General features: G+C 43.1%; 1 protein-coding gene and 2 long non-coding RNA genes across 7 annotated transcripts in view; all 3 read right to left on the bottom strand.

Moving 5' to 3' along the window:
• Window positions 1-18,840: 18,840 nt before the first annotated feature.
• On the bottom strand, window positions 18,841-28,806 carry LOC133487821 (uncharacterized). 2 transcript variants are annotated; one of them, XR_009791459.1, is made up of 3 exons: window positions 28,607-28,806; window positions 20,735-21,011; window positions 18,841-18,977 (listed from the first exon to the last, which is right to left on the bottom strand). It is a non-coding gene; the product is annotated as an uncharacterized LOC133487821 (long non-coding RNA). The 2 variants fall into 2 exon arrangements; XR_009791460.1 differs by lacking the exon at window positions 18,841-18,977 and adding an exon at window positions 19,006-19,819.
• A 1,892-nt stretch (window positions 28,807-30,698) lies between these two features.
• LOC133487822 (uncharacterized) lies at window positions 30,699-42,825 on the bottom strand. Of its 2 annotated transcripts, none has more exons than XR_009791461.1 (3): window positions 41,383-42,825; window positions 40,005-40,180; window positions 30,699-34,306 (listed from the first exon to the last, which is right to left on the bottom strand). It is a non-coding gene; the product is annotated as an uncharacterized LOC133487822 (long non-coding RNA). The 2 variants fall into 2 exon arrangements; XR_009791462.1 differs by lacking the exon at window positions 30,699-34,306 and adding an exon at window positions 38,896-39,518.
• An 11,433-nt stretch (window positions 42,826-54,258) lies between these two features.
• LOC133487677 (glucosamine-6-phosphate isomerase 2) overlaps window positions 54,259-72,089 on the bottom strand; it is a 26,339-nt gene continuing 8,508 nt past the window's right edge. For all 3 annotated transcript variants that reach the window (XM_061794648.1, XM_061794650.1, XM_061794647.1), the window contains 4 exons: window positions 67,869-68,051; window positions 67,581-67,765; window positions 55,658-55,832; window positions 54,259-55,509 (listed from right to left, as the gene is read on the bottom strand). In XM_061794648.1, coding sequence (XP_061650632.1) covers window positions 55,451-55,509; window positions 55,658-55,832; window positions 67,581-67,765; window positions 67,869-68,051 — 602 coding nt within the window. In that variant the 3' untranslated portion in view covers window positions 54,259-55,450. The remainder of the gene's footprint in view (window positions 55,510-55,657; window positions 55,833-67,580; window positions 67,766-67,868; window positions 68,052-72,089) is intronic.

Here is a 72,089-nt window from a genome sequence, read left to right as displayed (position 1 = left end):
GAAAAAAAAAGTGGTGGATGCACAGTAATAATATAGATGGGACAAGTGAAGAAACGGGTCCAAGCAGGTTGGAACTGTTGGAGGAAGGTGGCAGGTGTGCTATGTGACAGAAGAGTCTCTGCTAGGATGAAGGGCAAAGTCTATAAGACAGTGGTGAGGCCAGCCATGATGTACGGATAACAGACAGTGGCACTGAAGAGACAACAGGAAGGAGAGCTGGAGGTGGTGGAAATGAAGATGTTGAGGTTCTCTATGAGCTCATCAGAGGGACGGCCAAGGTTCAATGTTTTGGAGGCAAAGTTAGAGAGAGGAGACTTCGATGGTTTGGACAGGTCCAGAGGAGAGATAGTGAGTATATTGGTATACGGATGGAGCTGCCAGGCAAGAGCTAGAGGAAGACCAAAGAGAAGGTTGATGGATGTGGTGAGTGAAGACATGAGGGCAGCTGGTGTTAGAGAGCAGGATGCAGGAGATTGGCTTACATGGAAAGGGATGACACGCTGTACTCTAACTGGATAAGCCGAAAGGAAAAGAAGAAGAAGGACAAGCCCCTTTCAGCCGATGGTGAGGCTAAGCTAGTGGTGGCCAAGTGTCAGCATATTCCATGGAAAACTAAAATAAGGATGCCTTTCTCATTGTGCTGTATACAGTTGCACACAGTCGTACAGCAAACGCGGAATAACCTTTCAAAAGGGAGAAGTAGTTTTGGGCCATTTTCATTCTCAAATCTTATTGAGAGCTTCCAGTCTATGACAGCTTTCAGTTCTAGCAAAACACCAACCTGAGCTGGCAGCTTGAGAGAAAATTACCAGATGATTGACAGTAACCGTAGTATAGTTGTACAAGCAGTTGAAGTATAAACTCCAACTCCAATGCAGTTGAGATGTTCTGTAAAATGTAAATAAAAACAATATGATTTGCAAATCCTTTTCAACCTTTATTAAATAGCATACACTACAAAGACAAGATATTTAATGTTCAAAATGATACTTTGTTTTTTTTAAAATAAATATTCACTCATTTTGAACTTGACTGTAACACGTTCCAAAAAAGCTGGGACAGGGACATGTTTACCAGTGTGTAACATCACCCTGGAACAACACTCAATAAGAATTTGGGAAATGAACACACTAATTTTTTAAGCTTTGTCGGTGGAAATCTTTCCCATTCTGGCTTGATCTACAACTTTAGTTGCTCAATAGTCCAGGGTCTGTGTTGTCATATTTTGCCCTTCACAATGAGCCACACATTTTCAATGGGAGACAGGTCTGGACTGCTGGCAGGCCCGATCTAGTATGACTCTCTCACTCACATCCTAACCGAAGGACAATTTCGTTGTCAAAGTACCCAGAGAAAACCCAATCAGGCACGGGAAGAACATGCAAACTCCACAGAGGAAGGGTTAGCCCAGATTTAAACCTGTGAGCTCTGAATTATGAGGCGAATGTGCAAACCAAGTCCACGGTGTCGCCATGTAGCCAACCCGTCAAACTATCAAAATGACACTAGGCCCATTTCGTTTTTACAATATTTGTCGCTTTAGAAATCCATTTTGTTTTCCATGAAAAAACAATCTGCCTGTACTATAAATTAATATGTTGATCCAACTGAAAGACGACAATGCATGAACATGGATAAATATATTCCCCAAAACACAGAAATACAAAGTGCTTTTTATAAACACACAACAAATCTCTGAAATAATTTCGCGTTTAAAAACAAAGAACATCAATAACTTGAATATGTGATGAATAGGCACAAACACATCAGGGCTAAATTTCAGCACGAATTGTGTTTTGATGCCTGCAACAAAAGGAAAAGCTGGGAAAGACTTTGAAGACAAAAGCATGAAAAATCCTCTTGGAGCCTCCAAATCCTTGTCACCAGCTCCTTCCCTCAGGTTGGCGCTATTGATCAATGCAAACTAAAACAAACAGACATTCCAACAGCTTCTTCCCTCTTGCCATTAACTTCTTAAACAGTTAATTTACAATTCCATTTTAAGATGCTGCGAATCCTGTTTTAAGATTTTTGTCACATCTGTCGGGCCACTTCGACATTATTTGTGCACTCACTGGAGTAGTCCCGTCATTCTGCACAATTCTTAGATCTGTTCTTGACCAATAATGGCCACTGATTTGCTTGAGACGTATCTGCACAATTGTCACTATTCCAGATTATCACACTACTAGTCCCTTTAAACTGCTTAAATTTCTTGAAGTCTCTAAACCATTTGCACAACTGTCGCTGTACCAGATTATCACTATTAGTAATCTCAAACTGCTCTAAATTGCAAAATGACTGCATCATTTGCACAATTGTCAACAACAAAAATTGGATCAGAATGACCACATTATCAGTAACCTTCATTGCTCAGAGACTCTCAGTACTGTGTTTTATGTTTTTATGTCTCAAAAGTATTTTTTGTCAAATGGCTGTCTGTTGTCGTACTTGAGCGGCTCCAACTACCAGAGGCAAATTCCTTGTCTGTTTTTGACGTACTTGGCAAATAAAGATGATTCTGATTTATAATCTCGGTGGAAAAAAATCTAGAAACCACACAATCTCAGTCAGAACCACATCATTCCTTCCCACTATGGCACAATCCAGATTTTGAGATTAACAAAATACTCCTTTACTGCAGCACATGGGAACAAAGTGAAATTGACCACAAACATCAAAAATAATGCATTCATGTCATGTGAAAGCTTACGCCCCAGAAATTCAAATTACAGGTGGTAACTTCCTTCAAGACTATAAAGTAAGAACAGCAATCCTGAAAAGATTGCCAATACACATGAATACTTGAGAATAGGCTTTACACAATCAGGATTTTTGAAGTTTAAAAAAACGATAACCGATCACCGATCCGATCACAAGATGGTGGAATGTGGCTATTTAAATGACCTGTTCATTTACTGTATATACTTGTGTACTTAATTGCTCAAAAAAATTGTATTTACAATAAATGTATCTTTGTTCCTCTATTTATGCCAGTGAGGCATAGTGACAGACAGAACAAATTAATGGTCTTCTATTAGATGGCAGGAAGTAAATACAGTAATTAATGTATCCACTTTTTGTGACATTTTTGTTTGTTGGTGTGCTGTGAGATTTTTCAATTATTCCTTGGCTCCATAAAGGTTGGAAATCACTGCTCGTCAGATCGTGTATTCTAATCAGTCAGGTCAAACCAACATTACCTGACAGAAATAATGGGTGTTAACTTACTGTAATTAAATTATTTTATCCATCCATCCATTTTCTGAGCCGCTTCTCCTCACTAGGGTCGCGGGCGTGCTGGAGCCTATCCCAGCTGTCATCGGGCAGGAGGCGGGGTACACCCTGAACTGGTTGCCAGCCAATCGCAGGGCACATAGAAACAAACAACCATTCACACTCACAGTCACACCTACGGGCAATTTAGAGTCTTCAATTAATGCATGTTTTTGGGATGTGGGAGGAAACCGGAGTGCCCGGAGAAAACCCACGCAGGCACGGGGAGAACATGCAAACTCCACACAGGCGGGGCCGGGGATTGAACCCGGGTCCTCAGAACTGTGAGGCTGACGCTCTAACCAGTCGGCCACCGTGCCGCCTAAATTATTTAATTTTTCATTAAATTACTTCACCCACTCCGAAACTTTAGAGCATGATTCGACAGAACAGTGGCATGTTTACGTCCAACTGTTTGTGCTAGCAGTAGCTTGCTAGGCTACATAACATTTTATTGCCCGTTTGTTAGCCGTATCGTATTAAAAGTACGGGAACACACCTCAAGCAAGCTTTAAACTAACGTCCTCTCCTGTCCTGAGCACCGGTGACCACCATCACGTTTTTCCCCATTTTTTCCTTATAATACCGTCGGCGCGCTCCACTCTTGTTGTCGTCGCCACAGTAACGAGTGTATCCGGTCGCATTTGAGTTGACAAGATAAAGCCCAATGTTCGTAGAAAATGGGATGCGGTGATATCGGAATACAAGATTTCATTGCAGTAGTCTGACAGTGCAATCGTGAAAGAGCAAATTTGTCTTGTAGTTTGATCCGGGCATTACGTGTTGCCTGTCTCAGACATGTTGTCTGTCCCACACCGTTGCCGTTTTTTTTTTTTTTTTCATTGGTCGTCAGATATTTAAAGTACTACGTCAAAAGATACGCGACAAGGCTAAAAATAAACTAGCTTTTGGATTCAAATATACTGTGCACGTGGCGACGCGGAGTAAATTTCTTTCAATGACGTCATCGATCGGATCGGCAAATTATGACAAAGCCGATCAGCATAAAATGCTAAATATCGCCCGATACCGATCAGCCCGATAAAGTTAGTGTAAAGTCTACTTGAGAACTACCTGGTTTTCTTCAGAAAATACTAACTTCACACAAAATCCCAACTTTGCCTTCTCTCGCTCTGACTCAATGCATTAAACGCTCATACGCTCATTTGTTCGCCCAGCGACCACACACATGATGTCCTTTTTTCCAATTTCGTACGCCGAATGTTCTTTCTTTTACCATTAGTGTTATTTTCTCTTTTTGTAGTTTGTAGTTGTAGCTGTGTGTTCCTTAGATGTCATTAAATATACCATTAAATTCCACTCTTGGTTGTATTTTGTGTGTGTTCTGAGTTTAAGTAAACCTCTGTGATCTACGACGTAAAGTTTCATAGTGTAGCAACCTTCAGATTACAAGACTGATAAAAAGGTTTCTCGTCATTTCTCCTCAAGTTTATACTTATATAAAGTGGTGTGGTGCCCTTTTCGAGACAGTTTGATTTTAACAAATGAACTTAAAATTACGATAAACCGGAAGTAACGCAAGCGTAGCTTCCGACTTATTCTTTTCTCCTAAATTAATTTAACTCTTATTTGACCCATACACGCTACATGTTGGTGACCCAAGTGAGGAGATTACAAGTTGTTGAATTCAGAACACACAAGAATACAAGATATTTTCAGTACGATCGACACATCGTCCGCCATCTTGTGTAGGGCTTGTCTAAACGTAATCTGCGTTGAGCCGCATTCCATTACCGTAGATACAGCGTTGTAGTGCTTGTCAATGTGAGAAAACTAAGATTAGCCTCTCAGTAAAATTGTTAATTGTTTTGTGTGGGGAGAAAACACGTGGCATCTGCCGCGGCCGCCATTTTCTCCGTCTGCTTTGTGTATTAGAACCACAAGGGTCGCCATGTGGTCGTTCGCGTAACACTTCGAGACTTCCGTAGTCCGCCATCTTTGCCTTCCACGTTACGTCATTGTGAGGTTGGAGCCTGGCTCTTCTGCAGTTGGTGTGTGCGCTCGACTGCCACCTCATGGATGCTTGCGTCATGACGTAACCGCCGACCCCCCTCTCGAAGTTAGCCGTTAGCCACCTAACCGCTAGCGAATGACTGACGAGCGCCGACAAAGACGCCCCGACCAATCGATGATTGTTACTTTAGGACAATAAACAGAGTGCTTTTCTGCTGGTCTGCAAGTGCTTTTCGACTAGTTTTAACCTCAAGCTCCGCGCCGTGAGACACCGAGGTCCGACCTCAGCTGTGCAGCCTAAGCGTTCCTTGTAACTTAGCAACCATTAGCCAGCTAGATAACTGCTAAACCATCGCGTCTACCGCGATTGAGTGTTATAATTGAAAAGCTTCCGTTTTTGCTCGCTTTCAAAACCACGAGAGCCGCGATTGGTTTTCTTAATTTGAAGGCTTCCGTTTTTTATTCTTTTTCTAAAACGCACCCGTTTTATGGAAAGCGGCCTCACGCTGCACTATTTGCATGTCTGTTGTTGACCGATACTGGCCACTCATGCCAGAGTAGCATTTGCTCCATTTGCACACTGATTAAGGAGTATCCGCAACATTTGCACGACTAACATTGTCCCAGATTATCGCGCTACTCGTCACTTTAAACTGCATACGCTCCTTGAAGTCTCGGCGCCCTTTGCACAATGGTCATTGCACCGGACTATTGCTATATTAGTCATTCAAACTGCTCTAAGTGCTAGAGGACTCTGCATCTTTTGCACAATTGTCAAAAAAAATTAAAATAATGTACCGGCATTACCAGATAACTATTAACCCTTTATTGCTCAGTGACTGTTTTTTTTTGTCAATGTCTTTATGTCTCCAAAGTGTTCTCTGTCAATTGACTGTCTGTTGTCGTACTAGAGCGGAGACAAATTCCTTGTGTGTTTTTTGGACATACTTGTCAAATAAAGATGATGAGCGTTCATCTAAAGAATTCCATACCGGACTCGTCGTGGCCCGGGTTCAACGTCCGCCACCGGGGCAGTCAACCTGCACAGCGCCGTTGGAAATTCAGCTACTGTCGGTCGAAGTCGAAGAAGAGGTGGAAAGCGGGTTCTTCAGCAGAAAGAGAAGAGGAAAGCACAGAGCCTAGAACTGAATGTGGGGACTTTGAATGTTGGGACTATGACAGGAAACTCTCAGGAGTTGGTTCACATGATGATTAGGACAAAGGTTGATATAGTGTGTGTCCAGGAAACTAGGTGGAAAGGCAGTAAGGCTAGAAGTTTAAGGGAAGGGTTTAAATTATTTTACGATGGTGTAGATGGGAAGAGAAATGGAGTCGGGGTTATTTTAAAAGAAGACTTGGCTAAGAATGTCTTGGAGGTGAAAAGAGTATCACTTCGAGTGGTGAGGCTGAAACTTGAAATTGAGGGTGTTATGTATAATGTGATTAGTGGCTATGCCCCACAGGTAGGCTGTGACCTAGAGGTGAAAGAGAAATTCTGGAAGGAGCTCGACCAGAATCAGAATCATCTTTATTTGCCAAGTATGTCCAAAAAAACACAAGGAATTTGTCTCCGGTAGTTGGAGCCGCTCTAGTACGACAACAGACAGTCAATTGACAGAAAATACTTTTGTGACAAAGAGATTGACAAAAAAAAAAAGTCACTGAGCAATAAAGGGTTGCTAGTTGTCTGTAAATGCCGGCACATTTTTTTTTGTTTTGTTTTATTTTTTTGACAATTGTGCAAAAGATGCAGAGTCCTCTAGCACTTAGAGGAGTTCGAATGACTAATATTGCAATAATCCGGTGCAATGACCATTGTGCAAAGGGCGTCGAGACTTCAAGGAGTGTATGCAGTTTAAAGTGACGAGTAGTGCAATAATCTGGGACAATGTTGATTGTGCAAATGTTGCAGATACTCCTCAATCAGTGTGCAAATGGAGCAGATGCTACCCTGGCATGAGTGGCCAGTATTGATCAACAACAGATATGCAAATAGTGCAGCGTGGCGAGACTACTACCGTGAGTCCACGAGTACGAAGTAGTTCTGATCATCCCAAACAGAGAGAGAGTCGTGATTGGTGCAGATTGTAATGGACATGTTGGTGAAGGAAATAGGGGTGATGAAGAAGTGATGGGTAAGTACGGCATCCAGGAAAGAAACTTGGAGGGACAGATGGTGGCAGACTTTGCAAAAAGGATGCAAATGGCTGTAGTGAACACGTTTTTCCAGAAGAGGCACGAACATAGGGTGACCTACAAGAGTGGAGGTAGAAGCACGCAGGTGGATTACATCTTGTGCAAATGATGCAATCTGAAGGAGGTTACCGACTGTAAGGTAGTGGTAGGGGAGAGTGTGGTTAGACAGCATAGGATGGTCGTGTGTAAGATGACTCTGGTGGTGGGGAGGAAGATTAGGAAGACAAAGGCAGAGCAGAGAACCATGTGGTGGAAGCTGAGATAGGACGAGCATTGTGCAGCTTTTCGGGAAGAGGTGAGACAGGCTCTCGGTGGACATGAGGAGCTTCCAGAAGACTGGACCACTGCAGCCAAGGTGATCAGAGAAGCAGGCAGGAGAGTACTTGGTGTATCTTCTGGCAGGAAAGGAGAGAAGGAGACTTGGTGGTGGAACCTCACAGTACAGGAATCATACAAGGAAAAAGGTTAGCTAAGAAGAAGTGGGACACAGAGGACCAAGGAGAGGCGAAAGGTATACATTGAGATGCGACACAGGTCAAAGGTAGAGGTGGCAAAGGCCAAACAAGAGGCATATGATGACATGTATGCCAGGTTGGACACTAAAGAAAATGATCTCTTCAAGTTGGCCAGACAGAGGGATAGAGATGGGAAGGATGTGCAACAGGTTAGGGTGATTAAGGATAGAGATGGAAATATGTTGACTGGTGCCAGCAGTGTGCTAGCGAGATGGAAAGAATACTTCAAGGAGATGATGAATGAGGAAAATGAGAGAGAAAGGAGAGTAGAAGAGGCAAGTTTGGTGGACGTGTTTGACCTACTGCATGACAAAGTACAGCAGGACAGCCGTACACTCAACCTTCAACACTGCAAAATGCCAATTCGCCCCCTTTCTTTGGTGAACAGCCACTTAAACTCGCCAGTGGGGTTGCATTGGACAATCGGGCCACATTCCATAATTCATCCAGTGTTCGTGTCACCTGTCAAGTCAGTAACGTTGTTCATTGGACAAGATCTGCTAAGTCATTTCATGCCATTAATTGACTATACTTGACGCGAGATTTATGCAGAGGTGCGCCAGCCCCTGAAACAGCCAGAACACTAGAGAATCCTCCCAGTGCTACACTCTGAGCCTCCTGGATGCGTTGCCTCTTCCAAAATCGCAGCCAGATGACAGCTCGACGAAAGGGGGGCTGAGCCTCCTGGATCCGCTGCCTCTTCCAAAATCGCTGCCAGATGACAGCTTGACGAAAGGGATGTGCACACCGGTAAGGCTGAAGATGTGCGCCAGTGGTTGCTCTCGCGACACCAACCATTCTTGCAAGCTTTCGAAACCACAGGACCCCTCGGTCAGATGGAAAACTGCGCCCTATGAGTCGCATATTACGGGGCCCGGCCCTCATCATTTGTCCACCTATTCAGCTGTAACCTTGTTGATTATGTCTTTCTTCAATAGCTGGCCGTCACTCTCAGTGGCCACTAATTCATTGTACTTCTTTCGTGATTTCCACACAGGCATGGCTTCAACAGCACAGGACATGTGGGCATTGTCTCTTATCAGAGACCTCAGACTTCCTGTGCACTTATTCTTTTCACAAGTGATTTTCAACCAGTGTGCCAGGGCACATTCGTGTGCTGTGAGCGCTCTTCAGGTGTGCCGTGGGAAATTTCCTGTAATTTTTCAAAAAATTATATTTACAAGAAATATCTCTTTGTTCATCTATTTATGCCTTTGAGGCATAGTGACAGACAGAACAAATAAATGCTCTTCTATTAGATGGCAGGAGGTAAATACAGTAATGAATGCATCCACTTTTTGTGGCATTTTTGTTTGTTGGTGTGCCGTGAGATTTTTCGGTTGTAAAATATGTACCTTGGCTCCATAAAGGTTGGAAATCACTGCTCTACACCTTGCAAAGCGCACCTCAGTGCCAACCTTTTCCCCAACCCGCCCACCCTTTCGTTGCCTGCTTTTCGTTTAATCTTTCCGTGGCTCGCCTTGGCGGCCACCCTCTCAATTCTTCCTTCCTGCGTGCCCATTTGCATTATCGTGGACTTTTGTTACTGCGCCTCCGTGGAGCTCACTTCTCAGCCACTCATGACTCTACGCAGCGACGGGGGGAGGGGGCGAAGGGGTCACACAAGACTCCGCCCACGATGCACGAAACAAAGGATGGTCAACACAGTGAGACCGAACAGCGCGAGCAAGTCCAACCTCCATGTCAGCATCCTTACTACACCAAGTCCACCAACGCAGATGCTCAACCAAGTCACAGGTGAAACCAAACGGGCTACTCTGCCGCAAACCACTAACGTAACGACCAAAATAAAACACACTCGTAGCACCCCCACCAGTGACGTTTGTCGTCTTACTACCATCGAGAGACAACTTCAGGAATTAAAGTCAAAAATTCCAACCACACGACAATGCATGGCTAACAAAGTAGTCAATTCCTGGTTGCGAAGCAACCTGCTAAAAGTAGCCATTTTAGTTCTCAACATTTGCTGTGTAACAAACGACAGCGATAAACATCGCTGTCGTTTGCGCTCCTCACGGTTTATGCTCACACAGATTGCTGACATGCTGATAAACGACAGGCTATGTAAAATTGCTCCCTTTCTAAACAACTTGGCAAAAGATATAATTCTCCTACATTTGGGACCCCTCAGTTCTATTAAAATCACTCGGTTTATGGCCCTAACAGGTCCCATCAACCCGGCCCACCTCAGGTTTTTCCTTACGAGCTCCACGTCAATCCTAAATTCCAAAGAAAAAACATTCTTGTCGCTTGCGCAATCAGCGACGCCCTCAAAGATGCCACGTTGCATAGTGAGGATGCCACTTGGTTCCACCTACCATCCAGCAGTTACGACGGGCAAATTGTGATTTCTAAGTTTCTCAAACAGCACAAATTTTAATTTGACCATGAAATGCTGGAACAAATTACATTTGAAGGAGCTCAGGCATTTGACATCACCAAGACTAAGGTGTCAAAACCCATTTGCGCACTCTTGTTCTGCTACAGACCTTAACTTAGTGGCCCGAACCATCCTCGACCACGACATGATTTTCAGCCAAACCTCCCTGCTCCACCGAAAGACCCAGGAACGGCGGCACTGCTCAGAACAGCACTTCAATGCTTGCCTTGAGGTCTTCCGGTGGAAAGGAATGGCTGAGCTTGAAAATGTCCCAGCTCAAACCATGCAGGAGGTCCAACCCCCCGCTCTGACCGAACGTTCCCGGACCTCCTTGCTTCCTCTTTGACTGAGGCTAAGTTTCCTTTCCTTTGTCTAGACGAGAACACCTGCCTTTCACCTCTTCTTTTTGGTTACTATTTGAGTGGTTCACCCCTTATAGAAGAGTTTTTTGGGGTTTTTTTGGAGACTCCCTCTGAATGACTTTTTTTTTTTTTTTTTTTTTTTTTTTTTTTTTATAAATACTTTTTACTTCTCGTCTCCTCTTATTTTTGAAGAGCACTACAAAGACTCTTCATTAACGTTCGTGGTATTATTTTCCCCTGTTTCTCTCATAGGCACAATCTATTGACCTCACCAGATATAAACAACATTGACATCTATATTCACATATAGACACACACATTGAGTAAGAAGCTGTCATGGATATCCGTAAAGGGGGGTGGTATGCACTAAAACTGTGCTCTGGTAACCGCATTGCTATGTGTACCTGCCAACCTGTGCCACCTTCCAAGGAGACATCGCCAAAACCCACCATCGAGCCGGACTTTTGCCGACGAAGGGGGGATATGTAGCGGACATGCGCTCCACAAACTGAGGTGCCACAGGGACTCCCAACCACTTGATAAACCCACTCCTCCACGCTGCCCTCCTGTGAGACGGTGACTAGGAGAATGCCTGGTGTACGTCAAGTGGACCTTAAGATCTAATTATCAGCTTACCATCAAATCTTAATTCCTGGCCTCTTTCCCGACCAAAAGGTTGGAGGGACCCACCCTTCAAGGAGACGATGTGGTTAATATTTAAACAAGCTCGTGAGGCACCACCCACTAGCATTGAAAGGAACTGCAAGCGCCAAAACTTGTGGACGTGCCTTTGATGTTTGTTAACGGAGGATAAAATGTCTGTTTTGATAGCTTACAAACTCTGTGGAAATATTCCATAGGTATTCGTTGGTGTCTGTATCATTATTGTCAGTTTGACAGTTCCTTTGCAAGATTTTGAAAGCTGTTCCTGTACGAAATATTGTATTGAACAATAAGCAACCGATCTGCCACGACCAAAGTTTAAACAATGATTTTATGCGCGAGTACAAAGTTGGGAGTGTTTTAGATGAATATGATTTTAAAACAAATTTGTTCAAATTTGTAGACAAGATTCAGGCTGATGGGTGTGGTCTTCTCCAAGTCGGAAATCCCTTTGTCCCACGCCCCGCCTCTGGGGTATTTAACTCTGAATTCACGCCTTCCTCCGGGAGTAGAGTCTTGTGTGTTTTCCCTCCTATTATCTTGCTGACAGCTCACCAACCGGGCTGGTCGTCGGCCACCCCTTGCCCGTTTCCCCTTCTTTTGTGCGGGCATACGGCTTGGTAACTGCGAGCCGGGATCGAACAGACAAGGCTTCCCAGACTAAACGTGGGCCTCCGGTAAGCGATCAGAGCCGCTACTACGAATGTACCGGGTCCGCTACCAGCCAAGCGGGATCCCTGTGAAATTGCCAGCAAGCCACAAAAAGAGGCAGGAAGAGACGTCCGGCACTACAAAGGCGTGACGACCAACCATTTTTTGTCTCAGGACTCTTTTTTCCTTTGTTTTTATTTTTCTACATCTTTTTCGTCTGAAAACCAAATCTGTCGCCTTGCTTCCAGAGCCGCTTCCAAAGAGAGACCACCACCCACCATCTTGAATTTACGGTCGTGAGTAAATGCTGCAACTTTGCCAGACTACAATATTAGTGCCTAATATTTTGGGGAAATTACTAGCTTCACATGAAATCCAAACTTTGCCTTCTCTCGCTCTGACTCAACCCTCACGCTCATGTATGTTAGCCCAGCGACCACATGTGATGTCGTCCTCTTTTCCATTTCTGTACACCTAATTTTCTATCTCTCTTTTACCATTAGTGTTATTTTCTCTTTTTGTAATTGATAGTTGGAGCTGTGTGTTCCTTAGATGTCATTAAATATACCATAAAATTCCACTCTTGGTTGTACTTTGTGTGTGTTCTGAGTTTAAGTAAACCTCTGTAAACATCTAGGACTCAAAATTTGATAGTGTAGCAACCTTCTGTTTATGAGTCTGATTAAAAGGTTTCTCGTCATTTCTCCTAAAGTTGATACTTACATAAAGTGACGTGGTGCCCTTTTCGAGACGTTAGATTTTACAATCGAACTTAAAATTACGATAAACCGGAAGTAACGCAAGCGTCGCTTCCGTCTTATTCTTTTCTCCTAAATTAATTAAACTCTTATTTGACCCATATACGCTACAGGTGATTTAAAAGGTATCTTCTTTTCCTTTCGGCTTGTCCCTTTCGGGGTCGCCACAGCGCGTCATCCTTTTCCATGTAAGGCTATCTCCTGCATCCTCCTCTCGAATACCAACTGACCTCATGTCTTCTCTCACGACATTCATCAACCTTCTCTTTGGTCTTCCTCGAGCTCTCTTGCCTGGCAGCTCCATCCTCATCATCCTTCAACCAATATATTCACTATTTCTCCTCTGGACGTGACCAAACCATCGAAGTCTGCTCTCTCTAACTTTGTCTCCAAAACATCGAACCTCGCCTGTCCCTCCGATGAGCTCATTTCTAATTTTATCCAACCTGGTCACTCCGAGAGCGAACCTCAACATCTTCATTTCCGCCACCTCCAGCTCTGCTTCCTGTTGTCTCTTCAGTGCCACTGTCTCTAATCCGTACATCATGGATGGCCTCCCCATTGTTTTATAAACTTAACCCTTTATCCGAGCAGAGACTCTTCTGTCACATAACACACCTGACACCTTCCTCCACCCGTTCCAACCAGCTTGGACCCGTTTCTTCACTTCCTGACCTCACTCACCATTGCTCTGGACGGTTGACCCCAAGTATTTAAAGTCCTCCACCCTTGCTCTCTCTTCTCCCTGTAGCCTCACTCTTCCCCCACCACCCCTGTCATTCATGCACATATATTCTGTCTTACTTCGGCTAATCTTCATTCCAAAAGTGTTCCCTACAGCCATTTGAATCCTTTTTGCAAAGTCTACCACCATCTGTCCCTCCAAGTTCATTTCCTGGATGACGTACTTACCCATCACTTCTTCATCACCCCCATTTCCTTCACCAACATGTCCAACAAACCAACAATCTGCACCAATCACGACTCTCTATCTGGGATGCTCAGAACTACTTCGTCTAGCTCCTTCCAGAATTTCTCTTTCACCTCTAGGTCACATCCTACCTGTGGAGCAGAGCCACTAATCACATTCTACATAACACCCTCAATTTCAAGTTTCAGCCTCATCACTCGATCTGATACTTTTTTCACCTACGAGACATTCTTAGCCAACTGTTCTTTTAAAATAACACTGACTCCATTTCTCTTCCCATCTACACCATGGTAAAATAATTTAAACCCTGCCCCTAAACTTCAAGCCTTACTGCCTTTCCACCTGGTCTCCTGGACACACAATATATCATCCTTTTTTCTAATCATCATGTCAACCAACTCCAGAGATTTTTCTGTCATAGTCCCAACATTCAAGGCTCTAGGCTCTGTGCTTTCCTCTTCTCTTTCTGCCGAAGAATCCGCTTTCCACCTCCTCTTCTTCTTCGACTTCGACCCACAGTAGCTGAATTTCCACCGACACCCTGCAGGTTGACGGCGCCGGACGTTGTTAACCCGGGTCACGACCGATCCGGTATGGAATTCTTTGGATGAACGCTTGTATTTATTTGGAAAAGTTTTAAGCCGGATCCCCTTCCTGACGCAACTCTCTGCATTTATCCTAGTTTGCACTGGCTTGTGCTCAGCCAATACTTGTAATTAGACTTTACACCGATTTTATCGGGCTGATCGGTATCGGCCAATATTTAGCATTTTATGTTGATCGGCTTTAATGTCATAGTTCGCCGATCTGATCAATGACGTCTGATCGGCTCCGCAAAAGTCATTCACTCCGCGTCGCCATCGTGCACAGTATATTTGAATCCAAAAGCTAGTTTATTTTTAGCCTTGTCGCGCATCTTTTGACATAGTATTGGAAATATCTGACGGCCAATAAAGGTATTAAAAAAACAAACAAAAAAACAAAACAAAAACATGTCAACGTTGTGGATCAGATAACACGTAATGCCCGGATCAGACTACAAGATGGATTTGCTCTTTCACGATTGCACTATGTCAGACTACTGCAATAAAATCTTGTATTCCGATACCACCTCATTCCGTTTTTTACGATCATTGGGCTTTATCTTGTCAACTCAAATGCGACCAGATACACTTGTTACCGTGGCGACGACAACAAGAGTGGAGCGCGCCGACTTTGTATTATAAGGGGGAAACGTGTGTTGGTGGTCACCGGTGCTCAGGACAGGAGAGGACGTTCGCTTAACGCTTGCTTGAGGTATGTTCCCGTATTTTGAATACGATGTGGCTCGTAAGCAGGCAACAAAAACGTTATGTTGCCTAGCAAGCTAGTGGTACCACGAACGGTTGGACGTAAACATGCCGCCGTTCTGTCGAATCATGCGCTAAAGTTTTGGTGTGGGTGAAGTAATTTAATTAAAAATAAAGTAATTTAACTACAGTAAGTTAGCACCCATTATTTCTGTCATGGAATGTTGGTTTGACCTGACTGATTAGAATACAAGATCTGACTTGAGCAGTGATTTCCAACCTTTATAGAGCCAAGGAAGATATTTTACAATTGAAAAATCACACGGCACACCAACAAACAAAAATGTCACAAAAAGTGGATACATTAATTACTGTATTTACTTCCTGCCATCTAATAGAAGACCATTCATTTGTTCTGCCTGTCACTATGCCTCACTGGCATAAATAGAGGAACAAAGATACATTATTTATTGTAAATATATTTTTGGAGCAATTAAAAAGTATATACAGTAAATGAACAGGTCATTTAAATAGACACATTCCTCCATCTTGTGATCGGATCGGTGATTGGTTATCGTTTTTTTCAATTCGCTGATCGGCCCCAAAAATCTTATCGTGTAAAGCCTACTTGTAATGTTAGCAATCGCTAAAAAATACAATATCGTTTAACTGGAAAGATAAACAAGCTATGAACATTAACCAATGGCAACCATTCCGAGGTTCGCCGGCACAGCAACTCTGTACACCAGTTGACTAACGCATGTGATATGGTGTTCCTTCACTCATGAAGTTGATGAAGGAACTTCGTAACCTGACTTGTTGTCAAATATCTAGACCAACTAATGTTCTGCTGTGGTTCGCACCCCTATTCCCCTTGTCCGTTTTGTCCTTCAGTCTATCCCCTAAAACCCTTTTCTGTCAGGCTGCATTTTCAATAAACATCAGAATGATTAAGAAAAATAAAATAAGAAGAGGAAGTATTTCAAACTGGTCGGTATCGGCCAATATTTAGCATTTTATGCTGATCGGCTTTAATGCCATAATTCACCGATCCGATCAATGACATCATTTCTCCTCCATGTTTGGAGGAGAAATGGCACTGCACATCACCCTAAAAAAACCATACCAACAGTGAAGTTCAGGGGTGAGAACATGATGGTGTGGGGCTGCTTTTCAGCAAATGTTACTGGTAAATTTCACAATATTGAAGGAAGGATGAATGGGCAAATGTACCGAGACATTCTTGACAAAAATCAGCCGTCATCTACGGGGATGATGAAAATGAATCGAGGGTGGACGTTCCAGCATGACAACACACTGATTCCAAAATATCAGTCAGTTTTTTTTCTAGCAGGTCAAGTTATTTCTCCACAGCTTACCCTCCAGATAAGAAAAATTCCACTGATTAGCTGATTACGATTGGACTCATGTACATGGCAACTTGTTTGTGCATTCAATTGAGACAGTGCGGTGAGGGGTGTGTGCAGCTCCCAATAGGTCAGTACTATCAATATCTGCAAACAGAAAGATAGCATAGTAGGAATTTAGAGGATTTGTGCTGGCTTTTCTCTTAACTTTGTAACCATCGGCATACCGTTGTACGTTCATTGCATTTTATGCTGTTTTTTTTTTTCCAAAGCTTGTCACTATTCTATCTTAGTGTTTTATTTACATAGGTATATATTTCCTTTGTTCCACTTTGTTCTCACTTTGTTCACAAACTTAACGTAACAGAGAAAAAGCACCCAAAAATTTGTGAAAAACAGCTGAGACCTTACTCAACAAAAATTGTGTTCCCCAGTGTAATGGTCCAAAACATACTGCCAACTCAAGTGGTTTCAATGTTTCAAGGTCACAGCTCACTTCCTGTTGGGTTAAGGGTACGCGTGTTCATGTAGCACCCTGACACAAACAAAATTATAATTACAACCCATGTCCTTAACTCCACAGAAAATTATCTACGGCCTTTTAAATGCAACATTCACAGTACTTAAAAGTCCCACCATATTTACCAATACATACAGTAGTAGGCCTACGAGTTCATTTCCTTTTTTCAACACCCGCATTTACTCAATATACCCTTTGAGAAGGCTTTGCACTTGTCCAACAGCAGTGGTGTCCTACCTTGGGCCTGGGGGCCATCCCCCATTTTTGTGCGGCCCGCATTTTGTCAATATAACCTTTTACACGGCGTTGCATTTCTGACAGCAGTGGTGTTCAACCTATGGCCCAGGGGTGATTTGCAGCCGGTCCTCGCCAGACATTTTTCCAACATTTGCATGGGTCATACTTTTGCACTTGTCCGGCAGCAGTGGGGGCCAATTGCGGGTCATCCTCCATTTTTGTGTGGCCCACATTGACTCAATATGGGCCATACCTTTGCACTTGTCCTATACCGTGGAGTACAACTTTACCGCCCAGGGTTAATTTGCGGCCCTGACTTCATTGTGCCAATACCCCAACCTACCAGGACCTGAAACTGCCAGCACCCCAATTGGGCCGAGGTGCAAGGGCCCGATTATAGCTGCTCGCAGCACGAGTTTAATATAATTATTTTAAATCGGAAGCATTGGTGTCCTTATTGGCCTATTACTTTTATTTTGAAGGTGGCTTTCGCCGCTAGTTGGAGGCTCATTACTGTAATGCCTAGTATGAACAAAAATGAGAGGCGGCAGGCTTTACGACTTCTTTCCGAGTGGAGGCTGGCTTGACTGCAGCGGCATATCTTCGGCGTCAGATGTATGAAGCCGATTACAGCATCTCTTGAAAAACGTTTACGCTTATTTTTCAATTCATATTACAGCTTCGCATACCTGTACATGTCACCAGTGATTTCGGCGCACTGGAGTCCGTGTTCACTTGTGAACTTTAATTAGTTGTCACAACCCTGTCGAATCGCTGGATGTCCACAATTAGCCGCAAATGAATGTGCCAGGGCACCTTTTTCGATCTACTAGTACACATTCTGCACTGGTGGTGGTGTGGCAACTCGTAGCCTCGTACCAAGCGGCTGCACCGAAGGTAAATCTTGATTTCCTTTTATCACGGGCTCGAGCACCGCTGTCGCCTTCCCCCTTTAAATATTTCAAAGAAGAAAAATGTTCACATTCTTGCAGCCGATCGGGAGCAACAAACGTAACGTTATTTTACGTGTTTGAGACGTCTTAACACTTATACAGGTGGACAATTTCGATATAGCGGTGTGATGAATCTGCAGACAGGAACCTTACTGGATTAAAATTGCCCCAACGACCACAGCTGGATCGGAAGACAGTTGAAGGAGTACGCCATGTAAGGTAGGAAAGATCGTAGGTGTAGTTTATTCATCTGGACTTTCTAACTCGGAACCCATGCTCAAGCTAGCGGTTAGCGTCTTCCACTGGTAAGTCATAAGAGTGGGCGAGGCTTCACGGTATTAGAATACAACACTTTGCAATTCACACTGAACTACGGGAGAGCACATGAACATTTTGGAAGTCATACCTTTAACGTGATGGTACCGTCTGCAATGTCGTTGTTCCTTCCTTAGGGAGCGTTCGGAAATTAAATCTGACGTCCTACCGCGACTCTGAGAGTGCGTGTGTTCCGCACATTCCAACTCCGTTTTGAGTTTCCGAACGTTGCCGATTGTAGGAGCAAAGCTGCGCCAGCGTACATTCGTGTTGTTTCGTTCAGAGGAACGAATCTTTTTCGTGAACGAACTGAAGTGAATCAGTTTAGGAAATTATTCTTTCTTTCAGTTTGGCCGCCGTGAGGCAAGCGAGCCAGCTGGGAGGAGCGGAAACGGAACTGCTGAAGCGTTCTGTCACTCACTTCTGAATCTTCGGCGAATGACCAATGAGCAGGCAGCGTGCAAGCGGGGGGCGGGAGTTCAAGAAACGTCCTGCCGTGTGATTTGCGATTCGCCAGCGTTGTCACTCACTTCGGTCCCAGAGACGGCAGCAGCAGGCCAGTCAGCGATCTACAGAAGAGGTTGGTCATGCGCAAGAGACAGACTGTCTCTATGTCCTCTCTCCCTCTGAAAGCTACGCTAAGTGCGTGCGTGCGCAAAACAGCGGGCAGGGTTGATTTTATTTCTGTAATTCATGGAAAGCACTTTGAGACGTGTATGAAAAGCGCTGTATAAAGTTTGATTTATAATAAAGTGTCACTGCTCTCACAGCTGAGTTAAATATGTTAGGTGGAGGGGGGGGCATGTGACGGAAGAAACAGCTGCTTTTGTGAGTAGCCCATCAAGACTGCCAAGTATGCATAACATTTGGATATCATGATATTCTTGGTACAAGTACACTTAAAACACTCCTATGCTTTTCGGCGTGACTTGTACTTTATTCTATACTTTGGGTTACTTTTCTAATTGTTCTGTGCTGTGATTTAAATATCACAACAGATCTCAACCTATCAGAATCAGAATCATCTTTATTTGCCAAGTATGTCCAAAACACACAAGGAATTTGTCTCCGATAGTTGGAGCCGCTCTAGTACAACAGACAGTCAATTTACAGAACACTTTGGAGACATAAAGACATTGACAAAAAACAACAACAAACAACAATTGTGCAAAAAGATGCAGAGTCCTCAGTTCGAATGGCTAATATCGCAATAGTCCGGTGCAATCAAATGGTTTTGTGTCACAAACTAAGCTGTTTCCGTTTAATACAGATAAAAGGAGCGCTGCCATGATAGGGAAGAGAGGGAACGGGAGATGAGAAGAGCACATGCTCAATTATTTTAAGCGTCTCCACTGCACCACCCCCAGCGCCATTCCATTGTGAGATTTTTCTCCAAAGCCTGCTTCCCCTCCTTGGAGTGCCACCCGAGGAAAAAGAAAATGCCAAATTTCAGCTTTATAAATTATTACACGACATGTCACAGAACTAATTTGATTGAATGAGTGACATTCGTTGCAGGAAATGAAGCCGGGTTTGTGTTATCACTTGATGTTGATTTAATTTCTACATTTTCCTCTTTTGTGTCAAGTGTGATAAAATAAATGCACTCTCTTTTACTTAATGCTCTTCTTGATTTATTTTCAAACTAAGACAGTTAACACATACAGTCACAAACTTGTCAACAGCGTTCCAAATATTTGGCCAAGACTGGGCCGAGTTTGGTGCAGCCCCTAAACATTTGACACGTGGCCTCAAATATGTCTCCCATCCACATCACATTTAGAGGGCAAAATGACAAATTTGTGCTTAAAGGCTGCATTGGTGGATTTTTAAAATGGACACATGGGCCAGGTTATTTGTTCATGAGGTAAAATGAGCTACAATTAAATAGTTGTAATTTATTAATAATCATTTGCTTCATGATTTCATTACAATAAAACAACCGATGTAATTGGATAAATGCAAAGTGGATAAAGCGGATTGTGAAATTGTTTATTCAACAAATATTCCTTCCTGTTTATCTATTTATAATTATTGAAATAGACAAAACATTGTCTAATGTACCTGTATTTCAACGAATTAATATTCACCCAAAGAACCAATTTAATGACAAATGAAGCCAAAATAAATAAAATGGAAAATCCATCTACCCATTTTAGGAATGTTTGTTTGTGACTCATGAAAATGCCAATGCTTGGCGGGCCAGATTAAATAGCGATGGTCCCCTGTATAGTGAGTACATGACAGTGATATTTGCTTTTATTGTGCCATTCATGATATTGTGCTGTGTATATTTGCCATACGGAAGGAAGCATTATTAGCTCACCATTAGTACGTTCTCTTATAGTTGTGGAACTCTGATCCAGAGTTAGCACGGGCTTTGATGACCATGTGCTTTCCATCTTGTGCTCCACAGCAGAGAGGAAGATCCCATCGCTCCTCACACCTTGGCGATTTCCTTCCACTCCTCTGTGGTGGGCACTCCCTCACAAAGCAGTCCCAAATGGCTGTTGCCACATCAGGGACTATCATGGAGACCGTGGAGACCCCTAACACGAAAACTGTTGGCGATGGTCCTAAATCAGTCCCCTGTGACAAAGTATCTGCAGGACAAAAAGATATTAGATCTTATTGAGTTGTATTGAAGATAATGTAGCTCAAACGTTAAACTCATTGCAGTTCAGGCACCACATACTGCCTGATTTGATGTCAAAGTGGCCGGGCAACTCAAATTACATCATACTTAATACTATATAATAAAAGTTGAGTTTCTTTCTTTTAATGTAAAAATAAACAAGTACATGATGTAAATTGTTAAATTTAATTGCTATTTTTAAAAATTATTGTACAAAATAACCAGCATTCTTAAGAGAAATTTGCTTCAGATCCCAGTGATTGTATTTTAAAGCACAATAGTTCACAAAATTGTCCTTATTCCCCACCACCACGTCGTCAACATCTATCTTTTCACTTTCAAATTCATCCTGTGGGCCGGTTTTGGCCCGCAACCCGTATGTTTGACACCACTGCTGTAGATTGCGGTCTACATAAAGACTGTCGCAGTTGTCAGCGGCTGATTTATTGATTTGGCTGTAAAGCTGCTGTCATCAATAATAAGAATTCCTGTGACTTTATACAGTGTTAAAGTTAGAGCTGCCAAGCCGAAAAAATTCACTTCCAGAACATTTTGTCCAAATTTGGGAGAATTTTTAAGACTGTGTCAAGAACATTACCGCTTGACGGTTATTGCAGTGTATTATGTAATAGAATAAAAAAAGATTATTCTGCAGAATGTTCAATTACAAAACTACTACTCTGTAATCATAATCGTTAATAACAAAGTATGGCTTTATAATAATAATAGTTAATGAATGATGGCTTCAATATTTATCCATCCATCCATTTTCTGAGCCGCTTCTCCTCACTAGGGTCGCGGGCGTGCTGGAGCTTATCCCAGCTGTCATCGGGCAGGAGGCGGGGTACACCCTGAACTGGTTGCCAGCCAATCGCAGGGCACATACAAACAAACAACCATCCGCACTCACATTCACACCTACGGGCAATTTAGAGTCTCCAATTAATGCATGTTTTTGGGATGTGGGAGGAAACCGGAGTGCCCGGAGAAAACCCACGCAGGCACGGGGAGAACATGCAAACTCCACACAGGCGGGGCCGGGGATTGAACCCAGGTCCTCAGAACTGTGAGGCTGACGCACTAACCAGTCGTCCACCATGCCTTCAATATTTATATTATAAAATAAATAATATGATTAAGTGGAGAGTGACATGAGTGATGTGTGTCATCACAAATATCCAACCGCTTATCCTTACGAGGGTAAAGGGTGTGCTGGAGCCTATCCCCGCCGACTCTGGGAGAGAGGCAGGGTACACCCTGAACTGGTTGCCAGCCAATCGCAGGGCACACATAAACAATCAACCAGTCGTACTCACATTCACATCTACGGGCAATTTAGAGTCTTTAATCAACCTACCATGCATGTTTTTGGAATGTGGGAGGAAACCGGAGTACCTGGAGAAACCCCATGCAGGCACGGGGACAGCATGCAAACTCCAAGTCAAATGGTGAACTACTAAGGCAGCCTGACTAGTTAATTAATTTATATAAATTTCAGGACTCATTGAGCATGGACACTTCAAACGTACGTCGCTGTAATATGCTTCAATTTGGTGGCAAACCGCAGTCCGGCTGCTGCGAGCTGCACAGAGACACAGGCTCACCCAGCATCGGACCTCTCTTCCTCGATCCAGCAGCAGCAGCTGGGCACCGTCCGCCCCCCGCACGAATTGAAGCATTTTACAAAGCCATTGTTCTTGGCAGCATTATGCAGTTAATTTGACAATATTTTGATACATTTATTCACATCAAAATCCGTTGATAATGTAACGGACATGCTCTCACCAGATGGCACCGTGACCCCCAATCTCGGACTGGGACTGCTCCCCTGCCGAGACAGACGGTCACGGGGATGCCTGGTTTATCGCACACGGACGCTAAATGAATTACCAGCCAGTCTGAAGGAGCTCATCAAAAGCAGATACTTTAAATTAATTACCAGTTACTCCAGAAACCTGGGCTCCCAGTCATCAGAAGACCCTCTGTGTGTGCAGGACTTAAGATACCGACCCAAAAAGTTTGAAAATCCACTGGTCCTGCATGCCAAAAGTTCAAAGGACCATTTGCCCTTTGAAATGCAACTCAAGACCTCTGTGACAATTGATGGAGCCCAGCGACACCCACTGGCGGTGGAGGTTTACTGCCAACGGCAACAACACTCGGGACCAACCTCACCGGATTTGAATGTTGTGTGACATTTTAAGAACTTTGCATGAACGCTCCCAGTGTCTACCACCACCACATCACTAGTGATTGTATTTCTCAGAATTTGAATATCTGCTGGTAAAATTGTTTGCCAACCGAATATGCTTGTGTTTATCTCAAGACAAACACAGAAATGTTATACAAACAAACAGTAAGTGTTATTAGCCACTACTTAAGGTTGCAACACTCCTTGCATGGATTAAACAGGCGTGACAATGCAAAGCTGGAAACCGGTTTCGTTATCTTAGATCCAATAATTAATCTTTTACTCCCACGGGATTAAAACCACAAATAATCCTGGTTATTAAAAAAGTAGTATAAAGAGGTGCTCTGTCTTCCTTTTGGGGGCACTCCCTCCCTCTCTCGCTCTTGTGCATAGAAGGCCGATGCTCATTTTGTCCTGGCGCACTCACTCTCACTCGCTCGACCACCTTGCCGAAAACTGGCTCAGCCAGGAAGCCCCACCTCTCACCACAAGGTGGCGAGGACACATCAGACCTTCCCCCCACCGCAGGGAACCCTGCCAGCGCCCCGAGCTACCCGTGCAGGTGCTTGTGCAGCTCATGGACAAAGCTCCGTTGGGAAGGGAACAGGTGGCGGACTTCTGCTCCGAGTCTTGCGACCAGCGCCACTCACAGGCTTCGGCCGCCCTGCACTTCGAACTCTTTCTCTTGCTTTTTCTTTTTTTTTTTCCCCTTCTTTTTCCGTCAAATCCACCTGTTCCCCGTACGTACTGGACCGACCAAACATTCAGGAGATCGACCAGCCTGCCTAAATTGTGCTCCACGCAACGTAAGTCCAACTGGGCGGTCTACTAAAGTACAGATTGGTGCATATTTGGGTTTAAATTAACGGGAACAGGAACCCCCAGCTCTATGCATTGTCACCGCACATGCTCATTCCACCCTCACATTACAAGTTCAGCTTCCTTTACCAATGTTTCTGTCCTTTGTTTTGCTTTTCTTTGCATTTTTCCCTCGTAGGTTCCCCTGTTAGATTTCATTAAACTTTCTATAAAAATCCACTACCTGCATCATTTGTGTGTTTGAATCAGATAAAAGACCTCTGGTTATCGAGAACTCTTATCTAATTCCTGTAGCAACCTTCAGATTACGAGACATAGAGGTTTTTCATCACTTTGTCCTGAAGTTTTACACATCTAAAAAGAGACGTGGTGCCCCTTTACGAGATAAAATAATTTGATTTTAACATTGAAACTGAAAATCATGCTAAACCGGAAGTAACACAGGCGTCGTTTCCGTCTTATTATTTTCTCCTAAATTAATTATGTTTTTATCCAAACCAATATACCAGAATCAGAATCATCTTTATTTGCCAAGGATGTCCAAAAACACACAAGGAATTTGTCTCCGGTAATTGGAGCCGCTCTAGTACGACAACAGACAGTCAATTGACAGAGAACACTTTTGAGACATAAAGACATTGAGGAAAACAGTCACTGGGCAATAAAGGGTTGCTAGTTATCTGGTAATTCCGGTACATTTATTTATTTTTTGACAATTGTCCAAAGGATGCAGAGTCCTCTAGCACTTAGAACAGTTCGAATGACTAATATTGCAATAGTCCGGTGCAATAACAATTGTGCAAAGGGCGCCAAGACTTCAAGCAAGTAGTACGATAGTCTGGGACAATGTTGATTGTGCAAATGTTGCAGATACTCCTCAGTCAGTGTGCAAATGGAGCAGATGCTACTCTGGCGTGTGGCCAGTATTGGTCAACAACAGATATGCAAATAGTGCAGCGTGGTGAGACTACTACAGTGAGTGCACGAGTTAATATATAATTGGCCCCACAGAAATGTGACAACAAACTCAAGACAAAAGACAAAAAATTGCCAGCATGTTGCAATGGAATTGTAGGTTAGGTGTTTAATAAGTTGATTGCAAGAGGGAAGAAGCTGTTGGAATGTCTGCTAATTCTAGTTTGCATTAATCGGTAGAGCTTCAGGCAATGACGGATATTCCACAGAGTTTTATAATAATTTCTGGTCTGAACTCGAACCACTATTTTTCAGAACGGTGACAGAGATAAAAGATAAAGGCCTAATTTAAAGCCATATGAACACAGCCACAATAAAACTATAAGTGAAACCAGGGAAAGACCCCATTCTTTCAGTTAAGTATCGACCACTGTCACTAAATACAGACATCAAAATCATTTCTAAGGCTTTAGCCAACAGCACCAAACTTTCAGACCTCTTATTTATCAGCACAAGTCTCAAACACCACCATTATTTGAAGAATCCAATTATTGCAGGCACTTTATCATCTTGGTGGAAAAATCTATAAACCACACAATGTCAGTCAGCACCATTCCTCCCCAATCTGGAACAATCCGATTTTGAGATTAACAAAATACCCCTTTACTGCAGCACATGGTAACAAAGTAGAATTGATCACCTACATCACTTATTCAAAAATAATGCCTTCATGTCATGTGAAATCTTATTTCAAGAATTTCAAATTAGAGGTGGTAACTGCCTTCAATACTATAAAGAACAGCAATCCTAAAAAGACTCCCAACACACGTGAATACTTTAGAACAACCCGTTTTTGTTCAGAAAATAGTGGAACTAATCACACAAAACAAAAAACGAATTTCAAAAATATACAAATTAATCTCATGTACAACTTCAATACACTTACCAATCGCAAAATGGGGAAAAAGACGTCAGTGTCTGCTGACAATGAATACTGGTTACAAATCTGCAGAAGTACATTCCCAATGACAAAAAAACATTAATAATTAACAGCTAATCCAGTTAAAAGTACTCCATAGATCACACATTACGCAATATATTATGCATAAAATTGGCTATTCAAAATCAAACGGATCCACTCATTGTACTGAAAACACTGCAGACACTTACTTTCACACTCTTTGGCATTGTACACCTGGTCACTAATTAGTTGCACTAAACTCTCTACAGTTTTGAACTGTAGGATTCCAATTTCTCCAAATCTTTGTCTACTGGTTGATTTAAAAGGTATAGCGCTTCCAAATTAACATGCTCAACCAATACTTACAATTTCAGCAAGCGCAAAAAAAAAGAAAAAAGTTTAAACAGGAAAGATTAAGACGCTATAAACATTAACCAATGGCAAAATCTTGTCATAGAGTATACAGTGTGTCACCATGTTTCTCACTAAATATATTTCCAAAGGTGCTATTGACATGAAAATGTCACCAGATGTTGGGAACAACCCAAGTAATCCATACATACAAATAAGATGATAAATTAAGTAATGTGTAATTATGTGCTATGAGACAGAGAAAAAGTATTGAAAACACCGACTGGCATTTATTTAATACTTTGGACAAAAGCCTTTGTTTGCAATGACAGCTTCAAGACGCCTCCTATATGGAGTAACTAGTCGCATGCATTGCTCTGGGGTGATTTTGGCCGATTCCTCCACACAAGCAGTCTTCAAATGTTGAAAGCTCCGTGGGCTTCTTTTATGGACCTTGAGTTTCAGTTCTTTCCATAGATTTTAGATTGGATTTAAGTCAGGTGATTGACTGGGCTAGTCTTTCAAACTAATTGAGAATTTCCTTGGCAGTATGTTGTGGTCCACCCTCGTTTCATTTTCACCATCCTCGTAGATGGCAGCAGATTTTTGTCAAGAATGTCTCAGTACATATACCTATTCATCCTTCCTTCAACAATGTGAAGTTTACCAGTACGATTTGCTGAAAAGCATCCCCACACCATCATGTTCCCAACTCCGAACTTCACTGTTGGTATGGTGTTTTTAGGGTGATGTGCGGTGCCATTTCTACTCCAAACGTGGCATCCAATTATGGCATTATGGCATCCAAACAGTTCAATTTTGCTCTCATCTGACCAGACTATATTCTCCCAGTCTTTAACTGGCTTGTCCAAATGGTGTTCAGCAAACTTTAAACAAGCTTTGACATGCTTTTTTTTTTCCAGCAATGGGGTCTTGCGTGGTGAGCGTGCATACAGGCCATGGCTGTACATTACTCACTGTTTTCCTTGTGACAACATCCCTCCATCCATTTTCTGAGCCGCTTCTCCTCACTAGGGTCGTGGGCGTGCTGGAGCCCATCCCAGCTATCATCGGGCAGGAGGCGGGGCACACCCTGAACTGGTTGCCAGCCAATCCCAGGGCACATACAAACAAACAACCATTCACACTCACAGTCACACCTACGGGCAATTTAGAGCCTCCACTTAATGCATGTTTTTGGGATGTGGGAGGAAACCGGAGTGCCCGGAGAAAACCCACGCAGGCACGGGGAGAACATACAAACTTCACACAGGCGGGGCCGGGGATTGAACCCCGGTCCTCAGAACTGTGAGGGTGACGCTCTAACCAGTCGGCCACCGTCCCGCCCCTTGTGACAAGGGTACCTGCTAATTTCAGGGGCCTCATGTACAAAGACGTGGATTTCATACGCACAAAAATATTCAGATGTATGAAACTCTGCGTACTCATGAATCCAAGCACATTTCATTTCATTCACTATACTGTATTAATATTCACTATACTGTATGAACAGTCACTATACTCTATTCATTTAATATTTTAAGGATGCTGCGATTGGCTGGCAAGCAGTTCAGGGTGTACCCCGCCTCCTGCCCGATGATAGCTGGGATAGGCGCCAGCACGCCCGCGACCCTAGTGAGGAGAAGCGGCTCAGAAAATGGATGGATGGATTTTAAGGATATATTATCTATATTGTCGACTTGTGTCCCTTGAGTAATTTTCTTAATCCGGTTTGCCACAAACAGGAACTTCTATATCTATCTACTTACTACTTTTACCGACTCTCTCTATATTCCCAAATTTAATGTAGCATAGACTGGTTGACATCCTAATGTAATCACAAAGGTGATTTTACATTACAAATATGCTCGTCCCTCATTACTTCACTTTATTATCCTTAATTAAAGTCTTCCGACCGCTTATTTGTGTGCCACTCCGTAAACACGACAAATGACTCCCTCTGACACGCAAGTTAACACATCTTTCATTACTTTGCAACATATGTCAAAGGTCTTCTTCTAGAAACAAACAAGACCAGAGCCACCGTATGAATAATTTACTTCTCACGATCTTCTATCATTTCAAGTGCTCTCTAAGCAATACATTTCAAATCCCCCCTTTCAGACCTTCAAAAACTCCTTTCACGAAGCAAATTCCCCATTTACACGCAATTTTAGCCACATCCATTCCACCCGTTGAAAACATTTCGCCAGCTAGCTACGACTGCTGTCTCGCCGCGCACACTCATGAAATCCCGCACGTGCACAACTTGTGATTCACTCCACTTATTATTCTCCACATCACGCTCATACCGTACACTCCATACCTCATTCAGACAGCACCTTCCATGCCATTCATTCAAACTCCGTGTGCAGCCCGAAGCGGACCGGAAACGCCTCGACCTACATCGGCCCCCTCCGACCGGGTGGTAAAGGCAGCATAACACAGCCGCGGCTCCACAAAAGAGTTAACAGCTTCCTTTATCCAAACACCTAAGCGTTTTCTGACGGAAAATTTAGCAGAGCCGCGATTGGTCCGCTCTGCTAACCTGGAAGTAGAAAGCCACGACGCAACTCTGGCGTGATCACATCCGCCCCTCACACGAGTTAATTTATCTTCTAGTATATCGAGTGCATACCGATGTATACACAATATATATACATTATTCATTTATATAATAAATATAATGTGTACCCTTTAAAGCGCTTTATACATATTTACATATATATATTAATAATTATATTTATTATAGTTCTAGGTTTTTCTTTATATTGTGAACACAGTTAATAAGTTGTATACTCATATCATTCACACTTAGTCCACGTCCTGCGAGCCTCTTTTTTCCCCAAATAGAGCTCCCATAATTTGTTACTTAATTTCCTCACAACTTGATGACGCTCAGCCTCGGATTAGTGTAAATGAATAAACGACTGTGAGTTGAACCCTCGTATCCATAAACACAACAACGACTCCACCTCGGCCCTGCCTTAAATATGTATGCCGCTGCCTTATCCTCTCCGAAAGCGTCGTTGTGATTACTTCATCCCAATAACCGTGTGAGCTAGCTTCGGAGACCTCACATGGACCTCTGACGTCACTTCTCTCACAGACTACGCTTTCAAACTCATTCTGCTAGGTTGTAACCTGGCCAGGTTGTATTCAAATAGTAACTAAAGACAATGGGCTATTGTACTCACAGGGTGACGTGACTTGCAAATATACCGCCTGACTGACATCAAGCGGTTATGCAATCTCAAACATTCGCATGAATGCATCCGTTCTGAAGCCAAGCCCACGCACCCTGTCAAGCATTCTACCAGTAACACTTTGTTTCCTTTGTCGGAAACTCGCGTGTCTTTCCATGCATCCAGGTGGGCCATCCCCTCTTTCTCAATGAAACTCTTACTTTTAAACTTAAACCATAACAAATTTGGACAAAGAATTCAAAGCTCCACTCGACACAGACCCCTCCACACTACTCACATTCTGCCACAAACTGCTACCGCTTTCGGCGACACCGCGCGGCCGCCAGCTACACACGTGAGAAGACGCTCACCTTATAGCCGACGGGTACCCTCGTCGGCCCCGCGGTGAAGTCGACTGGCAGCCACAACAAAGATGATCCTGTTCGTGACGCAATTTGAGGTGGATTTCCGGGTATGAAAAAGCGTGCATGTCGAGTGGAAGCAAAGAATACTCAGAGACACAGGCGGTTGGGCTAAATCAGGTTTATTGAACAAGCTTTTGTGTCTTAACAGCTGTTTTCATGGTCAGATTTGCTATCAGCCCACCCCCGAAAAATGTTGGTCATGAGCTTATAATGAATCGCATCTATGGGTGTACTCTTAAGTAGCACCCCTAGGCCTGATTGGTTCACTAAGGTTTAAATTTTACAGCTACTTCCTCCTACCTATACTTGGTGTCACTGAGCCTGGATGGAGTTGACCCACCAAATGGCGATCGTCACCTTTGATGTTACACAAACAGACCCCGTTTATGGCTCGATTCATAGTTTACCAGGGGATGTAATGCCCAGTAAAGTGCAGGGGAGATCTATCGATAAGCTTTTGGTCTCAGGAATGCAATTGTCCTCTTTGAAGCTTAAAGTTGAAAAAGAAATTGCTGTAGCAGTCAACACCTCTGCAGGCATCCCGCTACACTGTGAAAATGTCTCTTAGAGTGCTTACAACCCCAATTCCAATGAAGTTGGGACATTGTGTTAAACATAAATAAAAACAGAATACAATGATTTGCAAATCACGTGGGACCTATATTTAATTGAATACACTAAAAAGACAAGGTATTTAATGTTCAAACTGATAAACTTTATTGTTTTTAGCAAATAATGATTAACTTGGAATTTTATGGCTGCAACATGTTCCAAAAAAGCTGGGATAGGGTCATGTTTACCACTGTGTTACATCACCTTTTCTTTTAACAACATTCAATAAACGTTTGGGAACTGAGGACACTAATTGTTGAAGCTTTGTAGGTGGAATTCTTTCCCATTCTTGCTTGATGTAAAGCTTCAGCTGTTCAACAGTCCGGGGTCTTCATTGTCGTATTTTACGCTTCATAATGCGCCACACATTTTCAATGGGAGACAGGTCTGGACTGCAGGCAGGCGAGTCTAGTACCCGGACTCTTTTACTACGAAGCCACGCTGTTGTAACACGTGCAGAAGGTGGTTTGGCATTGTCTTGCTGAAATTAGCAGGGTCGTCCATGAAAAAGACGTTGCTTGGATGGCAGCATGTGTTTCTCCAAAACCTGTATGTACCTTTCAGCATTAATGGTGCCTTCACAGATGTGTAAGTTACCCATGCCATTGACACTAACACAGCCCCATACCATCACAGATGCTGGCTTTTGAACTTTGCGTCCATAACAGTCCGGATGGTTCTTTTCCTCTTTGGCGCGGAGGACATGACGTCCACAATTTCCAAAAACAACTTGAAATGTGGACCCGTCGGACCACAGAACACTTTTCCACTTTGCATTAGTCACTTTGCATTATTCAATCATGAATAATTTACATCCCTTAAAAGTTATATAATTAATTAGCGATATGTAATTCTGTGAATTAATGACCATTTTTCCAGAAGAGCATTTGTGAGGTTACACACTGATGTTGGATAAGAAGGCCTGGCTCTCAGTCTCTGCTCTAATTCATTCAAAAGTGTTCTTTAGGGTTGAGGTCAGGATTGTGCAGGGCAGTCAAGTTCATCTTTATGTCTCCAAAGTGTTCTCTGTCAATTGACTGTGTGTTGTCATACGAGAGCGACTCCAACTACTGGAGACAAATTCCTTGTGTGTTTTTGGACATACTTGGCAAATAAAGATGATTCTGATTCTGATCCACATCAGACTCTCTCATCCACGTCTTTATGAACCTTGATATGTGCACTGATGCACAGTCATGTTGGAACAGGAATGGGCCATCTCCAAAATGTTCCCACAAAGTTGGAAATATCCAAAATATTTGCCCCTGAGCTCCAGTGAAAGGAACTCTGAATGCTTCAACATATCAAGAGATTTTGGACAGCCAAACAGTTTGGGGATTACCCTGCCCTATTCCACCATTTCTGTGCAACAGTGCACAAAGCAAGATACATAAAGACATAGATGAGTGAATTTGGTATGGATGAACTTGACTCGCCTGTACAGAGTACTGCCCTCAACCCGATAGAACACCTTTGGGTTGATTTCAAGTGGACAGCAACGCAGGCCTTCTCGTTTAACATCAGTGTGTGACCACACAAATATGGTCCTGGAAGAATGGGCAAAAATTCCCATACACTCGCTCCTAAACCTTGTTGAAAGCCTTCCCACAAAAGTTAAGGCTGTTACAGCTCCAAAGGGAAGACCAACATCATATTAAACCATATGGATTTCAAATGGCAGATCACGTAAAATCATATGTGAGTCAAGGAGGGTGAGCAAATACTTATAGTGTATAAACATATACATACTGTATATTAGGCCAGGGCTCAAAGTTAACTTTTGAGAGCACTTGGTCGTGTCATACTTGAGCTTACTGTGTTCGGTCAAGCGCACTCAAATGTTTGCCCTCACGGTTATGGTTTTATCATGTTATTAATCTTATGGTATGATAATTATTGCAGTATTGTGGGAAATCTCACGGTATTGCAGGAAGGTAGACGGTACAGGTGGGGCGAAGAGAAAAAAGCAATAATACCGAAAAACCCATTTTTTTCTTACTCGCCAAGTCCCCTCTCTCTTTTTTTTAACCGGTCCTGTTCAGCTGCATGGCCATGCAGAATGATGGCTCTGTATGCCTTTTGTGCTAGAACAGTTTTGCTGTGCAACCGAGGAGTTTGAAATACTCCCTCTGCTTATTTTTTAATTATTCTGAGGTTTATTGAAAATGCAGCCGGACAGAAAAGGATTTTAGGGGACAGACAGAGGAACAGAACGGACAAGAGGAATAGGGGTGCAAACCACAGCAGAACAATAATTAGACAGTCTAGATATTTTTATATTGGTATGAATTCTGTGAATAAGTGGTCATGTCATGATATATCCTATATCCCTTTTTTTTCAACTGAAAGGCAATAATATTGGTCTAGTTTGAGGAGGTTGATCATTATATAGGAGTACTAGCAGTAACCGGCTACAATTAGTTTGCATGTTTCCTTTCATCTTCCATGCTTTTAAGCATTCGCTCGTTGCAATCACGCTATCATGACAACCTTTTTATCCCTGACATGTTTTAACTTTAGTGTGGTCTTTTCTGGCGCATAGCGGCCACCCAAGGGGTCCTAGTTGAGTCCTTGTCGGAGAAGTGGAAGTTCGCAAACAGACAAATTTGACTGTGATGGATCAAGCAATCTAAGTATCTTGTCTGCATTTATTTAGCTTTATGTTTAATGATAAAAAAAAAAAGAAAGACAATAAAGTTTGAGGGCGTTGATAATGGCGGTGACCGGCTATAATGAATGCATGTTTAAGACATCCACTGCAATTATGCTATCATAAAAACCTCTTCTGTACCCCGCATTTTCCAATTTAAGGAGTGTTCTGGAAGATATCTAGATGTTTGCCCAAAGGGGTCCTAGTTAGCAGCCTTATTCCTTACAAGGGTTCCCAAACTTTTTCTTAGGAAGGAAAATAGAAAACCCTCTCACCGAGGAACCCTGCCCCCTTTTTAACAAGATGTCTTTGTATAAGCATGCCATGAGGTTCATCTGTGTTAAAACATATTCACCTGTTTCTATTGGTAGTTACAGCTCAACATTGCACTGACATTTACATTTCAGAACTGTAAATATAAACCTATTCTTCTATCCATCCATCCATCCATCCATTTTCTGAGCCGCTTCTCCTCACTAGGGTCGCGGGCGTGCTGGAGCCTATCCCAGCTGTCATCGGGCAGGAGGCGGGGTACACCCTGAACTGGTTGCCAGCCAATCGCAGGGCACATCGAAACAAACAACCATTCGCACTCACAGTCATGCCTACGGGCAATTTAGAGTCTCCAATTAATGCATGTTTTTGGGATGTGGGAGGAAACCGGAGTGCCCGGAGAAAACCCACGCAGGCACGGGGAGAACATGCAAACTCCACACAGGCGGGGACGGGGATTGAACCCCGCACCTCAGAACTGTGAGGCTGACGCTCTAACCAGTCGGCCACCGTGCCGCCCTATTCTTCTAGCCTATGTAAATAAATATGATAAATGATACTCCAATTATTAAATAATTTTATCACTGAAGGGAATATAGAATACTTTATATTCTAATATGTAATTCTATATGTAATAGAATATAATATAGAGTTTCATGGTGTAACTAGTTTGGAAGAGCAAGGATGTGTATTGCAATACAATCAGATAGGGGGGTAGGAGATTATTGCAGGAAGGCCCCCCATCGGGGGGTATTTGGAGACAATAAGAAACAGATGTCAAGGAAGAAAGGAACTGCGGGGAGCCACTATAAACATTGAATGCAGGAATGTGGGCCGGAGTCTGGAGGCGACGTCTGGAGCCAGATCAGATGGTCATCATTCTGCAGAACAACGATGACGTCAGATTAGACCACGGACCAATCAGACGACAGCGATTCCATACTGGCCCGTTTGAAACATTGTATAAGTCTGAGGTAGAATCAGATAGTTTTGGTTTGACTACTTTATCTGCTAAGAATAAGATAGGGGTAGTTACGGACCCAGAGCTCTGCAAAATGTATAGACTCCGTCAGGAATAAATTGGTTGGTTTTTATACATTGTTGTGAACGTAGTTCTTTCACAAAAACGAGCACGCTTGGAACCACGGGAGTAATAGGAGATTTTAAACACAGGTTCCTTCATCACATATCCATTATAGTGTCATCGGAAATTTGAACAGAATTCTATTCCCCCCCCCCCTACAGAACTGGTGTGATGTTTGACTAGTACTGGTAACCATTATGGATCAACATCAGCTAATAGAGCTTTACTTTCATTTGGGGCTTAACTACAAACACATTCTCCAAATGCTGAGCTCCAAACACAGGATTGTTCTTAGTTTGAGGTCCCTCAAACGAATTGTGAAGAAGCCACCCAGAGACCGTTGTGGACTGTCAGGAAGGAGCTACAAGGGTCCTCAGAACTGTGAGGCAGATGTGCTAACCAGTCCTACACCGTGCCGCCTGTATATATTCGATTACATCATTATTAAATGTATTGTCACAAAATATTTAGCTGTAAACCACCATCAGGCATTAGCAGGCCGTGAGTTAATCAGTCAACATGTCAAGATCTACAACTGGTAATGAAAGGAGAATTTGAGTTTGTTGCTATTGTAGCGTATATTGGCGTTTGGATAAAATTTAAGAAATACATTCGTCGACGTTGAACGACTGCGTTCACTTCCGGGTTAGTCCTATTTACGTTTTTACCGTTAAAATCTAACTAATTTTGTCTCGTAAAGGGCAGCACGTCACTTTTTATATGTATAAAATGTAAGAAAAGCGACGATAAACTTTTTATCAGTCTCATAATCTAAAGGTTTCTACATTTTATGAAATAGTCCAAGTGACAGAGGTTTACTTACTAAAATCAAAACACACAAAACACAACAAGGAGGGGAATTTTATCGAATACTTAATGCCATCTACAAGGGATCTATAGGGAAACACACAGAGTCTAACTACAGGAAGAAAATAACACTAAGGGTAACGACTAGAGAAGATAGGACCGTGTGTTGCTGGACTAAAGTTGAAAACGTGAGCGTTGAAAGCGTTCAGTCCAAATGAGAGAGAAAGAGAGAGAGAGAGAGAGAGAGAGAGAGAGAGAGTGAGAGAGAGAGAACAAAGTGTTGCTACATTCTAGCAATGCTTGTTGTGCTGTACTCACGACCGTAGATCAGTTGGTCGGTGGGGATGGTCTTTCTCCGGACAGCTCGGAAGGAAAACGAAGCAGGTTTAGTTGAAGGAGAAAAAACGATGCAGAAAAATAAAACAAAAACAAAAGAGGCGGAAGAAGAAAAATTGTTGTCCCCTTGGGGTGCGCTCGTAACTTTCGTGCCGATGGACGTTATGGCGAGCCCAGCTCTTGCTCCCAGCGGCGTGACCGGTATGGGATGCCGGTAGTTGCTTGCTAAGGCTCCGGCGACAGATCACGACTACAAAAGCGATCGAAGCCGCATGGCCGGTTTCGTCGATCGAAACAGCGCCAGCTTGGTTGCGGTGGGTGATCGCGCGATGGTGGCAGGAGGACAACGGAAAAAAGGAAGGGGAGAGGGGCGGCGGCACGGCCGAACCGTGCTGAGGTCACCCAGAGCCAGCCCATGGAAAAAACAAGAGCCAGACACGAAAGAGAACAAGAGAGGCGAGATTCAAGTGTTAAATACCCAGGGGGCGTGTCTAAGGGACAGCGAATGTGGGAGACCACATCCATTGACTTGAATTTCAGTCTGCAACTTAGCCATAAGAGTGGTGTAAAAATCATATCTTAATATAAAATGTGTACTCTCACTCATAGATCAAGCATATAGATGTTTAAATTTTAGTCTTGGTAAATCAACTGTTTATGGTTCAATCATGCTGTTTGGGCTTCAAATCAAGACAAACAGTTCTCAAAGTCTCGCAGCTGCAACCGTAAAGTTGACACACTGACACAGACATCAAGGCAATCATTTGGAATATTTCTGCACAGTTCCTGAAATATCAAAACGGACATTTTATCTTCAGTTAAAAGCAACCATGAATGAAGTCCACGGGTTACAGTACTCTCAAATGCCAGTGGGTGGCACCTTGCATACATGTTCGAATATTAAGCAAATAGTTAATGGCTGGCGGCACGTGGAGGACTGGTTAGAGTGTCTGGCTCACAGTTCTGAGAACCGGGGTTCAATCCCCGGCCCCGACTGTGTGGAGTTTGCATGTTGCCTGTGTGGGTTTTTAATGTGCGTGCGAATGGTTGTTTGTTTATATGTGCCCTGCGATTGGCTGGCAACCAGTTCAGCCTCCTGCCCGATGATAGCTGGGAAAGGCTCCAGCACACCCACGACCCTTCTGAGGATAAGGGGCTCAAAAAACGGATGGATGGATAGTCCATTGCTGTATTTGCGTTCCGTTGTCGATCTGTCCCAGCTTGGTCTTCTCGGAGAGAGGATCCCCAACCTTTTGGCTGCTGTCAGTTCAAACGAAGAAAAGGACTCTTTGATGACTGTAAACCAAGATTTCGAGGGGACCTGCTAATTAATTTAGGGTCCACTTGACATACGCCAGGTCTCCTCTTACAGGCCATCTCCCAGCAGGGCAGCTTGGAAGAAAGCAGCTTATCAAGTTGTGGGGGAGCTTTTGGCAACTGGGTCAGAGTCAATACACTATAAATGTGTGTGGTAATTCAAAGTCGTTTAAAGAATAAAATCAATCGTCTTCTAAAAAAAGATAGAACTTTATGGCCTTAATTCTAAGCCGTATGTGTGGAGAAAACCAGGCACTGCTTATCACCTGTCCAATACAATACCAACAGTGAAGCATGGTGGTGGCAGAGTCATGCTGTGGGGGTGTTTTTCAGCTGCAGGGACAGGATGACTGGTTGCAATCGAAGGAAAGATTAATGTGGCCAAGTACAGGGATATCCTGGACGAAAACCTTCTCCAGAGTGCTCAGGACCTCAGACTCGGCTGAAGGTTCACCTTCCAACAAGACAATGACCGTAAACACACAACTAAAATAACGGAGTGGCTGGCTTCAAAACAACTCCGTGACTGTTCTTGAATGGCGCAGCCAGAGCCCTGACTTAAACCCAATTGAGCATCTCTGGAGAAACTTGACAATGGCTGTCCACAAACGTTCACCATCCAACCTGACAGAACTGGAGAGGATCTGCAAGGAGGAATGGCAGAGGATCCCCAAATCCAGCTGTGAGAAACTTGTTGCTTCCCTACCAAAAAGACTCATGGCTGTATTAGCTCAAAAGGGTGCTTCTACTAAATACTGAGCAAAGGTCTGAATACGTACGGCTTTGTGATATTTCAGTTTTTCTTTTTTAATAAATCTGCAAAAATTTCAACAATTCCGTTTTTTTCTGTCAATATGGGGTGCTGTGTGTACATTAATGAGGAAAAAATGAATTTAAATGATTTTAGAAAATGGCTGCAATAAAACAAAGGGAAAAATTTAAAGGGGTCTGAATACTTTCCGTACCCACTGTAGATAACCCAACTTTCAGCACAAGTGTATGTAACAATGTACGGGTATGAAAGTGCATAATCTGCCTAAAAAAAAAAGAAAAAGAAAAAAATCTGATCATACCATATTACATTATAGAAGACCAATAAACATTCTGGACAAGGCAGCTGCCAAACTGTCCGTCAGACATCAATATCTGGGCCTATCAAAGGGTTTTAACTATTTAAATAGAACAAATTCAGCTAATTTAACTTTTTTTTTTAACTTAGTAGTTTACTCAGTGTAGGAGCCACCTAGTTGTTGGGCAACTCCAGAACACAGCCACACGTATGGGACATTGGTCTCCTTGTAATCGGGTTCTCTGGCTCGAAGAATCGCACATAGATCTTCTGATCCACTAAAAGATCTGCACTTTTCAACAACAAAAATAAGATATTAGTTCCATATCACATACACCACCCACTCCACACTAGGCAACCCATGTGGCTGTCACCTCCAATTCACTCTCTCTAAATGTTGGCTTTGATAGCTCTATATCCATCAATTGACTGTATGTGTGCATGGAGCCACACTAAAACAAAGTTTTTAAAGGGCCTATATCATGCTATTTTAAGCACGTACTGTACAAAATAATACTTTTGGCACTATAGAGGACTCATTAAATATTAGTTTTCCTGATCAGTTGACGCAGTATCCTCATTGGCCAGTAGATGTCATGTGTACATCACACCGAGATTATATGCTTTGAGGAATGAGGCATTTTCAGAAAAATGTTGCCACTTGAAGCCTAAATGTCTGAATCAATACAAAATATAATCACTTGTTCCTCATCATACCACCCACTTTGTCTGAAAATTTGAGTCAAATCCATGCAGTACAATGATTTTTTTTCATACAGACCAACTGACAAACACCAGCAAAAACCTTATGTTCAACAATATTCAATATATTTAATGAGATAAAACAAATGACTGAATTACAATGAACTTGGTGTCAGGGTAAGGCCAGCATATACTTCATCCAGTCCTCCAAGTGGTAATTTCAGTTCCTTCAGTACACTGGACCAGTTTTTGTAATACACATGGAATCTTGAACATCTTCTTTATATCACCTCAAAGTTTTCTTCACATTCCCCTTATTGACAACAAATTTAACATCATGAGTGTCAAGGAAATCTATCCACGCCTCAGATCCAGCTACAGACAGATAATCATTGATTGCTTGTTCAGCCACTTCCTTTTCTTCAGAGGGAATTCTGTGTAAAATTGCCCAAAGCAGGTCATTTTCCATCAGTTCAAGGCTGAGACAATACAAATCAAAGGGCTTGGCCAATGCTGGGAAAATATTGAACCATGTTGTATCCCAGGACCATGACTTTAGCTAGGTTAACCCATTCGTCTTTCATGTCATGGCATCAGTATCTTCATTGTGCCTCCATGGGTGCATTTACTGAAGAATGTCACCCAGTGAGGCACGGTGTGGATTTAAGTGGATGAGACTTGGGATGGAGGTGGATTTTCCACTTCTAAGAGCTCCATGGGGACGGTGTCATCAAGGGGGTCATCAAGATCATAAGTGGCATAATCAGCAAAGGTATGTCTGAAGACAGAGTCCGTGTCAATAATGATAACTTGTTCATCGCCAATATTGTTCTCTGTTAAGAGTCCACCTACCACTCCCACAAGTTCCCTGTCCAAGGTAAGCTGTTTCCTCCAATACAGTCAAACTCTCAGGAGAGTTGTTGTGGTTCATCAAGAACATGATTAGTCGAGACACTTTTGCATGACCAATAGAGTCGGAATGTTTTCACCTTTCGCTTTTCATACTGCTCACCTAATGTTGTTTTTGGCTCAAGCATTTCTTCAGTGAAGTCTCACATTGAAAATTCCAAATTACTTTCCCTGCCTAGTTTAGATTTATTTTTCCAGATGGAAAATAGTATTTTGCCTGTTTCTATGAATTCTGACATTGCTGTATACTTTGGGCCTTTAAATGTCCTGTGCCTCCCGGTGTTCTTTTGAGGCATTAGAATTGCCAAACAGTTTTTTCACGCACTTATCTGTAAGGCCATTGTTGGATACCTACCTTTGTTTAATTTTTGAAATCAAAGATTCAGTTGCTTTGGATATGGTTCTGTTGGTTCCTTCAAACAAAACCACTTCGCTTCTGCAGTACTGATGTATTGCAATTCAGTCTCCAGTTTGGGGAACATATTCTGTCAGCTCCTGATCTGTCTTTGCATTGACAGCTTAGCAATCAATCTGAGAAAAAAGAACATTGGTAATTAAACAAGATAAAATACCTAAAGAGCATGATCAACAATTTTGAAACAATGAGCTACAGCCTGGAGAATAAAACGTGTTCGATACGGCCAGGTAGAAAAATGATTGACGAGGTGATTTTTGTGATCTAGCTGCCAGCAGATTTACCAGAGCTACAACGAGCCTTGGACATGAATGAGCTTGATATCTACTGAACAAATTTCCCACCATTCATGGCAACTACCACACCCAAAATAAGACAACTACTGTAGCTCTAGCTGTTTTCATGCAATATAAGAAACAATGCACAGTAAGGATGGCTGAGCCAGTGCCCCACTGCCGTTGATTCAGAATCTATACACAACCAGGACTCGCAAGAAGGCAGTCTACATCATGAAAAACACAACCAACCCTATGAACCACCTATTTGAACTGCTCCCATCTGGTAGGGGCAACCCTTTGGACGAGCGAACCTTTATTGCTCAGTGTTTTTCTGTTTTTTTTGTTTTTTTTTGTCAATGTCTTTATGTCTCCAAAGTGTTCTCTGTCAATTGACCGTCTGTTGTCGTACTAGAGCGGCTCCAATTACCGGAGACAAATTCCTTGTGTGTTTTTTGGACATACTTGGCAAATAAAGATGAATCTGATTCCAGCTATCTTTGGGCGAGAGATTCTGAAAGTACAAAAGAAAGAGATATAGACTGGCATCTACTGCAGTGGATGTGCAATTACACTTTATTCTAGTGCTGCAAATCATGTTCTTCAGGGTCTCACACGCCCTACTATTTGAGAAGCACTGTCTTCTCGCATTGTATATAACCCATACCTAATGTACGTTGTAGTTCACAAGACTGCCTTGCCACACATTGATTACAGAGATATTCACAAGCAACAGGTCAACTGTGGATGCACTCAATTACTACAGACTATTTATTTAATGTAAAGCAGTTTATATGTACAGTACTTCTTGCTTTACACTCTGTGTACTAGAGAGTCACCACCTGCCAAAAATAATTCTTTGTTTGTGCAAACTCATTTGGCCGAATATATCCGGATTACTGAGACTGAACCTTGCACGTTCGCAAACTCTAAACTTAAAAAAAAATTGCAATCAACCATATCACACTACACATATGAAGCAACAACATCGCCTTGAATATTCATCTCGATGAAATGACAAATGTTTACAGGGGATTAGATACCTTCTCCTCAATAAAGGTGGCAATGACATTATCATCTAACCTTCGGTGCTCTTGAAGGAATTTTTGAAAATTTGAATCCATCCTGTAAAACAAAGGTAAGGTTCCTGTCAAGCTCAACAATGCAAAAAATGACTGAATGTGCCCTGTGTGTATATTAGCACATCTGTAGTTCAATCTCTGGATTCCATGTTTGTAGTATAGGTTGCAGTTTAAAGTAGTCTATCACATGTAGCATTGGTTTCCCAATTCATGTAACTTTGTGTCATTTCTATATTTTCAGTAAATGATGACACACATTTTGTGGGTATTGGTATAATCATCATGATCATAATCATCAGACCACAGCCTACCTGCGATTTGTTACAATGGCTTACACTTGACAACCAGAGGACACTACAGCTTCATTGAATAACCGTGGCAAATTTTAGACAAGATGAAAAGTACTTTGAACTTGGCAATATGATTCTGCACATTTGTAAAAAGGGCATCTCACACGGACAAAATTCCTCAATCAAATGACTGTTTGTGAATGTAAATAGTTTCTATCGTTTCAGTAATTTACCACATGCATTATCTAGGTGTACCTTAGCCATAGAGCAGCGGTGTCAAACACATTTTTGTCATGGGCCACATCGCAGTTATGGTTCCACTCGGAGGGCCGTTATGGCTGCAAACCCATATGAATGTATGACTGCCTCGTAATATTACATACACACAAATTAATGGATAATTACTTTTGAAATCAAAAGCAAGTAAAAACTGTTTGTTCAGCTACAGTATGAATCAATTTTATTTTAAAATTGGGGTTGGTAACAAAAAAATGCTTGCAATATCTCTATTTTTAAAAGTGAACCCAATTTGGAATTTTGGTATTTTAGCAAGAAACAAAGTTGATGCACTCTCGCGGGCAACATAAAATGATGACGCGGGCCGGATCTGGCCCCCGGACCACCAGTTTGACACCTGTGCCAAAGAGTGTATGTTTTAGCATATTGTGGAGCACCTGAGCACAACCCAGTGGCCCAGTACAGCAGTAAATAACCCCAACAAATTATCCTGAAACAAAAAGTTGAATAACTGCAGATAAGATACTTACATTGATTGTGCAATCACAGACACATTTGTCTGTTTGCAAATTTCCACTTCTCTGGAAAGGACTCAACTCAACTAGTACCCATTTGGTGTAGCGATGGGCACGGCAGTTCTTTTGAGTGTACTGAATCATTCAAATCAGTTCTTTAAAAAGATTTGTTCCAAAAATGTGTTCACCGAATCGTTGAGTTCTTTTTCACAAAATCATTGTGAAATGCTTCCTCATTCAGTGAATGACCCATCCCTGAGGTTCACGTTCACTCAACACGTTCACCGAAGGACTATGCATTGTTGTTTGTTGTCACATATTGTAAACTAGGAAAGGCAGGGAGATTTATAAAAAAAAAAAAAAAAAACTGAAGCTAAATTTTCACCTACCTCTCTCTCTCTCTCTCTCAGCAAGCTCTCAAACACTCGGCTTCGGTTGTGACTCGTGAACATACGTGCTGAGAGCTCAGCGACCGAACATCCTTCCACGTCCCCTTGCGTCTAGCGAGGCTCACGACGGCCGGCGTGACTTATCTGCATCCCACCGCGGTGGACAGCCTCGCTGACACCAGCACCTGCCACCTGGGCTTCCTGCTCACTCCTCTTACTGTTATTGTTACCCGAGTAGTGGAAAGCGCCTTTGAGTGTCTTGAGAAGCGCTATATAAGTTTAATGTATTATTATTATTATTATTATGAAATTAAAAGCTTTAATAATCACATTATAGACACAGGGAATGATATGCATGTGTACGTATATACATTTATGATTAATTTATCCATCCATCCATCCATTTTCTGAGCTGCTTCTCCTCACTAGGGTCGTGGGCGTGCTGAAGCCTATCCCAGCTATCATCGGGCAGAAGGCGGGGTACACCCTGAACTGGTTGCCAGCCAATCGCAGGGCACATACAAACAAACAACCATTCGCACTCACAGTCACACCTACGGGCAACTTAGAGTCGTCAATTAACCTACCATGCATGTTTTTGGGATGTGGGAGGAAACCGGAGTGCCCGGAGAAAACCCACGCAGGCACGGGGAGAACATGCAAACACCACACAGGCGGGGCCGGGGATTGAACCCAAGTCCTCACAACTATGAGGCAGACGCTCTAACCAGTCGTCCACCGTGTCGCCATGATTAATTTACATTTTAAATATGTGTGCTTGTTTTCATGTGCTTGACTGACTCAAATTAGCCGTTAGCTTGAATAAATGGCTGCTTGTGAACACAATCAGGATGTCAAGACACGCAGTTAAAATCACTCATGAGTACGTTCACTGCGTATTATGTCGTTCCTTGCGCAAACGAATCACTCATCGTACTAGTACATTGCTCCTTAGCGGATCGCGAACGAAGATTTTATTTATTTTTTTTTAAACCTGTCCTGTTCAGCTTCATGGCCTTGCAGAATGGTGGTTCTGTAGGCCTTTGTGCTGGAACAGTTTTGCTGTGCAACAGAGGAGTTCGAAATAGCGGGCGAGAGAGCAGGCTGGAGTGCCGGGACACCTGACCGAGTGTCATCCCCAGCCCAACCCTGCCCCTCCCCAACAGATGGGTGTATGATACATTAAAACTGGAGGACTGGCAGAGCAGTGAAGGGAGGCGCAACCAGACCGGAAACAAGCACAGATGTGTCAGCACCCGGCACCCACCCCACCTGCTGCCATTCCGGCAGGGGACCCTGAATGAGATATGACTGTGCCCGATGTGTGGAGTATGTACAGTGTGAGTATTAAAAAATGAAAAATAGTGTGTGAAGTAAGAGGCCAGATTACTCCGGGTCCAGCCCGGCCAGACCAGTCGGCAGACCACAGAGGAGGGAAGCCCCCCCACCCCATGGTAATTTCCCCCAAAAAATAAAAAAACAACCAGAGGCCAGTGGCCAGAGCAGGGCCAGAAGGTGGGCCTGACCAAGGCGGGAGGTGCTGACACCCCACCGTGAGCCCCAAGTTACCCGGGGACCCCACACAGCCTGAGGGAGGGAAGGGTGACAACCACAGGGGGGCGCCCGGGGAGAGGGAAGAGGAGGACACAGACCTGGGATGCAGCAGCACGGCCCCCAAGCCCCCACCCGGAGACCAGGATGAGAACCCCGGAGTGGGCACGGGCACCACACCGGTACCTGGGGACGGAGAGCAGCCCAAGAATCGGCATCCCCCAGGAAGGCAGCACGGACATGACCGTACCCAAGAGGAGGAGCGGGGAACAGGCCCAGCATCCCCAGAGGCCAACCTCGCAGATCCAGAAGAATAGGGTTAAAGTCCATGCAAGTGACCCTATGGCGTGCAAAGGGGTCTACAAAGAGCAATTTATATAGTACAACCCCAATTCCAATGAAGTTGGGACGTTGGGTTAAACATAAATAAAAACAGAATACAATGATTTGCAAATCATGTTCAACCTATATTTAATTGAATACACTACAAAGACAAGACATTTAATGTTCAAACTGATAAACTTTATTGTTTTTAGTAAATAATCATTAACTTAGAATTTTATGGCTGCAACACGTTCCAAAAAAGCTGGGACAGGTGGCAAAAAAGACTGAGAAAGTTCAAGAATGCTCATCAAACACCTGTTTGGAACATCCCTACAGGTGAACAGGCTAATTGGGAACAGGTGGGTGCCATGATTGGATAGAAAAGGAGCTTCCCTGAATTGCTCAGTCATTCAAGCAAGCAAAGATGGGGTGAGGTTCACCTCTTTGTGAACAAGTGCGTGAGAAACTAGTTGAACAGTTTAAGGACAATGTTCCTCAACGTACAATTGCAAGGAATTTAGGGATTTCATCTACGGTCCATAATATCATCAAAAGGTTCAGAAAATCTGGAGAAGTCACTGCATGTAAGCGGCAAGGCCGAAAACCAACATTGAATGCCCGTGACCTTCGATGACTCAGGCGGCACTGCATCAAAAACCGACATCAATGTGTAAAGGATATCACCACATGGGCTCAGGAACACTTCAGAAAACCAATGTCAGTAAATACAGTTCGGCGCTACATCTGTAAGTGCAACTTGAAACTCTACTATCCAAAGCAAAAGCCATTTATCAACAACACCCAGAAACGCCGCCGGCTTCTCTGGGCCCGAGCTCATCTCAGATGGACTGATGCAAAGTGGAAAAGTGTTCCGGGCCAAAGGGGAAAAGAACCATCCGGACTGTTATGGACGCAAAGTTTAAAAGCCAGGATCTGTGATGGTATGGGGCTGTGTTAGTGCCAATGGCATGGGTAACTTACACATCTGTGAAGGCACCATTTATGCTGAAAGGTACATACAGGTTTTGGAGAAACACATGCTGCCATCCAACCTTTTTCACAGACGTCCCTGCTTATTTTAGCAAGACAATGCCAAACCACATTCTGCACGTGTTACAACAGTGTGGTGTTGTAGCAAAAGAATGCGGGTACAAAACTGGCCTACCTGCAGTCCAGATCTGTCTCCCATTGAAAATGTGTGGCGCATTATGAAGTTTAAAATAAGACAACGGAGACCCCGGACTGTTGAACAGCTGAAGCTGAACATCAAGCAAGAATGGGAAAGAATTCCACCAACAAAGCTTCAACAATTAGTGTCCTCAGCTCCCAAACGTTTATTGAATGTTGTTAAAAGAAAAGGTGATGTAATACAGTGGTAAACATGACCCTGTCACAGCTTTTTTGGAGTGTGTTGCAGCCATAAAATTCCAAGTTAATGATTATTTGCTAAAAACAATAAAGTTTATCAGTTTGAACATTAAATATCTTGTCTTTGTAGTGTATTCAATTATATATATGCCGAACATAATTTGCAAATCATTGTATTCTGTTGTATTTATGTTTAACACAACATCCCAACTTCATTGGAATTGGGGTTGTACAATGAGTGCATGTATTTGATTTTTACAATGAGTGCATGTATTTGATTTTTAATAGCCCATTTTATGCATACTATATTGCGTAACGTGATCTATGGAGTACTTTGAACTGGATTAGCTGTAAAATGTTTTTTGTCATTGAGAATGTGTTTCTACAGATTTGTGCCAAGCAATCAATGTCAGGAGACACTGAGTGGTCCTTTTCCTATTTTGCGATTGGTAAATCTATTGAATTAGTACTTGAGATTAATTTGTATACTTTTGAAAGGAGTTTTTTGTTTTGTGGAAGTAGTTCTACTATTTTCTGAACAAAAACAGGTAGTTCTAAAGTATTCACGTGACTTGAGAGTTTTTTTAGGATTGTTGTTCAAACTTCATAGTATTGAAGGAAGTTACCATCTCTAATTTGAAATTCTTGGAATAAGCTTTCACGTAAATAGTTCCAGCCACAATTGTTGTTCATTAGGATGGATTAGGATGTAACCATTAATGAGGTACTGTATTTGGCTAGCTAAGTAAAAGTGTTTGAAATTGGGTGCATTAAGTCCCCCTTCTGCTTTAACTTTCTGAAGGGTAGCTAGGCTGATTCTATTTTTCTTATTTTTAGAGTACAATTTTAAAATGGTAGTCGAGCATTTGGAACCATTACTTGAAAGGAATACTCATCTATTAGAAGAGCCAAGGGGTGATTTTGGAATCGCGGAACCGTTGACCGTCTATGTATAGTTTGTCCACAATCAATGAGGCCCATTTTCTTTGTTGCAGGTAATTTTTCATTCGAGGATACAAGTGTTTGCATCGCTCGTTGATTTCGCGTGGAAACTGGTCATTCATCCCAAACTGTGTACCCTTCAGCTCCCGTCCTTTTGACTTTACAAAGACTTTCTGCTGGGAATGTTTCAATTTGGCGATGATTGGACGGGCATGATTCCCTGCTCGCGGTCCTCCTAGCCTGAAGGTGATATTAGAGAGATTACCCTTTGGGATTTTCACCGCCGTCAACGTGGTTTTTTAATTGAGCCTCTGGATTATCAGATGTCCTCTCGGAAATTCTGTAAAAAAATTAGGTTATCCTGCTGCTTCTTGACTTTAAGTCGAGTATTGCTTCTTTGATTTTTTTGGTATTCTTTCTTGAGAATGTCTACCTCCGTTGCCATCCCTTTCATGGCTGACTGAAGCTCAGCATTGTCTTCTTTTAACTCTTTGACTTGGTGCGTAAACTCCAAGCAAAGTTCAACGAACTAATCACTCTTCAGTCCACCAGTACATTCAGTTCACTTATGTCCGTCCCCTGAACGAATAACTCTTCAGTTCTTCAGTACACTAGTTCACTAAGTCCCTCCCCTGAACGAATCACTCTTCAGTTCTCCAGTAAATTCAGTTCACTTAAGTCCCACCTCCGCCTGCACAGCGGTGCCTGATACTGGCTGCTCATTGATCATTCGCTGAAATGAGCGACAACGCTGGCGAATCGCTAATCACATGGCAGAACGTTTAATGCTCAATGGTCATTCGCTGAAGATTCAGAAGTGAGTGACAGAACACTTCAGAAGTTCCGTTTCCGCTCCCAGCCGATGAGCTCTCCTCACGGCCGCGGGCGGCAGCCAAGCTAAAAAAACGAATCATTTTATAAACTGATTCAGTTCAATTCGTTCACTAAAAAGATTAGATCTTCTGCACGAAAAGTTTGCAAAAGAAACAACACTACTTTTGTGGCCTCGATGTGAGAGAAAAGACCACACTCAAGTCAAAACATGTCGGGGATAAAAAGGTTGTCATGATAGTTTGAATGCAGCGAGCGAATGCTTAAAAGCACGGAAGATGAAAGGAAACACGCAGGCTAATGGTAGCTGGTCCTGCTGTGATATCGTGATGGATGAAGTGATATCGCTATAATGTTCGTGACTGACTGAGGTGTTTTGATTAACAACTTAGCTTAAAACTTTGCTTCAAATGAGCGTACGCAATGCTATGCTAGCACTGCGTATGTAGCGAGCTAGCCTTAAAAAGCGGGATAGAGAAACACCAACTAATTCCGACGCCATTTATCTGATTTGGATGGAAACACCCTCAAATTAAAGCTGAAAGTCAAGCACATTTTGTTCGTTTCATTTCAAATCCATTGTGGTGGTGTTGGAGCCGAAAAGATGACGATCGTGTTCATGTTTTAACATTTTAGGACCTAACTGAAAGCAGATATCAATGCTGTTAGTAACATCAAAATGAGGTTTATAGAGTGAACTTTATGCATAAGAGCTCATTCATTTATAATTGTCAACAGTCAACCTTTGTTGAGCCAAGGCACCCATTTTACATAAGAAAAATCTCACAGTTAACCACCAAACAAAAACATAAAATGTATGATTACTAAAATCTTGTCTAATTTAGTCACAAATATACTTTACTCAGTGTGAAATCTGAGCTCGTTTAGTTGATATTAGCTGATATTTGCGGAAAGCCAACTTATTCTGTTGTATAAATAGCAACAGGTGGATACGCAGCTTTATTGCACTTTTTTCCATCCTGTGGAAGAGCATTTAATTTTTCTGCCTGTCACTAAATGCTGTTGGCATAGCTAGACAACAAAGATATATTTCTGATTAATAAAAATTATACAAATAGTAAAACTAAATATACGATAATTAACTTTTCTTCAGAGACGACATATACCGAATCGAACTGAAAGCCAAGATATGAACCGAACCGTGGAGTCATTTACTGTTTTAATAGACTTAAACAGATAGAGTCCATCCGTTTACATTGTAGTGCATTTGAGACTAGTCTTAAGCCTTACAAACTATAGTTTCAACCACCAGGAGAAATGTTGCTGTTATTTTGTCAATCGCCATCCATCCATCCATACATTTTCATTACCGCTTATCCTCACTAGGGTCGCGGGCTGCTGGAGCCTTTCCCAGCTATCTTCGGGCGGGGTACACCCTGAACCGGTCGCCAACCAATCGCAGGGCACATAGAAACAAACAACCAGTCGCACTGACATTCACACCTACGGGCAATTTAGAGTCTTCAATCAACCTACCATACATGTTTTTGGGATGTGGGAGGAAACTGGAGTGCCCGGAGAAAACCCACCCAGGCACGGGGAGAACATGCAAACGCCACACAGGCGGGGCCTGATTTGAAGCCCGTGCCGGCCGTCAATCGCCATATAATTAGAAAATTAAAATAAAACTTGAGGTCCTAAAGTGCTGAAGTTAACATTCAAAATGGTAACAAAAGTTGTCTAAGCAGTATACAAGTATTGAAGACTGAAATTGTTGTTTTTCTTCTGTTTCAGATATACATAAAAATAAATTACATTGTTTTAAGCTAGCACATCACAAACAACATTGTTCATCAAAAACTACATTTGTCAGCCTGTCTGTGTCAGACTGATTCCCGCGAGTAAAACAAAACAAAAAAACTACAGCAGGTAGCCCGTTTCCTCCAGTTAAAAAACAAAACAAAAACAAAACAGAATTATAGCCAATGATGTTTTTATTATTATTTTTTTTTACTGGGAGAAGCCATTTTCCACCAGTGGAATTTTTTAAAATGCCAATGATCTTCCATGTGTAGTGCCAAAGCCACAAGTTGGAAGGAGGCAAGACAGCTGTGCAGATCTTTATGGAATGAATGTGATGATAGAAAACCACTTTAGACATGGATTCACAAACTGTGAAATATTAGTTGGTTTGGAGGAATCTTATAATATCCAAGTCAGCCTCCGGACACTGGGGAGAAAGCTACAATTGTAGAACCAATTATGGAGGTGATGAAACAAGACGGATGAAGTTCAAGTGGCAGGCTTCCTAGACCATCAGTTGCAAACGTCTGGCAAGCAACACAGCTACAGATGGATGCACCAAAAATGTTGGATGACCGGGATTATTACAGACAGAAAAACTGGGCGTCAACTGATGCAATTGATGGATGGGAATGGGGTCTGTTTTTTTTCTGTCACTATGGGGTGGTATGGGGTGTGTAAATTTTTTTTGGGTGAAAATTTCTTAATAAGGTTAAAATCTGAAGTGATGACTTGGGTTCTTGTAAATAAAGGATATCATCTGCGTATAGATTGATTTTGTGTTCTTACACAAGAGAGCAGATGCATTTAATACTCGTGTTCTGGCGTATCGCTATTCCCAGTTGTTCGATAAATAGTGCGAATATCATTGGTGAGAGTGGGTATCCTTGTCAAGTTCCTCTTTGTAAAGTGAAACTTTCTGATTTGACCCATCTTTCCTTATTAAACATTCATTATTTTCTGTACCGCTTATCATCACGAGGGTCGTGAGCGTGCTGGAGCCTATCCCAGCTATCTTTGGGCAAAAGGCGGGGTAACACCCTGAACTGGTCGCCAGCCAATCGCAGGGCAAATATAAACAAACAACCATTCGCACTCACATTCACATCTATGGACAATTTAGAGTCCTCAATTAACCTACCATGCATGTTTTTGGGATGTGGGTGGAAACCGGAGTACCCGGAAGAAAATCACGCAAGCACGGGAAGAAACAAGCAAACTCCATACAGGAGAGGAGGATTATAACCCGGGTACTCAGAACTGTGAGGCAGATGTACTAACTAGTCGTCCACCGTGTCGCCTTTTTAAGCCGAGATCATTGTTTTTTAGATCAGAGACATATCATAACTGATGGTTCTTGTTCATAGGGCGCCCTGGGCAAACCACACAGGGTCTCCGACCAGAAATGCAGGTCTGGAGCATCATCATGTCTTTCATTAAAATTATTTACTATCCATTTTTACCGGTCATATTAAATACAGACTGTCCAAAGAAGGTGCTTATTATTGATACAATGCTTATTATTAATGTCAACACAGTACTAAGTACAAAGTACTTTTAACTTACAGTACTAATTTAATTTTGGTTAACCCATGGCATCCATGGGGCCCGGCCGTGCAAAGCCCGAAGAGGCAACGTGGGTCCCCCTTTCCATGAGCTCACCACCTGTGGCAGGGGCCAAGGGATTTTAGTGCGCAAAGAGCTGGGCGCCGGTCCAATCCCCAGCTCCAGATACTGGCTCTCGGAACGTGGAATGTCACCTCTCTGGCAGGGAAGGAGCCTGAGCTGGTGTGTGAGGTTCAGAAATTCCGACTAGATACAGTCGCACTCACCTTAATACACAGCTTGGGCTTTGGTAACAGTCCTCTTGAGAGGGGTTGGACTCTATTTCACGCTAGTTGCCCATCATGAGAGGCGCCTAGTGTGTGGGCATACTTATTGCTCCACGGCGGAGAGGGTAGCCTCCTTCTGCCTCCGGGTGGGGGCACGGGTTCTGACTGTTGTTGCACCAAACAGCTGCTCAGAGTACTTACCCTTTTTGGAGACATCGGAACGGGTGCTGGTGAGCGCTCCCGCTGAGGACTCCCTTGTTCTTCTGGGGGACTTCAATGCTCACGTGGGCAACGACAGTGAGACCTGGAATCACGTGATTGGGAAGAAAGGTCCCCTTGTTTAAAACCCGAGCGGGGTTCTGTTATTAGACTTCTGTGCTTGTCACGGATTGTCCATCACAAACACCATGTTCAGACATTAGGGTGTCCATATGTGCACTTGGCACCAGGATACCCTAGGTCGCAGTTCGATGATCGACTTTGTGGTCGTGTCATCGGAATTGCGGCTGCATGTCATGGACACTCAGGTGACGAGAGGGGCAGAGCTGTCAACTGATCACCACCTGGTGGTGAGTTGACTCCGATGGTGGGGGAATATGCTGGTCCAACCTGGCAGGTCCAAATGTATTGTGAGGGTCTGCTGTCAGAAGCTGCTGTCAGAAGGAGTTTCAACTCCCACCTCTGGCAGAACTTTGCCCACGTTCCGGGGGAGGGGGGGACATTGACCATGTTCCACACCTCCATTGTTGAGGCAACCGACCGGAGCTGCAGCCGTAAGGTGGTCGGTGCCAGTCGTGGTGGCAATCCCTGGAAGCCGATGGGTACCGGCAGGCCAAGCGGAATACGGCTTTGGTGGTCATGGTGGCAAAAAGGTCAGGTGTGGGAGAGTGTGTTTGTGTAGATAGACAGACAGACACACACACACACACACACACGGACAAAATAAATTTTTATTAAATTAATGGATAAAAAACCCAACAGTGGTCACAGAAATAAATGGAACCTGACAAAAGTAATAATGAATAGAAATGTAATGAAAATTAACCTATGAAAAACAGACATTGCTTTTGAATTGTGGTTCAATGGAATTATTTTTAAAAAGAAACTATTGAAACAGGCCTGGACTACATTTGTGGAACCCCTAGAAAAAAAATTATCATAGGTCAAACAAGGCGTGTCCTCTATCATCACAGGTGTCTTCAAACTTGTAATCAGTTAGTCGGCCTATTTAAAGGTTGACAAGTAATCACTGTGTTGTTTGGTGACATGGTGTTGTTTACCACACAAAACATGGACCAGAGGAAGTGAAAGACAAGCGTTGTTTCAGGAGATTAGAAAGAACATTACAGACAATCACATTAAAGGTAGAGGCTATAAGACCATCTTCAAGCAGCTTGATGTTTCTGTCACTACAGTTGCAAAAATTATTCAGAAATGTAAGATCCACGGGACTGTTGCCAACCTTCCTGGACATGGTTGCAGGATGAAAATTGATGACAAATTTAAAAGACTGATAATATGAATAGTAACAAAAAAGCCTCGAACAAGCTCCAAAGAAATTAAAGGTGAGGGTACATCAGTGCCAGATCGCACCATCCGTCACTGAAGTGGACTTCATGGGAGATGATCAAGAAGGACACTACTGTTGAAAATAAAACATGAAAAAGCCAGATTGGAATTTGCCAAACTGCATGTTGACAAGCCAAAAAGCTTCTTGGAGAATATCACATGGACAGACAAGACAAAATTTGAACTTTTTGGCAAGGCACAGCTGCTCTATGTTCACAGATGCAAAAATGAAGCATACCAAGAAAACAACCCTGTCCAACTACTATGTTCATCTTTGTAGGGTGCAATACAATCTCAAGACTATCAAGACTATCAAGGTATTCTCGAGAGAAATGTGCTGCCCAGTGTCAGTAAACTTGTTCTTACTTGCAGGTCATGGGTTTTGCAACAGGATAATGACCCAAAAACACACAACTAAAAACACCCAAGAATGGCTAAGAGCAAAAAAATTGAACTTATTCTGAAGTGGTTCTATGAGCCCTATCTAAATCATATTGAAACAAAGCATGCCGTCTGGAGAAACCCTTCAAACCTGATACCTGCTGAGAGGTGCAGAAGTCTCATTGAGTTGCCTCAAATGATTGTGCAACAAAATATTAAGGATACGATCATTTTTACCCAGGCCTGTTTCATGAATGTTTTTTCTTAAAAATGTTTTGAACCAAAATTAAATTTTCATTGGTTAATTTTCATTAAATTTTTATTGATTGTTACTTGTCAGATTGAAGTTATTTTTGAGACCACTGAGTTTTTCTTTCATTGACAAATGGGTACCAACAATTTTGTCCGCACGTGTATATTTAAACTTAATTGCTAAGTATTATGCTTTGTAAATAAAGATTAATAACAGGTATGTGTACTAGAAATACAAACATTGATTGCAGTCAGTTATTGTCTTCATTGCCGCTATCTTCAGGATCCTGTCGACCCACTTGCAACATCGGTGAAGGATTCCTCGTAGAATATTCTGACCTGAAAACGGACGGCAATCTCATCCATATAATGAGGGGAATTTCAGGAGCCGCTTCTTTTGGCTTGACTCCCTAAAATGAGCTGGCTCTTTCGGCTCCGAAGTGGCAACTCAGTTTTTTTGTTGCTTCAATCTATTACTGAATTACTTGTACAATTAATTACTAATTTGAAAAATACATATTGAATATACATTATATTGATTTATTAATTCACATACTCAGTGCTACAAAAAACAAACTAAGAAAACAAAACACAAATGATACATTTTTTTAATACTTTTGTGTATTATTGAAGTATTGTAGGAGCAGCAACATTAGCAATAGACACACTTGCATGTTCATTAACAGCAGTTTTCCTTGCTTGTCTTTTCTGCGCCAACTCAAATGGGTGAACAGTACGCATATAGCCAACACACCTACACGTCTAATTGTTACGCTTCTATAATTGTTAATAAGCCAGTGTTTAGAAGCTCTAATATAAGTTGTGAAATGTACTGTTTTACAAAAACACTGAAAGAAATGTGTTATTGAGTAAAATTTAATTGTAGTTAAATGATAGTTAATTACTTGCATTCCTGAAATAAGGGGGGGGGGGGAGTTATGCATGAATAATTCCTTACTTCTCAGAAAAGATGACTGAAACGTGGGAATAAAAAGGTACATTCCAATTCGAACTGGTAAAACATCACAAGCTCACTGAAGCTCAGAGACAAAAGGTCTGCATGAAAGCATTTCATGATAATGGCTGGTCTATTCACATTTTCATAATAGGTGGTCTAATGTGTGTTTGTTTAGCACTGTTTTATGGCGTAAAATACAAGCTAAAAAGTCAATTAAAGTAATTACGTATGGCATACAATGTATTCTCAGAATAAATGTCCTGACTGCATCCATCCCTCCATCCATTTTCTTTATCGCTTATCCTCATTAGGGTCGTGGGCTGCTGGAGCCTATCCTAGCTATCTTCAGGCGGGATGCGGGGTACACCCTGAACCGGTCGCCAGTCAATCGCAGGGTACATAGAAATAAACAAGCATTCGCACTCACATTCACACCTACGGGTAATTTTAGAGTCTTCAATCAACCAACCATGCATGTTTTTGGGATGTGGGAGGAAACCGGAGAGTCCGGAGAAAACCCACCCAGGCACGGGGAGAACATGCAAACTCCACACAGGCGGGGCCGGGATTTGAACCCTGGTCCCCAGAACTGGGAGGCAGGAGGCAGATGTGCTAACCAGTCAACCACCGTGCCAGCTGACTGCATACAATGAATAAAAAAATTAGGCATTTTGACCCTTTAAAGTTCCTAACAACACACAGCCATTTTTAATACAAGGGATGCTATTCTCATCCTTTTAATGTTAACTGGAAGATTGATGTGAAAATTGAACTGCGCACAAGCTTAAGAGTTGAAAAAGAATGTCATCTTTGGTAGTCTTCTGTATTACTGGTCCTTAACGCTGAGCACAGGGTCCACAAGTTTATTGTGGACATGCATCAAACCTATAATAGCAATCACAATTGCGAAAATCAGTTGAACAGACAGTAAAAATAATGCTTCAAAATGAGTTCAGAAGTAGAAAACAAATGTGTAAGATTGGAGAAAGTCATAGGTGAGGTTTGAGCGATAGCCACATTGCTGCATTTGTACCTTTAAAGTATTTCACAGTTTTGACTCGTAGCTCTAGCGTGGCGTCCTCATCACATACAAAGATGGTGTGCGGATGCTGCTGGAACGCTGATACTGTCCACATGTGGTTCACTCCTTCTTCGATAGCTTTATACAGAGCAAAGGCTTTGTGTGCGCCAGTGATCAGAATCATTACCTAGGAAGAGGCAAATCATCTTTATTAATTCATCCCACATACAGTGGTTACGGAAAGTATTCAGACCCCCTTAAATTTTTCTCTATTATATTGCAGCCATTTGCTAAAATCATTTAAGTTCATTTATTCCCTCACTAATGTACACACAGCACTCTATATTGACAGAAAAAAACATGGTGGACAGCCATTTTCAGGTCTCTCCAGAGATGCTCAATTGGGTTTAAGTCAGGGCTCTGCTTAAGGTGCTGTGTGTACATTAAGGAGGAAAACAGAACTTAAATTATTTTAGCAAATGGCTGCAATATAACAAATAGTGGCGGCACGGTGGCCTACTGGTTAGAGCGTCAGCCTACTGGTTAGAGCGTCAGCCTCACAGTTCTGAGGACCCGGGTTCAATCCCCGGCCCTCCCTGTGTGGAGTTTGCATGTTCTCCCCGTGCCTGTGTGGGTTTTCTCCGGGCACTCCGGTTTCCTCCCACATCCCAAAAACATGCATTCATTGGAGACTCTAAATTGCCCGTAGGCACGACTGTGAGTGCGAATGGTTGTCTGTTTGTATGTGCCCTGCGATTGGCTGGCAACCAGTTCAGGGTGTACCCCGCCTCCTGCCCGATGACAGCTGGGATAGGCTCCAGCACGCCCGCGACCCTGGTGAGGAGAAGCGGCTCAGAAAATGAATGGATGGATAACAAATAGTGAAAACATTAAGGGGGTCTGTATACTTTCCGTACCCACTGTAGCACATTTCATCCACAAGGTAACTCAATGTGCTTTACATGATTAAAAGCATTTAAAAACAAAGAAAAAAATCAGCTTATAAACATTTAAAACAAAACCAAAAAAAAAAATTTAAACTGCATACAGTGCAAGAAATATCATTTAAAAGTGGACTTAAAAACATGCACACTTGGGGCTGACGTCACTTCTGTTGGCAACTTATTCCATTTGTGTGCACCATAATGGCTAAATGCTGCTTCACCATGTTTGCTTTGGACTCTGTGCTCCACTATTTGACCTAGTCTGTCGATCTCAGAGCCCTACTGGGTTTATATTCCATTAGCATTTCATTCATGTATTCAGGACCTAAACCGTTTAGTGTTTTTTAGACCAGTAGCAGAAGTTTAAAATCTATTCTAAAGCTGACTGGAAGCCAGTGTAAAGACTTTAGAATTGGAGTAATATGCTCTGACCTGTCACTGATGGTGTAGTGGTACACTCGCCTGACTTTGGTGCAGGCAGCGTGGGTTCGGTTCCCACTCAGTGACGGTGTGAATGTGAGTGTGAATGGTTGTCCGTGTCTATATGTGCCCTGCGACTGACTGGCGACCAGTTCAGGGTGTAGTCCACCTTTCGCCCGAAGTCAGCTGGGATAGGCTCCAGCGTCCCGTGACCCTAACCAGGATAAGCGGTGTTGAAAATGGATGGATGGATGCTCTGAACTCTTTGTTCTGGTCAGAACCCGAGCTGCAGCATTTTCAATGAGCTGCAGCTGTTTAATGCTCTTTTTAGGGAGTCCAGTCAGAAGACCCTTACAATAGTCAAGTCTACTTGAGATAAAAGCATGGATGAGCTTCTCCTGGTCTGCTTGACAAATGCAAGCCTTTACTCTTGTGTTCTTCAGATGGTAGAAGGCAGTTTTAGTAATTGATTTGATATGACTTTTTAAAGTCAGGTCGGAATCTATCAGAAAACCAAGGTTTCGGACTTGGTCTTTGGTTTTTAAAGTGAGTGACTCCACGTATTTATGAACAGCAATCCTCTTTTCTTTATTGCCCAAAACAATTATCTCAGTTTTGTTGTTTTAAATTAAGAGAAGTTTGGCTCATCCAGTTATCTTTTTTAGACAGTGACACAACACCTCAATTGAACTGTAGTCATCTGGAGACACTGCTAGATATAACTGTGTGTCATCTGCATAGCTGTGATAGTCAAAATTAAAGTTCTGAAGAATTTGACCGAAGGGTAGCATATACAGGCTGAACAGGAGGGGTCCAAGAACAGACCCTTGAGGGATCCCATAGGTCATTGCCATTTGATGAGATTGAACACTTTCAATGGTTACAAAATAACTCCTTTCCTCCAGGACAAAAGCCCTGTGTTTGTTTTAATTCCTCATTTTAAAAAAGACAATTTAAGCAACTGGTTTTTCCTCAGGCGGCACGGTGGACGACTGGTTAGAGCGTCAGCCTCACAGTTCTGAGGACCCGGGTTCAATCCCCGGCCCCGCCTGTGTGGAGTTTGCATGTTCTCCCCGGGCCTGTGTGGGTTTTCTCCGACACTCCGGTTTCCCCCCACATCCCAACAACATGCATTAATTGGAGACTCTCAATTGCCCGTAGGTGTGAATGTGAGTGCGAATGGTGATTGGCTGGCAACCAGTTCAGGGTGTACCCCGCCTCCTGCCCGATGACAGCTGGGATAGGCTCCAGCACGCCCGCAGCCCTAGTGAGGAGAAGCGGCTCAGAAAATGGATGGATGGATGGTTTTTCCTCATGTTTTGGAGATTGTAGGGTGAAAGCTACAGCAGGCTACGAGTGTGGACTGAATGGGTTGCAACATGGGGGAAATGAAATGCCAGTATTTTGAGGTTAATAACCTGTCAGCAACATAATAAGGGAAAAAAACCGAACTTGTTCATTTCTGGAACAGTGAACTTGGTTTAAAATTTTGAATTATGAACTGAGTTAGTTAATTTTTGGAGCGGTGAAATTAATTTCTTTTGAACTAGTTTGCATCGAAAAATAATTTTCTCAACACTGACGTTACTTACATCAGAGCTGCCAACGCAAATTTTTTTTATTCCAGAACAATGTCCAAATTTGTCTGAATTTCCATTTTTTTTTTTATTTTGTCAAGAGCATTTAATAAATTATGGCATCAATATTTGTCATTTTAATGTTTTTATTCCATCAACCTTTTAATGGTGGATACAGCTGCGGCCTGAATCAAAGTGAGTGATATGATAAGAACGACATAAGCCTTCGACGTTCTGTCAACAAAATATATGTCTATGGATTAAAAAATCTGTTTTCAACCCTGGTAAAAAATAAAAATTAAAAAAATTAAAAATAATTTTAAAAAAGGCTGTTAAAGCAGATGAATCAGAACTCAAATGTCAAAATTAAAACAGCGCTCTTGTTTGCAAATAAACATTGCTGATAGAGTGAATTGGATAGTTTATGTATGGACAATCGTTTTGGTTTCTATTTTGTGCAATGTACTTCTACATGTAAGAAGAAGAAATGTAATTAAGTTTTCTCTTGCATGCTATTTATATTACATATATATCAGAATCAGTACTTCGGTTTCCTCGCACATCCCAAAAGCATGCATGTTAGGTTGATTGAAGAGACTAAATTGCCTGTAGGTGTGAATGTGAGTGCAAATGGTTGTTTGTTTATATGTGCCCCTCGATTGGTTAGCGACCAGTTCAGGGAGTACCCCACCTCCTGCCCGAAGATTTTTTTTTACTGCGTGCAGTGCTTAGATTCTGCCACTCTGCTCCCTCCCGTCAGTGCCGGGCCGTCCTCCTCCTAGTGTGTCCACACACGCGCACACAACACGTCCTCTCCATCGCTCGTTGAAGTTTTAGAGAGTGCATTTCAATGTTTTACTGTTGTGTAATTTGCATTTTTGCGCACTAAACATATGCAACTGTTAACACCCATGTCCACCATTATCGACAGTGCATCCAGAAAGTATTCACAGCGCTTCACTTTTTTTTTTTTTTTTTACATTTTGTTTTATGTTACAGCCTCATTCCAAAATGGAATAAACTCCTTTTTCCCTCTCAAAATTCTACACACTACACCCCATAATGACTGTATTTTTTGGGAGGAGATTTTTGCATATTTATTAAAAATAAAAAAACAAACAAAAAAATCACATGTACATAAGTATTCACAGCCTTTGCCACTAAGCTCATGTTTCCACTGATCATCCTTCAGAGGTTCCTACAGCTAAATTGGGGTGCACCTGTGGTAAATTCAGTGAATTGGACATGATTTGGAAAGGCACATGCCTGTCTATATAAGGTCCCACTGGTGACAGTGCATGTCAGAGGACAAACCAAGCATGAAGTCAAAGGAATTGTCTCTAGACCTCCGAGACAGGATTGTATCGAGGCACAAATCTGGGGTAGGGTACAGAAAAAATTCTGCTGCTTTGAAAGTTCCAATAAGCACAGTGGCCTCCATCATCCATAAATGAAAGACGTTCTGAACCACCGGGACTCTTCCTAGAGCTGGCAGCCCGTCTAAACTGAGCAATGAGGGGAGAAGGGCCTTCGTCAGGGAGGTGACCAAGAACCCGATGGTCACTCTGTCAGAGCACCAGCCATGCTTTGTAGAGAGAGGAGAAACTTCCAGAAGGACAACCATCTCTCCAATCAGGCCTGTATGGTAGAGTGGCCAGACAGAAGCTTAGTAAAAGGCACATGGACTTTGCCAAAAAGCACCTGAAGGAGACTCAGACCTTGATAAAGAAAATTCTCTCGTCTGATGAGACAAAGATTAAACTCTTTGGCGTGAATGCCAGGCATCATCTTTGTAGAAAACCAGACACCGCTCATCAGCTGACCAATACCATTCCTACAGTGAAGCATGGTGGTGGCAGCATCATGCTGGTGGGATGTTTTTCAGCGGTAGGAACTGGGAGACTAGTCAGGATTGAGGGAAAGATTAATTCAGCAATGTACAAAGACATCCTGGATGAAAACTTGCTCCAGAGTGCTCAGGACCTCAGACTGGAGCAAAGGTTTACCTTCCAACAGGACAACAGCCCTAAGCAGACAACACAACAAAGGAGTGGCTTCAGGACAACTCTGTGAATGCCGTTGAGTGGCCCAGCCAGAGCTCAGACTTGAATCCGATCAAACATCTCTCGAGAGATGTGAAAATGGCTGTGCACCGACGCGCCCCAGCCAACCCGATGGAGCATAAGAGGTGCTGCAAAGAGGAATGGGCGGAACTGCCCAAAGATAGGCGTGCCAAGTTTGGGGAATGATATTCAAAAAGAGTTGAGGCTGTAATTACTGCCAAAGGTGCATCAACAAAGTATTACGCAAAGGATGTGAATACTTTTGTACATGTGATGTCTTAGTTTTTTATTTTATTTTGCGAAAATTTCAAAAACACTTTTTTCATGTCATTATGAGGTGTTGTGTGTAGAATTTCTAAGAAAAAAAATGAATTTATTCCATTTTGGGATGATGCTGTAACATAAAATCTACAAAAAGTGAAACCCTGTGAATACTTTCCACATGCACAGGAATATAAGACTTCAAGACAGCGTTTTAAAGTTGTGTAAGTTGAATCTTTGTGGAAAAAAGTACATGCTATTGCAAGCTACAGGGCACAAATGACTGCAGTCTGCAGGAGTTGCCTTTTAACGTCAGCTGTATTTTTAAAAACAAAATATTTCTACCCCTCCTTGAGCCGTCACCTTATTATGGTGGAGGGGTTTGTGTGTGCCAATGATCCTAGGAGCTAAGTGCTTTATGCCAATGGCAGGGTCACCCATGGAAAACAGGTCCTAGGTGAGGGACCAGACAAAGTACAGATCAAAGATCCCTTATGATGATGAAAAATATTGGATCTTGTTTTCCCTCACTCAGATGTAGGTTACTGGGGCCCCCCTCTGGAGCCAGGCCTGGAGGTGGGGCTCGAAGGTGAGCGCCTGGTGGCTGGGCCTGGACCCATGGGGCCTGGCCGGGCACAGCCCGAAAGGGTAACGTGGGTATCCACTTCCCAGGGACCTTGGCAATCCGATCCCCGGCTACAGAAGCTGGCTCTACGGATGTGGAATATCACCTCTCCGGCGGGGAAGGAGCCCGAGCTGGTGTGCGAGGTCGAGAAGTTCCGACTAGATATAGTCAAGCTTGCCTTCACACATGGCTTGGGCTCTGGTACCAGTCCTTTCGAGAGGGGTTGGACCCTATTCTTCTCTGGAGTTGCCCACGGTACGAAACGGCAAGCAGGTGTGGGCATACTTTTTGCTCCCCTGGCTCAGCGCCTGTACATTGGGGTTCACCCTGGTGGACAAGAGGGTAGCCTCCCTCTGCCTTCGGGTGGGGGTGGGGGTGGGGGGGGGTGGATCCTGACTGTTGTCTGTGCGTATGCACCAAACAGAAGTTCCGAGTACCCACCCTTTTTGGAGTACTTGGAGGAGGTGCTGGTGAGCGTTCCCGCTGGGGAATCCATCGTTCTGTGAGGCCATGGAGAAATACTTCCTGACAGCTTCGAGGAAATTCTGGTGTACCATCTGGTGTCTCAGGAGGGGGAAGCAATGCATCATCAACAATGTGTATAGTGGGGATAGGGCGCTGCTGACTTCAACTCGAGACGTTGTGAGTAGGTGGGGAGGATACTTCGAAGACCACCTCAATTCCACCGACACGCCTTCCCATGAGGAAGCACAGTCTGGGGTGTATGCGGTGGGCTCTCCTATCTCTGGGGTTGAGCTCACCGAGGTGGTTAAAAAGTTCCTCGGTGGCAAGGTCCCAGGGTTGGATGAGATAAGCCCGGAGTTCCTAAAGGCTCTAGATATTGTGGGGATGTCCTGGTTGACATGCCCCTGCAACACTGCGTGGACATCGGGGACAGTGCCTCTGGATTGGCAGACTGGGGTGGTGGTCCCCCTTTTTAAGAAGGGGGACCGGAGGGTGCGTTCCAACTACAGGGGAATCACACTCCTCAGCCATCCTGGTAAGGTCTATTTTGTGTTTTGTGGACTTGGAGAAGGCGTTCGACCGTGTCCATCAGGGAGTCCTGTGGGGGGTGTTTTGAGAGTATGGGGTACCGAACCCACTGATACGGGCTGTTGGGTCCTTGAACGAATGGTGTCAGAGTTCAGATTAATTTTAAGTCTGTTTCATTTCCAGTGATGGTTCAACTCCGCCAAGGCTGCCCTTTGTCACCGATTCTGTTCATAACTTTTATGGACGGTTTAAAAGAGTTAAATGTTTAGTCTTTTAAACCGTGCCAACAAATGTATTTACTTGTAATTTGATTTATTGCAGGTGACACGGTGGACGACTGGTGGACCTGGGTTCAAATCTGGCCTCCCCTGTGTGGAGTTTGCATGTTCTCCCCGTGCATGCATGGGTTTTCTTCCCCCAGATCCCCAAGACATGCATGGTGAACTCATTGAAAATGCAAAATTGTCCGTAGGTGTGGATGTGAGTGTGACGCGAATGCTTGTTTGCAAGTTCGCCCAAAGTCAGCTGGAATAGGCTCCAGCACACTTTTTCCCCTCGTGAGACTAAGCGATAGCAAAAATAGAGACATGGATGGATCGGCTATGCAAATTGAAACATTGAGGTCTGGACCTTTGCCCTGACCCCTCAGAATTTTGATTCAGTGAAGACTTTAAATTGCCCATAGGTGTGAATGTGACTCCAAATGGTTGTTTGTTAACAGTGGGAATGGAAAGTATTCAGACACCCTTAAATTTTTCACTCTTTGTTATATTGTAGCTGTAGCGGACATGCCACGCAAAAGATGCCACCCAGCACCCCAACCTCGCACTCCCGCCGCTCCTCCCCGAGGTAGACGAGAGAGACTGGCAAGACGTAATGTTACACGCAGACTCTAATCGAATCAACGCTATAAACCATCAAAAACAAGACACACACATTTGCTTTGACATCCCGACGCTAAGTGAATCACGGCTGCCTGGCACGTCAAAGCAGAGACCCAAGGATGCAGAGTTAGCCCCCGGACACCAAGTTAATTAACTCCCCGCCAGTCGAAGGAGCGCACCAACAAAGGTGTCTCCACTCTGTTGAGTACCACCACTTGGGAGTTGGAACAGGCAACATCGACACCCACGGGCGACGGAACGACACTACAGACATGGGTTCATAAGACAGTCTGTGACTCGACTGGGAGTTAATATTTTAAGAACTTTACGTGAACGCCACTAGTAACTGTATTCCTGCAAACTTGAATGTCTAACGTCGAATATGTTGTTAACTGAACCAGATGAAATGTTTCACCCCACACCACAAATGTCACATGGAAAATAGTAATTTTCTCCACACCACACAACATTTGAAACATTCATCACAGGTATGAAAGAGGATGAGCATGGAACAATGCAGGGTGAGGAAATGGTCCCGTTATCTTAAATCCAATAATTAATATTTTTTTCCACTGGTTTTAAGACGCAAAATAATCCTAAAATGGAAAATGACGCCAAAAGGCAGTCCAGCCCCTCTGTGTTCGCGAAGGTGGTAGAAAAGGAGGGGATGTGGTGGAAAAAACCCCTTCTTGTCCCGCGCCGGCCATAAAAGGGGCCAGAGCTGGGACCAGTGGAGAAGCTTTTGGGAGTTTTGGTGGAAAGGTTTTCCTTTGGTCTCACCCCAACCAACTCGCCGATGACCAGGCCAGGCAGGACACCTACTTCACCCGAGGTGGCAAGAACGCAACGGATGCTCCCCGGCTGCAGAGCCTCCTGCAAGCGCTCCGAGCCACCCTGCTTGGGGGCCGAGCTCAGTCCAAGGGAACGGACGTTTGGCAAACAGAGACACCCGTGAGACGTCCTGCCTGGGAGCTCGTTGGCCTCCTGCGTTTCCTCTTTTCCTTCCTTCCTTCTGTCGAATCCACCCGTTCCCGGTGTGGACCGGGGCGGCCGAACACTCGGGAGCCAGACTCGCCTGCTTCAAACGTGTTCCAGACACGCAAGTCCAACATTGCGGCCTACTACAAGTACAGATTAGTGCATATTTGGGTTTAAATTCTGCATTCACTACACGCCCATTCTGCTAATCTCACGTCACAAATCCCTTCCTTCGCCAACCCCCTTTTATTATAAAAATTTTATATGAAATTCACCACTTGCATCATTGTTTTGTGTGACTGGGTTCGGAACGAAACCTCTGGAAAGTCTAGAACTAAAAGTTTCTAAAGTGTAGCCACCTTCTGATAAGAGACTGATTAAAAAGGTTTGTCACCTCAAGTTAATCTTGTAATGATATGACATGGCGCCCCTCATATATATAAAATATCTTGATTTATAACGCTGTATTTTAACCTGGAAGTGACGCAGGCGCCGCTTCCAACTCATCGTGTCCTTCTAAATTAAGCACAATTCTTATTTCATCCATAATCACTACACAGCCATTTTCTAAAATCATTAAACTTCGTTTTTTCCCCTCATTAATGTACACACACCACCCCATATTGAAAGAAAAAAAATAATTGTTTAAATTTTTGTAGATTTATAAATAAAAAAAACGTGAAATATCACACAGCCATAAATATTCAGACCCTTTGCTGTGACACTCATATTTAACTCGGGTGCTGTCCATTTCTTCTGATCATCCTTGTGATGGTTCTACACCTTCATTTGAGTCCAGCTGTGTTTGATTATACTGATTGGACTTGATTAGTAAAGCCACAAACCTGTCGATATAAGACCTTACAGCTCAGCGTGAATGGCAGAGTAAATGGGAATTATGAGGTCAAATATACTGCCTGAAGAGCTCAGAGACAGAATTGTGCCAAGGCACAGATCTGGCCAAGGTTACAAAGAAATTTCTGCTAAACTTCAGGTTCCTAAGAGCACAGTGGCCTCCATAATCCTTAAATGGAAGACGTTTGGGACGACCAGAACCCTTCCTAGAGCTGGGCGTCCGGCCAAACTGAGCAATCAGGGGAGAGGAGCCTTGGTGAGAGAGGTAAAAAAGAACCCAAAGATCACTGTGGCTGAGCTCCAGCGATGCAGTCGGGAGATGGGAGAAAGTTCTAGACAGTCAACCATCACTGCAGCCCTCCACAAGTCGGGGCTTTATGGCAGAGTGGCCTGACGGAAGCCTCTCCTCAGTGCAAGACACATGACAGCCCGTATGGAATCTGCTAAAAAAACACCTGAATGACTCCAAGATGGTGAGAAATAAGATTCTCTGGTCTGATGAGACCAAGATAGAACATTTTGGCCTTAATTCTTAGCGGTATGTGTGGAGAAAACCAGGCACTACTCATCACCTGTCCAATACAGTCCCAACAGTGAAGCATGGTGGTGGCAGCATTATGCTGTGGGGGTGTTTTTCAGCTGCACGGACAGGACGACTGGTTGTAATCGATGGAAAGATGAATGCGGCCAAGTACAGGAATATCCTGGACGAAAACCTTCTCCAGAGTGCTCAGAAGGTTCACCTTCCAACAAGACAATGACCCTAAGCACACAGCTAAAATAACGAAGGAGTGGCTTCAGAACAACTCCGTGACTGTTCTTCGATGGCCCAGCCAGAGCCCAAACTTAAACCCAATTGAGCATCTCTGGAGAAACCTGAAAATGGCTGCTCACCATCCAACCTGACAGAACTGGAGAGGATCTACAAGGAGCAATGACAGAGGATCCCCAAATCCAGGTGTGAAAAACTTATTGCATCATTCCCAAAAAGACTCATGGCTGTATTAGCTCAAAAGTGTGATTCTACTAAATACTGAGCAAAGAGTTAAAAATTTCAACAATTCCGTTTTTTATTTCCCTGTCAATATGGGTTCTTGTGTGTACATTAATGAGGGGGGGGGGAAACTTAAATGATTTTAGCAAATGGCTGCAATATAACAAAAAGTGAAAGATTTAAGGGTGTCTGAATACTTTCCATACCCACTGTATATGTGCTCTGCGACTGGCTGGCAACCAGTTCAGGGTGTACCCAGCATCTCGCTCAAAGATAGCTGGGATAGGCTCCAGCACGCCCGCGACCCTAGTGAGGATAAGTGGTATGGAAAATGGATGGATGAATGGCTTTATTGCATATTTTGAAAGAAGCTATATTCTTACTTAAAATCTAGTTTAGTCCCTTGTATTAAGTCAAACAACCTGATGCATGTTTTGTTTATTTTTAGTCAACTCTTTTTTTTATGTTTGCTTTATTTTAACTTAACATGGGCCATGTTTATTAATGTACCAAATTATCTATATTGTGTTTAAAAGTAAAATAGATTGTGTTCAATGGAAAAAAAAATTTTTTATCTACCCCTATTTTTCCAAATAACACATTTTATAGCTGTAATTGCACAACTGTGATACGGCAGTATTTTTGCTTTAGCAACATCAATCAATACCGATACCGATAGCTGATACCGTCCCATGCCTAGTGGCTTTCTTCACGAGTGAGGGAAGAATGGAATGACTTTCTTTGTCAATTGGCTCAAAGAGAGACTTCATCAGTACTCTTTCTGTTGTAGAAATTAGGATATATTTGTGATTAATTGTATGACATTGTTTGGTACTGTTACTGCTGTCTCCAATTAAATGACCACTTATATTCACACACAACTGTTATTTCTGTTATCTGCTGGTTCCAAGGGTTGTCTTTGAAAGACAAGAACTGCCGAAACAGCATTGACAAAGTGTGCTCCAAGATAATCGAAGTCAAGCAGAGAGACTTTGTAAAGGGAAATTCACTGATTGGTGATAAATCCTTTAACGAAACTAAAACAAAATTCAAAAAATTAAAGACACACCAAGCTACTGGAAAGGCTGACCCTTGCATCTGCGCTGTTAATGAAAAGAAGATAGAGAAATTAAGGATTAAATATCTTTTTTTTTTTTTTTTTTTTTTTTTAGCTGTGCCTCAATTATTCTGTTGAATTAGGCACTGTATACGTAAATCTTTTTTTTTTTTTTTTTTTTTTTTTTTTAGCAACTGAGTCCCCCTTCTAATACTAAAATAAAACCTGTTGAGTATTGTACAAAAGCAAATTTGTGAACACAATTTCAGTAAATTCCATCTGACCTCCTTGGCATCCATGACAGTGCCTACTCCAACAGTCAGAGCCATGGTAGGAACCTTGGAGAGGTCGTTTCCAAAGAACCGAGCATTTGCCACAATGGTGTCCTTGGCTAGCGTCTTTACTCTGGTTCTAGAGACAAGACTGGATCCGGGCTCATTAAATGCTATGTGGCCATCAGGTCCAATACCTGCAAAATGTGAAGAACGAGGAGAAATACTGAGCTAGAGAGGGTTCATGTTTCAACAGAGACACCAAAAATAAAAATAAAGAAATGAAAAACAATGTCTGACCTCCAACAAACAAGTGGATTCCTCCAGCCTCTGCAATCTTTTGCTCGTAGGCCTGACACTCTGCTTCCAAGTCCTCTGCGTTTCCATCCAGGATATGAGCATTGGCGGGATCAATGTCAATGAACTTGAAAAAGTTGTTCCACATGTAGGAGTGGTAGCTCTCGGGGTGGGCACGAGGTAGACCTAAACAGCAAAACAGCAAGAGGTACAGTAGAAAAAAAGTGCCAAACCTTTTTGGTTTTTACAGCAGCGTAGTGCTGGGCGATACGGCGATATACAGTGGGTACGGAAAGTATTCAGACCCCCTTCAATTTTTCACTGTTATATTGCAGCCATTTGCTAAAATCGTTTAAGTTAATTTTTCCCCCTCAATGTACTCACAGCCCCCCATATTGACAGAAATAAAACGGAATTGGTGAAATTTTAGCAATTTATTAAAAAAAAAAACGGTATATGTGCTCTGCGACTGGCTGCCATCATGTCTTCCCTCACGACATCCATCAACCTTCTCTTTGGTATTCCTCTAGCTCTCTTGCCTGGAAGCTCCATCCTCATCATCCTTCTACCAATATACTCACTATTTCTCCTCTGGACGTGTCCAAACCATTAAAGTCTGCTCTCTCTACCTTTGTCTCCAAAACATTGAACCTTGGCTGTCCCTCTGATGAGCTCATTTCTAATTTTATCCAACCTGGTCACTCCCTAGAGCGAACCTCAACATCTTCATTTCCGCCACCTCCAACTCTGCACATCCTACCTGTGGGGCATAGCCACTAATCACATTACACATAACACCCTCAATTTCAAATTTCAGCCTCATCACTCGATCTGCTACTCTTTTCACCTCCAAGACATTCTTAGCCAACTCTTCTTTTAAAATAAACCCGACTCCATTTCTCTTCCCATCTACACCATGGTAAAATAATTTAAACCCTGCCCCTAAACTTCTAGCCTTACTGCCTTTCCACCTGGTCTCCTGGACACACAATATATCAACCTTTCTCCTGATCATCATGTCAACCAACTCCCGAGATTTTCCTGTCATAGTCATAGTCCCAACATTCAAATTCCCCACATTCAGCTCTAGGCTCTGTGCGTTCCTCTTCTCTTTCTGCCGGTATGGAATTCTTTGGATGAACGCTCATATTTGTTTGGCAAGGTTTTAAGCCGGATGCCCTTCCTGACGCAACCCTCTGCATTTATCCGTGCTTGGGACCGGCCTACAGTTTGCACTGACTTGTGCCACCCATAGGGCTGCAATCGAATAAAATCAAATAAAAATGATTCATGTGTCGCAGCGCGGGTTCCTGCATTGTAAAAAATACCCTGAACGCTCCCCGTGTACCTTGCAGTATGTGACATACAGCACCTGAAATAAGTATTTAACACGTCACCATTTTTCACATTAAATATATTTCCAAATGTGCTATTGACATGTAGATTTCACCAGATGTTGGGAACAACCCAGGTAATCCATACATACAAAGAAAGTAGAACAAATAAGCTCAGAAAATAAGTTGTGTGTAATAATGTGAAATGACACAGGGAAAAAGTATTAAACACGCCAACTGGTATTTATTTAATACTTAGTACAAAAGCCTTTGTTTGCAATGTCAGCTTCAAGATGCCTCCTTTATGGAGAAACTAGTTGCATGCATTACTCTGGTGTAATTTTGGATCATTCCTCCACACAAGCAGTCTTCAAATCTAGAAGGTTCCGTGGACTTCTTTTATGGACCTTGAGTTTCAGTTCTTTCCATAGGTTTTCGATGGGATTCAAGTCAGGTGACTGGCTGGGCCATTCTAGCAGCTTTATTTATTTATTTTTTTAAACTAATTGAGCGTTTCCTTGGAAGTATTTTTTGGATCATTATCCTGCTGAAATGTTCGCCCTCGTTTCATTTTCATCATGCCCAGATTATCGCGCTACTCGTCACTTTAAACTGCATACACTCCTTGAAGTCTCTGCGCCCTTTGCACAATGGTCATTGCACCGGACGATTGCAATATTAGTCATTCGAACTGCTCTAAGTCCGAGAGGACTCTGCATCTTTTGTACAATTGTAAAAATAAAATAAAATAAAACGTAAAAAATGTACCGGCATTACCAGATAACTATTAACCCTTTATTGCTCAGTGACTGTTTTTTTGTCAATATCTTTATGTCTCAAAAGTGTTCTCTGTCTGTTGTCGTACTAAAGCGGCTCCAACTACCGGAGACAAATTCCTTGTGTGTTTTTTGGACATACTTGGCAAATAAAGATGATTCTGATTCTGATGCTTGTAGATGGCAGCAGATTTTTGGCATAACTGTCTCGGTACATTTGCCCATTCAACCTTCCTTCACTAATTTGAAGTTTACCAGTACAATTTGCTGAAAAGCAGACCAATACCATCATGTTTCCACCTCTGAACTTCACTGTTGGTATGGTGTTTTTAGGGTGATGTGCAGTGCCATTTCTCCTCCAAACGTGGTGTGCATTATGGCATCCAAACAGTTCAGTTTTGTGCTCATCTGCCCGAACAATATACTCCCTGTTCAGCTGAACTCTCAGATGTATTCACAAACATCCTAAACACCTCCTTGAGTCAGGGTGTTCTTCCCACGTGATTCAAAAGCCACCACAATCATCCCGGTCCCGAAGAAGTCAGCTCCCTCCTGCCTCAATAACTACAGTCCAGTAGCGCTCACCCCCATCCTGATGAAGTGCTTCGAGCGGCCTACCACCGCACTTCGATCAACACTTCGATGTGCAACTGGGTGCTGGACTTTCTGACAGGGAGACCGCAGGCAGTATGGGTCGGCAGCAACACATCCAGCACCGTCACTCTGAACACGGGGGCCCCTCAAGGTCCCCTCTTCTTCACCCTGCTGACCTATGACTGCCGCTTCACCACCTGTCATGACGTGGAGAGGTTCTCCCAGCCAGTTGCTGCAACTTCCGGAATCGCCGTACGGATATCGATTGCCGGTGACATAGAGCTGAGGTCCGGAGACGTGACACGAAAAGCATGACTGAGATGGGAAAAGAAGATGACGACAGGCGAAAAACGTCTTCCACACCCGCGAAGCGACCCCACAAATGAGTCTTTCACATCTTTAAAGAGATATTTTGGCCCACTCTTCCTTCCAGAATTGTTTTAATTCAGAAAAAAAAAAAATGCAGGGTTTTCGAGCACGAACTTCCTTTTTAAGGTCATGCCACTGCATTTCAATCGGATTCAATTCTGGACTTTGACTAGGCCACTCCACAACCTTTTCTGTTAAACAGCAGAATTTATGGTTCCATCAATATACAGCAAGTCGTCCAGGTCCTGAAGGAGTAAAGCATCCAAAGACCATCACACTACGACTACCATGTTTGACTGTTGGTATGACATTGGGGACAGTGCCCCTGGATTGGAAGTCTGGGGTGGTGGTCCCCCTTTTTAAGAAAGGGGACCGGAGGGTGTGTTCCAACTACAGGGGAATCACGCTCCTCAGCCTCCCTGGTAAGGTCTAAGCCGAAAGGCGAAGCTCTCAAATTTACTGGTCGATCTACGTTCCTACCCTCACCTATGGTCACGAGCTGTGGGTCATGACCGAAAGAACAAGATCCCGGATATAAGCGGCCGAAATGAGTTTCCTCCGCAGTGTCTGGGCTCTCCCTTAGAGATAGGGTGAGAAGCTCGGTCATCTGGGAGGAGCTCAGACTAGAGCCGCTGCTCCTCCACATTGAAAGGACCCAGATGAGGTGGCTGGCATCTGATTCGGATGCTTCCCGGATGCCTCCCTGGTGAGGTGTTCCGGCCACGTCCAACCGGGAGGAGACCCCGGGGGACAACCCAGGACACGCAACCTTCATCGCCGCGCTGACAAGCGCAGAGGGCAGAAGCACAGAGCCCGTGCCCCGAAACTACACTTTTGTGCGTGTGTGGAGTAGCTTGCGGAGGAAAGATCCGCCCGGAAGGAACTGCGGCGCAAGTTTTCTCTGAGCCCGTGACGAAAACCGTCACCAAGGCGCTTCGGCCACCCTACTCCTCCTGTTCTTTGTTTTTCCTTTTTTTCCTCCTTTTTCTTCATATACACCTGTTCACCCCCCTCCTGGAGCCATCACCTTATCGTGGTGGAGGGGTTTGTGTCTCCCAATGATCCGAGGAGCGAAGTTGTCTGGGGTTTCACGCACCTGGTAGGGTCACCCATGGCAAACAGGTCATAGGTGAGGGACCAGACAAAGCACA

Source organism: Phyllopteryx taeniolatus, chromosome 13, assembly GCF_024500385.1.
Source record: "Phyllopteryx taeniolatus isolate TA_2022b chromosome 13, UOR_Ptae_1.2, whole genome shotgun sequence".
Classification (NCBI taxonomy): domain Eukaryota; kingdom Metazoa; phylum Chordata; class Actinopteri; order Syngnathiformes; family Syngnathidae; genus Phyllopteryx; species Phyllopteryx taeniolatus.
The sequence above is the reverse complement of the archived record's forward strand: the minus strand, read 5'-3'. Positions and strand labels throughout refer to the sequence as shown.